Source organism: Zosterops lateralis (genome assembly GCF_965231275.1).
Source record: "Zosterops lateralis genome assembly, chromosome: Z".
Taxonomy (NCBI): Eukaryota; Metazoa; Chordata; class Aves; order Passeriformes; family Zosteropidae; genus Zosterops; species Zosterops lateralis.
In genome coordinates this window covers 46,401,072-46,473,160 of record NC_139800.1, presented here as the reverse complement: position 1 = coordinate 46,473,160, position 72,089 = coordinate 46,401,072, and the positions used below count along the sequence as shown (strand labels likewise).

General features: G+C 38.5%; 1 protein-coding gene across 7 annotated transcripts; it reads right to left on the bottom strand.

Annotated features, from left to right (window-relative positions):
* Window positions 1-13,713: 13,713 nt before the first annotated feature.
* PCGF3 (polycomb group ring finger 3) lies at window positions 13,714-68,775 on the bottom strand. 7 transcript variants are annotated; one of them, XM_083884360.1, is made up of 12 exons: window positions 68,139-68,282; window positions 62,931-62,975; window positions 41,520-41,562; window positions 37,026-37,088; window positions 34,187-34,304; window positions 29,193-29,289; window positions 26,136-26,191; window positions 25,071-25,181; window positions 24,490-24,578; window positions 22,582-22,719; window positions 20,462-20,542; window positions 13,714-19,031 (listed from the first exon to the last, which is right to left on the bottom strand). In XM_083884360.1, the coding sequence occupies exons 5-12, from the start codon at window positions 34,293-34,295 to the stop codon at window positions 18,984-18,986; spliced, it is 729 nt and encodes a 242-aa protein (XP_083740486.1). In that variant the 5' UTR covers window positions 34,296-34,304; window positions 37,026-37,088; window positions 41,520-41,562; window positions 62,931-62,975; window positions 68,139-68,282; the 3' UTR covers window positions 13,714-18,983. The 7 variants fall into 7 exon arrangements, with proteins under 7 accessions (XP_083740486.1, XP_083740487.1, XP_083740485.1 ...); XM_083884361.1 differs by lacking the exons at window positions 37,026-37,088; window positions 68,139-68,282 and adding an exon at window positions 68,721-68,775; XM_083884359.1 differs by lacking the exon at window positions 37,026-37,088.
* Window positions 68,776-72,089: the final 3,314 nt, after the last annotated feature.

Genomic DNA, 72,089 nt, shown 5'->3' with positions numbered 1-72,089 from the left:
TTAAAGCCAGCCAGAGCTCCATGGAGCAGTAGTGTCCAAGTCTTTGTCTGCCAGCCTGCAGACCGTGGAGGGATTTCATTCTGTACCAGCCCAAAGAGACACAGTTTACTTGTGAAAAAGTTTGCATGGAGGATATTCCTCCCCAGCTCTCCCCAGGTTTTTCTATCCCCAGTGGGATGAATGATTCGAAAACAATCTTCCTGTCTCCCCAGAGATGGAATGAGAGGGTGCTGGCATGCTCTACTGCAGGTTTGGCCACACTGCTCAGCCAAGTCAGACATGAATTGTTTTCTTAGTCAAAAGCTGTGTTGGGATTTCAGATGCCATAAGACAAGGATCCATCAAGCAATAACCAAAAAAGTGTGAAATATAGTATTTCACTTAGAGACATGTTACATGATTGGACTCAATCTGTAAAATTAATGTGCTATTCAAGGGAACTTGCATCCTGATGTGTTACAGGAATATAATTTCCCCATAATTTTAATACTTAGTCTGTCATAACAATACCCTCTCTTTCCCCAACAGAGAGCTGTCAGGAACTCCACACGTATCCTCCATTTCATCCTCCCAGTGACCAAGTTTTTGACTTATTTCTCTTGTGAGAAAACAAGGCTCCAAAAAAAAGAACTCAAAATACTTCTTTGTTACTCATACTACTGAGTAGGATAAACTTAGTTCGCAGTGATTGTGTCTGTCCCAAAATACTCTAACAATCAAAAACTGAAATTATTTGTTCTTCCCATCTCTGAACTTATTTCTTTGTCTCTTGTCCAGGTGGAAATGAAGACAATGTGAGGATCCCAACCACTCTATTGCAAATTCCATAGAAGAACATTGAATAAAAGACAAGCACTATTCCTAACCTAAGAGAGAAAGATCTTATCTGTAAATCCATGAGCAGGATGTTTTAAAGTCCAGTATAACTATTCTTAAACAAAACCACATATTTTTATCTATTTCTTACAGCCTGGCAGTACAATAAAAATTATCTATTCTGATGCTCAGTCCTTCTAAGGTATATAACAGCAATAAATCATAGAGAAATGAGAAGTGTAAGTATCAAAATATGCAGTGGTGCTTTCCCCTGTACTAAATCACCAGCTTGACTTCCTTGGTCTTGATAGGCTAAAAAGTTTAATTAAAAAAGAACATACTTCTCCGACCACTTGCAGAAACTCATTTTACCATGAATTTTAAGACAGAAACTCTCTCCTGGGGCAACTGTAATTCTCCTTTTTGTCCTGATGTGTGGAAGAAAACTAAGCAAAGCAGTCAGACTAAAGAAGATAGCTGGGAAATATGCAGTGACACACTCTGCATTAATAAAGCAATAAGATAATGGCTCTTACCCTCAAATAAGGTGAATATACAACAACTTTGCAGAAAAAAACCCCTAGATTAATAAAATTTATTCTGCATTGGATTAAGAGATAATATATCCCATAGCATTATGCAAAATAGATGTTTCTTGACTATTTGTAAGGATGGTTTTGCTTTTTCCTTTTTTATTATCCACCCCAATTACATTATTGCAGTTTGACTTTCAGGCTACAGCCTCCAAAATTAAGTAATGGAATTTAAGTGAGGGATAAAGTTATTGATTGGTGCTGCAGTAGTTTCGTTATTGTACTTTGGGAAATCCTGCCAGGTGGACTGGCTCGTAGCATCAACCAAGGGCAGCCAGAGCAGCCAGCTGCCCTCACAGAGCCTCAGTCTTCCCTGTCAGCAGGTGCATGCCTCACTCTTCACAGTGGGAAGGAGCTGGTCCCGGGTGTCAAAATTCCAAGCAAGCATCTTGATTTTGTCAGAGGTAAATTTTATGGTGGCACAGTGAGGTTGTTGAGGATGGGTGATGCAGCACAGGCACAGAATCACAGAATTGATTAGGTTAGAAAAGACCTCTGAGATCACCAAGGTCAACCTTTTGACCAATCAAGACTACTTGGGCTAGGTGCCACATCCAGTTTTAGCTTAAACTCCAGGGATGGTGGCTCCACCACCTCCCTTGGCAACTCATTCTGATGTCTAATCACCCTTTCTGTGAAGAAAGAAACTCCTCCTAATGTGCAACCTAAGCTCCACTGGTGCAGCTTAAGACTGTGTCCTCTTGTCTTGTCACTGGTTACCTGAGAGAAGAGGCTGGTCCCCACCTGGCTACAGCTTCTTTTCAGGGTGATGTAGAGAGTGACCCTTGAGCCTCTTTTTCTCCAGGTAAAACACAATAGCTCCCTCAGATTCTCTTCACAAGACCTGTGGTTCAGACCCTTCGCCAGCCGTGGTCTCGCTCCAGAGGTGCTTTTCTTGTGAGAAAGCAGTCCTGTTCCAGCACAGAGGGGAAAGTCTGAAACCACAAGTTTCCCCAGAACCAGAAACAGCAATTCCTTTATAAAAATATGCCTGGACCAGAAGTCTTAAATCCCTAATGCACTGAAAATGCATTGCCCAAATGCAAACCAAAGTAGGTTATATGGCAGTGAAAATTTAAAGGTGAGTCACTGCACTACTGTTATACATGTATTTAATTAAATACAGTACTCTCCAAAGAGGAGATATGAGTATTCTCATAAGAACTGTATGAGATGGATATGTAGAAAGAAACACTGAAGACTTTTGATATAACTAAAAGCTAAATTATTAACTTTATTTTTTGGACCACCTTTTTGCTTGTCAAAAGATGTTTTATTTAGTAAAAAACTGATCCAAAATGGATCCTTTTTTGAAACCTCAATATATTACTCAGAAATGCTTATATATTTTAGTTTGTCTAAATTTATAAAACACTTACAGACTGCCAAAAGAATTATATGTTTACTACTACAGCCCTGCTAGGAGATCCTCAGTAGCAGTTTATATTGGCAGGTCAGGGAATGCAGAAGAAAAATTAACACTGAAAATGTTTGGGTGGTGAGCTAGCTGTTTCAGCTTCCTCTCTAAAAGAAATCTAACACAATTTTTTGTTCAAATAGCCCATGACAATACTACAGCAGATTTGAATGAATAAAATTACCTAGAAACCAAGATCAGAAAAAGCTGTTCTTTACAATACCTCAGTCTTTAGGACTGCTTTACCTTCCCTTCTACATACCTGGAGAGCCATGCTAACCAGCGTGGACAGGGTCATGGGAGAAATCCATCAGCAGTGTCCATGCACATAATCATATTCCAGGTTGCTTCTGTTAGAGGCTCTCACTGATGCATGCCTTAATCTTTGCAGCCACAGTGTGAAAAACAGAGAGAGTCCACATGAAATGAGGATGCAAATCTCTGCAATGGCAGAAGAGGAGTTTTGCTGATTTTTTCACCAGCCTGCACTTGACCACTGGCCAGGCCCTGGAGCTCTGCAGGTGACATTGGCATACAATGGCACCATGCTGCTGGGCAACTGCATAAACATTCAAATCAAGGAACTGTTTCCTTCTGAAAATCTAAAGGAGCTGCATGTTAGTCAGTTTATCAAAGCATGGCATAGTTGTCCAAAAGACAAGGCAAGGAGAGGAAAGGAAAAAGGATGTTTCTTCTACAATGTGGCAAACTTCAATAACTTCCAAAAAATTGCTGCTGTAAATTTAGTCTCAGAGAAATACAGCTGGTGACTCCACAGCTCACGTGCTGCACAACGGCCAACCTGCTGGAGTCTTTCTTCTAGCAGTCATGTATCAACTCTTTGCCATCCAGCTACAAGAAGAGATCAAACAGGCAGCGCACAGAGACACCCACGGACATGACTGTTTAGTGTTTGATCATTTTGGGAAATGCTAAGGTTTATATCAGTGGCCCACAAGAGAAGAAGCTGTGAAATAAATGCTCCCTGGGGCAGAGAGACTCTTCCCTTCTCTCTCAGAAAGAATCATAACTTTTAAAAGTTAGGTCAGTGTCTTACGCCTTGAAAACTTTCAAATGCTCTCATTTGTCTCACAGGTAATAGTACTGAACAGCAGCACCACTAGATGCAAAACATGAGACAGGCATTTACTTTTGCAGGTGTCAGTCTCTCATTATCATTTCTGATGCATTTTTAATTTTTTTTTTCTTGTGGAAAAGGCTTTCCACAAGAGATCTGAAGCCTTAAGAGAACAACCTGGGCTTGTATGTCTTCTCTGTGTTGTACCTTCTGAAACATTAAAAGACACAGGCACTGGAAGAAGGAACCTGCTGAATTATCTGTGTTCTGGTAGAGGGTCTGAAGGGCAATAAGTGAAGAAACCGGTGATTCCTTATTTCTGCCATTACGTGTCTTTGCTAAATCTTGAATAGAGATGACCCCCGCAGAGGGTTCAGAGTTGATGCGGTGACACATAAAGGTTACTCTCGGCCTTGGCGGTCGGGTCAGACACTCCATCCCACTGTCCCACCCGATTATCCGTCTCCTTGTGAATTTGCCCCTACGGGAGCTGCAAAGCAGGCTTGACTTCTCATTCCTTTCAAACAGTGCCACTTCCTGGTTTAACTGAATCACTGCAGTTCTTCACTTATAAGAAAAGCTGGGATGTGGACTAGACATGCCCTAGAAAGGAATCACTCCAGGAATTACCTTGCATTACTGTAACAGGCTGAAGTCCTAAGTCTGAAAGCAAGGGTGATTGAAGCAGGAAGAAGTCTGATGAAGTTTGTTTGTATCTTGAGGAAAATTCCAGTAATGTTTTTGGGACCAGTCTAACTGGTCTCAAATCTTCCATTTACTCTTCCTAAATCTGTGGAGCAGACACCAAGATACAATATGTTTCAAATGTCCCCTGCTAGCTCCAGGGACAGTTGAGAGAATTTCTATTAATTGAAAAGCTAATGTATTAGTCAATTAGCCCCCTGAATTTTACATATTTCTACTATCTTCTCAACATTTCAAATATTCCTTTGGAAAGTTCAAGAAAATTTGCAACTATGATATACACAGGAATTTCTCTGGTTTCCCACAGCTGAGTTTATTGCAGACATCTGAACTGAAAGTTTCCTAGGGCAAACAGTTAATTTGCTTCAGATATTAGATATGAAATCTCACAGAATCCTGCAGTCCTCACGTGTCACTCTAAGGCAGGCAATGGTCAGCTGGAGGCTTAAAAAAGAAACATTTGAATATGAAGGGACATTACGAATATCTAATCATTTGCATGCATTGCTATTTAGGGTACCACAAATATTTGGAGAACATCATCTCTGTCTTTCTCCAAATGTAAGAGAGGTGGTGCTAATGAAACTGCAGTGGGTGGGTTTTAAAAATACCTCCCTGCAGAGATTTTTAGGAGTGGTTAATGTGACTCTCATGCAGCTTTCCTCCAGTACTATTTATAACCAGCCCAGCCATCTGAGGTGCCCTTGAAATATTTCATTATGTCAGCATATAACATTCTGCATACACTGCTGGTTCCCTCTGGTGCAAAGCAGTTGAAAGAATTATCCTGCAAAGAAGAGCTTTAGGTTATGTTCCAGAAAGCTGATGAAAGCCTGGAAGAAACTTCAAAATGATCCAGACATCCAGGACTAACCTGACGTAGACTCACAATCTGTTTCTATTGCTTACCTGGAAAAGGTCTGCTTCACCTAACTACTTTCCAAACTTACTGCCAAGCAGACCTGCTTCCTCTGTCCCCAGGCCCTTTCATTTTGTCCAATATTGTAATCAGTGAACCAAATCTAGTGAAGCACCTTCATGCCCACAGACTGCACATAAAAAGCATGAGGAAAGTTTTACAAAATGGTTAGAGAAAAGCAAGGTTGACCAGGATGAAGAGAAGACACCAATCATTAAACTAAACTCAGCTTTTTTTGCACTCCCTGGACTAGGATGTGCTCCACAGAACCCACCAGTAGCTCAAGAAAATTGACTTTTAAAAGCACGAGCATGGACATATCCCCAGAATGTAAACCAGGAGGAGGCATAGCACAAAAAAAGCACCATAGTTTAAGTGCTCTCTAAATGTCAGTCCTCCCTCCTGTGACATTTCACAACAGTCCACCCCTGACTGTGACCCCACTTCCAGTCTGTCTAGAAAGCCTGTTGCTTTGAAAAGCCATAAGGTAGCTGCCACACTGCTGTTAGTTCACTCAAAGCCTGTGGGCAGCTCAGCTTGTACTTCACTTTGCCAGCTATAATCCTTTATTCTTGCCCTGAAGAAATATATTCCATCCCCAGCAAATCTGAACACATGAGGAGAGGAATCTGTGCAAAGCACTTGCCAAACCTCACGATGATCACCTACAGAGGTTTTCCAGGAAGAATTATTTTTCCTGCAAAGGCGAGTACTGCCACCACATTGTAAGAGATGGGAAATATTTAATGTAGGCATGCTTGAGAGTGTTAAAAGTAATATGCTTCTTCTTCTCTTCTACAAAATAGTGGCGGGCTTTAAAGAGAGTTTATTCAAAATGCCTTAGAAATTTCATAAATGCACAAAGTGACTGCAGCTGAGCTGGGATGTGCTTCGTTGTCCTTTAAGGATAGCTTGCAGCAGTGAGCATCCGGTCCAATCTTTCCAACAAGAGAAGTGAGTAAGATCTGCAACCAGCTTTTGTCTACCCCTTGTCCTACTCTGCATGTCCACAGCAGCAAAACTGGATCACTTTTGTACCAGGATGATTTAGTTTTAGCCTTTATTTAATTCTGACACAGGGACACAATGGCAGGAAAATTAATGACTCTTGAGGAGCTTTGTCCCACCCCTCTGAGGGCTGTCCCAGGAGAACCATCAACCCAATGTTCAGGTGTCATAGCCACTCTCATGAATCATTCAGGAGCAGCTCTCCAGATCAGGTTTCTGAGAGGGTTTGCTGCCTAGGAATATGAGATGTTTTACGAAATGCAAGGGAAAAGCAGTTCTGGATTGTACAGGACTTATTATGTGATGTTTAGGGAAGGAAACAAAGGTAGGGAAAGAGAGAGCCTTAGGTGATTTGAGGGGTGAAAAAACTGTCATAAAACAGAGCTATAAAGGGATTTAAAAGGACCAGGTTTTTGTTAACGGTCAGCTTGTCAGTGTATCTATGTCTTGCGTCTCTAACACTTGTGCGTCTGTCACATCTTTCATAGTGAACTCCTTCCTACCCTCTTCCTGTGTGAGGGGCACTCAGTTCTGCATGCAGGTGTCTGGGGGATGGTGAGTGATGTGTGTGCTGGTCAGTACCACGAGCTGGAACGAAGCAGTGGCCTCCAAGGCATGTATGCCCAAGCAACAGCAACTGGGGAGACTGGGATTTGGTGTCTAGCTATTGGACAGGCAGGGGACTGAGCTCAGACCACTTTGTACTGAGTAAATGCTTTCTGTGAATGACTACAGCTGAAGCTCAGAGGCCCCAGTACACACAAACACATTCAAGCACATACAGTCCACATGTTCTGCTACTGGTGCCAGTTCTGAGCTTTCATTTCATCTTTGGTTTCTAGACAAAAGTGCCTGTAGTTCTCAAAACTTTGCTCTTCTCTAAAAAAACTACTTTTGTGGGCAGTGTGCTGTTCAGCATCTGGGTTTTTTGCTATATGTTATGCATGACTTTGGCTGCTCTGAAACAAGCTGCAAATGGCTAGGAAAGAACAGTTTTTAAACAGACCCATTGCACAGTAAGACTAAAAGCAGATGCATGAGTGTCAAGGAAAGCCCATATAACTCAGCTTTCATGTCTGTTATCAAGAAGTCAAGTTTATACACAGTGAAGAATAAAACCAGGAGGCTTCCTGAATTACAATTCTAATGATAAAAGAGATGTGTTAGTATAGAGCCGAGTGTACAGTGACAAAATCAGCTGTCCCTGCAGCCATCATCTACCCCATCCACTTCTCTTTTCCCTGAGGCTCCCTGGCTGGTAGCCATCCGTAAAGCTACATGGCTGTCTTTGGATACCTGTCTTGCTACTTCCAGGGTTTTCCTCTCCCATTGACTGTTTGATCACCTCAGAGGTGATCCAATGTCCCTAAAACACCCCAGGACGCAGATTCTTCACCCCCATAGCTGTGACTGGCCACCTTGGAGCCTCCTTTCTAACCAAGGACCTTACTCCCTTACAGCCACAGGACTCAGCAAGGGCCCCCTTGCACAGCTTCTCCACTGGGGCTGCTGGGTCACCAGAAGTGTGTAGGGACACATGTCCAGCACCTCCAACATGCAATGAGACATTAAGTGGAACACGACAAAAAATCCAAAGCAACCTCAGGTACTGGAACAGGCATTTCTCAACTCATCTGTCTTTTCCATTGTGTCCTTTTCCAATTACTTTGCACTCAGAAGTGTATAGACTTTTCAGACATCCCAAGTAACCCCTGGGAAGCCCATATTTTTTCCATTGTCTAAGCACAGACTTCACAGCTCACCCTTCCTGATGACTTTCAGAATCTCCTGTAGAATTCCATTTTTTTCTTTGACTTCAAATTAAGTCTATCGTCAGTTATGTAACAGTGGCTGTCCTTTCAGATTCACACCCACAATAATTACATTTTGTATGTTCCAGGCCCTTCCTCTGTTAGTCTACACACAGTTCTCACCTTTTCCATGGATTATGGATAACAATTCATTAGTAATAAAATCAGCCTCCTCTCCAACTCCAGTACAAAATTCAGAAAACAGTAATTTTTAACATTATGAGTACCTGTGTCTGCAGAACCTGATAATAAGAGAAAGGCTACAAAAAGTGCTTCATCATTTTGTTTGCTTACCAAAATCTCTTTTGTACACACCTGAAAACTGCATGTAGGATGGATAGTGAGCAGCCTGGCTTGAGGCCCATTTAAAAAAAAGGCAAAGCCTCTGCAAAAGTGTGGAGAAGAAAGAGAAGGGCAGAATCTCTGACCTTCGCTTTTGCCCACCCACAGCCTGCTGAGAGACACCCCGAGGCCTCCAGGAACCAATGCTGCCAGCTTGAGGAGAACCCTCCAAGCCTCCTTCCTCAGGTCAAATTTTGAGAGAGTTGTGGAAAGCCCCATCTCCCTGCTCCTGCCTTCTGTGGTGAGAGCACTTTGAGTGGACATGAAAAAAATGAAATTTGGAAAATTGAAACCCTTGATTGTTATGTAATAAGTGTATTAATATCTTGAATGTTTATTTTGTAATGTAACAACGAGAAGCCACGTTGGTAAGCAAAAGGAGAGAGCTCTTTAAAAACCACAGGCACCTTCCCTCTGACCCAGAGTGGACTGCCTGCTGCCTTGAAAGAGAGAAAGCCTGCAACCCCCCCCCAGACCCCGGACCACCTTAAAACAAACCTCAGGAGCAGGCTTGCCCGCTCCCTTCAAAGAAGTCCGGCACCGCGGCTCCTGGTCCCCACCCCCACCCCTGGAGCTGGAGAAGAAGAAGCTTGCCCGCCCACCACCGAGGCCACAAGAGAGCCCCCATGGCTGATAAGTGTGCCGCACGGCTCCCCACTTGGCTCTGCAGCGCGGCCGCTCCTCTGTGCCCACCGCGGGGACCCCAGTCACCGAAAAAAAACGAAAAGTGAGCGGGGCCACCCGGCCCCGGCCCCCGCTCCCGCCACTGCGGGGTCTGGCTCCCGGCGCCCCCGCTGTCCCCGCCGGGCAGCCAGCTGCCGCTGCTGGAGCAATGCCGTGTGTTCCCGCGGTCGCCACCGATCCCGGCTCCCAAACCGCTCCAGCGCAGCACAGCCTATAAGAGTAGCCCACCGAGCTTCGTTCCCACCACAGCCTCGTCCCGCAGCTGCGCCGATAAAACAGCGCGTCCCCCGGCAGCCGCGGGGCCGGGCGACCCCACCATTGCCACCGCTGCTGGACAGTACGTCCCTGGGCTCCCGTGCCGCGTCCCCGGGCCGCCAGACCGCCGCCCCACTCCAAAAAGAACACGCTCCATACCCACCTCACAGTCCCGCCACCATCGAGACCTCCAAGATGCCATATCTGATTGTGAAACTGCCATGAGGTTCTTAGAGCCTGCAGCCCCTGCGCCCGGAGCAAACCTGTACATGCAAATTAGAAATCCCAAGTGCATCTCGGGACCCTTTTAACACCAAAAACCCCTTATAAAAATAAACCTAAGTAAAATTTAAACCCACAAGAACCAATACTAGGCCGTATGAACCCTAGAGGATCAGTGGAACTGATTTTTCCAGTTTTTGTGACTCACTGTGACTTAAAAGTACCAAACCAGGAGTGAGACCCCGAGGCAAACAAAGGGAATTCAGAACTCCGGGAATACTCCCAACGAGGGAAGAGTTCTCCAGCCCTGCTGAACTTCCTGCGTCAGAGCTGACAAAGACCCTCCTCCTCCATGGTGCATCGGGCTGCCAAACCCCTCGAGCAACCATTGTAAGAGCTGATTAATAAAGGCATTTTAAGGAGAAAAATATTATCTCCGCCCACATTTTTAACAGACAGAGGCTTGACCACAGCGATCAGGCATTGCACCTGCATTTGGGGGGATGAGTGGCTGCTTTCCAGCTAAGCTGCTCCCAAGATTGGAGAGGGCAGATGAGACACTTCAAATAGCAAAAAATAAAAGATTTTTACATATTTCTACTGTATAGAATAGAAGGCACAAACTGCTTTGCCCCAACCTGGTATGAGTGGCAAAAAAAGGTACGAACAGTGTGGTGGTGAGCTATATTATACCTTTTTAAGTAACTGTATCTTTTGCTAACTTTTCTCTACTTTTCTTTCTCTTTGCCTCTTTTACTGTTAAGTAAAATATATCAAATTTTTTGGCATCAGTGTTTAACCTCGTTTTGGTTTTATTATTGTTTCTGGGAATAACTGAACCTTTGAGTTCATCCTGCTTTATTCACAGGGTTTTCTTTGCTCCTCCATGATGAGGGTGGATTGTAACAGCACCAACAGAACTGGTTCCTGCTCCTAGTGTGAAGTAGGAAGCTGAACTGTCACCTGTACCACTTAAAACATGATGTGCAATATCACATGGGCCACAGAGCAGAGAGTAAGTGAACAGGGAAAGATGGAGAGATGAGGGCTTGTCATATCCAGCAGGAACAGCTGGCTCCCACACTGCAGCAGCAAAGACAGTTAACCCACCAAAGACAATGAAACAAGAGAATGAGGTAAGTTGAAAGAACACTTTCTTAAGAAGGACCCTCAGAGATCAGGCAAACAATAATACCAAGATGCCAATCAGCTATGGAAAATGCTGACAGATCTGTGAACTTTCTTTAATACAAAGTGAGGTACCCCAGCTCACCATCACAGCCCTGTGTGAGCAACTCTTTGCACCTCTTTAGCCTCCAGCCATTCTGATTAAAACTAGCAAAGTTACTGGTGAGACTTTGTGAGCCTGAATAGACAACCTTGTCTGTTAAAGGATACTCTAATCTCAAAAAGCTCTTGATGAGAGAAATGGTAAAGCAGTCCCTGTCATATCAGAATGCTCAGACTGGGGACTGCTTGTTTTCTAGGGAAAGAGAAGACAGTCATCAGAATGCGAACTGCGTTTTCTCTTGAGTCACAATACACAGGATCCGTTGAGGTGCCAGTGGCAGAGGATCCAGATTCATTAGAGTACTAGTCTCCTTCCAGGCACTTCTGTAAAACAGCAAAATATATTTAAACAATAATCCAAGTAATACTAATACAAGCCATTGCAGCTGGTTACAAAGGCATTGCTTAAATTGGAAAACAGAAGCATTTGGACAATACATTCTATTACAAAATACACCAAAGCAGAACCTCTGCTCTGCACCCTGCTGAGAACCAGTAGAAAAGACCAGAAGAGAGACATTGTTTTCTGCATTAGCAATCAGCACTGTTCCCAACAGCAATGGAAACTACCACATTGTGCAGCCTTGGAGCACCCAAAATCAAAGCCTTTATGTTCTCTTTGAACAAGGATACAGACAAGGGACAGTGAACTTTGCATCAAAGGAGGAAACAAATGAACAAACAAATAGCCCTAAAGAATTTCAAGAGAATGAAGTTTCACTTTCTTCGAGTGTGTGAATAAACAATTACAACCTACAAACAGGGCAGAAAACGACAGGCAAAGCTTTAAAGACAACATCTCATGGAAACCATCCAGTCAGTCTTTGTACTGAAGACAATGGCTTTTTGTTCTGTAGTTATTTCCATGGACACATCAACACCTAATCATTACACAAAACATACAAAGCACAGACATCTCCAATTCTAACCCTTCAGTACAATACCTCTTCTTAGTGATAGAAATGCAAGCATATTGCCATGTGGAAGACTAGATATATTTATACAAATGTGGACCACATCTTCCTCTAAGTAGCTGAATCTCTCAGATCACTCTTGTAAACCTTTTTCTTCAGTAACAGCAGATCATTGCTTGATATTCTCAAAGAAAAACTAATCAAAGGGAAGCTTTAAAAAAATTAATAAGGAACATAAAAAGCTAAACGAGGATGATATTGGAAATTAAAGATGTGCAGTGACTTGTTAGAGGTATGCAGAAATTTGCACTGCAGTATACCTCTATTCATATGTGGCACTGGATTAAGTCTAACTTGAGTTGAGACTAATTGAATCCTGAGTGACTATGTCTACACCTGATACTACAGCTGAATTTATCTATCTTAAATGCACATATTCAATTGATATGGATTTTTTCTCTGACTGCTCCAATCCCAAGAAGTTATTGTACAAAAAAGAGGTATTAAACTCAAAGTAATGATCTTTTATAGCAGAATCGTCAATCAGCAAAGTAAGAGAATATCAGTAACATATAAAGTAAAAAATACCAGTAAAAACTTTTTCATATGGTATTACCTCTGGGGAAAAAAATGTAGCTGGCTCCTACTGGCTGCAGGGCAATTTATACTTTCAGGCTAGTAAACACAACTGTTAGAACAATTTCTTTTTGTGATGCTTGGGAATTTCAGTCAAATAGGAAAAAAACAGTAAGAAAAAAATTATTTGTTAGAATAACACCATATTGATAAAAGGGAGAGAGCCAGGCGCATCACCGGTTATTTCATGGACAGATGGCGGCAACCAGTAGCACAAAGTTCAGGTAACTATTAGAACCACCTTTAATGGAAGACTTAAAAAAATGTAACACCTGCTGATTAGTACTAATTTTCATTCACTTTTAAGTGACTATTCCCAGGCCAAGGGGACTTTTCTGCATTTAGTCTCTCATATTAGTCTATTGATATTTAAATGAAGCTACTAAGTGGCAAATGCCTAATTTCCTCAGGGCAATTATGCATGGGTAATATCAGTGCAAGTAAGAAATACATGTATGACTAAAACTGACTTCAAAGCAGACTGGAATTGCTGGCAGTTCCTAACAAGACAAGAGCATAAATAAAGGTGCTGCCCTCTCACACACAGAGCAGTTCACAAGCTATACATCTGCATTACTGCATGTAGACGCTGCAAGAAATTCATCTACCGCAGCATCTGTTTTGCATTGGTAATGTATTGTCTCGAACAGGCATTTGTAAGGGCAAGGTTGAAAGGAACACATACAGGTCAGGTAAGTACGTTTCAATCCAGGCACATAATGACACCAGGATAATGCTGTTTTCCCTCTTGGTGACTGAAGCCATTTAATTTCCTATCTGGCAGTTACTTGACACACTTGTCACATACTGCCAGTGGAGTAATACTTTAGGCCATCCTTGTATTTTGAGCAAAAGACAGATTTTATGACAATGCAATGCCACACCACCTCTGTTTCAGTCACACTGCATTTATTCAGTGCTACGATGACTGCAAGTTCCTTATGTTCCCGAGAGAGAATGGGATAAAAACTTCCAGCCTCACAGCATTTCGGTTAGTTTCTCTGCTTTTATTAACAAGCATATAATATTCATTGGCAAAACACTGGATACAAGCTTCACTATCATAAAATCAAAACATTAAGCATTAATCCCCAAAGGCTTATTCAGACAAAACTAGCCACCAGTAGTACAGAAATTACACAGCAACACAAAGCATAAAAAACTGTAAACTTTTAAACGAAGCTAAGCCAAAAATATGGTTTTACACTCTGACATTTCCAGAATCTTTATTATGCCACATATGAGGTTAAAAGGCTTAGTGGTTGCACTGGCTAATTGTCCCTTAACTGCAAAATGATCCTGTTTGCAGAAGGAAAGAACAAACTTTCCTTTTGTCCAGATAAGTCACTTGAATTAAAGATTCCATCAAACCAATACTTTCAGTTTTAAACAGAAATAACAAAAACAGTGGAATATCAGTATTCAAAACTCAGGAGTTGTTTCTTCAGCCATACGTCTGTTTAAATGAATGATCCCACTGCTTTCTGGGAACCATCCAGGTTTTTAGTAAAGTTACCAATGTAAATGTCATAAAATTGGACATTCAGTTCCTACCCTACCACCAGGACACGGACAGGTCATTGCGGCTTCAAAAGATTTCCAAAAAACTTTAAGTAGGATAATAAATGGAGCAAACAGTAGAGTCATACCTTTAATTTGTATATAAATAAACTAGTAAAACTTTACCTGTTGACTTGCCACAAGACCCAAGTTCCTAGGCAATTTTTGTCCTGACTGCAAGTTTTGATTAGAGCAGAGACTAAAAGCATTGTTCCATGTTCTTTATTGTTGGTCTCTGCAGCTTTTTCTTCAAAAACGGATCTCAAAACCCAAGTAACATCTAATTATATCTGATGTAGGGAGATTTCTGTGTGGAACGATTTCTTTCCCTGTTACCAACTTTAGACAGACTAACTGAAGTTGCATTAATGTTTTCAGTGAAACATCCAAACTGTAGTGATTACCTGAGGAAACGCAGAAACTTGATTCTTCTGTTCAGTAAAGCCTTCTGTACAAAACGTGTACCTAAGATTCATCGCACTGATGTACAGACTGGTTGGCTTTTTCCTATTATATTTATCTCAATGTAATATGCAGAATGCTGTAAAATAGCAAGTTATATTTATCATCTAGTAGAAAAAAAAAAATCTGTAAATCCCCATGGACTATGTTGTTATAAAGACAATACGAGCCAGATAAGCTTTCAAAGGCTCATAGCCTATTGAAAAAAAATAGCACCATCATAGTTGTAGTCTGATATTTTTTATGGTCCCACATCTCCTGAGTGACAGTGTTGTGTATACTATTGCACAACCAGTAGAAAAAAGTATTCCCAGGTGTGATGGTACACAAATATACCAGACCTAACAATGGCACAAAACATTTTCAGATAGGCTGCAAGTCTTGTCGATTGCTTCCACAATTCACATTAAGGTTTCTTGCAAGATCATTTATTTTAAAATATTGCTGACAGATAGTTCTTGTACTTACAGAAATTTTAAATCCCCCATTTCACTCTTAAAATAAAAATGGTACAAAGCATAAAACACACACACCCACCCCCAAACAACAGCCTCAAATAAAACTCCATTTGAACAAGTGAGAAAAGCCATCTACATTCCTTTTAAATGTAATGGTAAGTAGATGCTACATTTACAATTTAAACATAAGCCTAATAAATGCATGTTCCAAACCTATTGCACAAAAGCATAAGTAATGCTCTTTATCCATACAAAACAAAAACATACAGATGAAAGCTACTCAAACTCAATGTAAAAGGAAGAAGCTTGTAAAAACATCTTACAATTTCATTTTATATGCCCGTAAATAAAGCTGGACCACGGAAACCAAAAATACTTGGATGGTAAAATAAGACAGAAGGCTTAAAATAGAATAAATAATTTTATAAAGTTAAAATTTAAACCCCCAAATCTTATTTAAATTCAATATTATATATTCTATCTGAATTCTTTATTTTTAATGGAAGTATACTTAATGAGACTCTAAGCCCAGGTGATTCATCAGTCTCATTGCTGCTGAAGAAAATGCAACAAGGTACTTCCTTACCACAACTATTTACCAGCATAGGAAATTGTAAAAACTACTTCACAGTAATGGCATCTTCACAAAAGCCAGAATAAACTACCATGATCTCATCAGGACTAAGAAATATCTATGGCCGAGTCCAAATTTTAGTTCAACTTTGAACAGTATGAGGGTTACTTTACCCAATATAATCTTGATATAAATTTTCTTTTAAGTGTCACAGAAATTAAACAAGGCTCTGACCCAAAGAAGACCTCGCTCTACATTGTAGTCTTTTAGTGAGACTAACATATGGTACAGACACAGTCACACCACTCCCAAGCGCAATTTTTGTAGTGAAGATGGTATCACATGTGATTTAGAATAACAACTGAGTAATTTTGGAGGTTTTTGTTGGTTTGGGGGTTTTTTGTTTGGTTTTCTTTGCTTTTATCTTTTTGTTGTTGTTGTTGTTGTGTTTTTGTTTTTTTTTTTTTTTTTTTTACTGGTGCGGTTTTATTAGATTAAACACATTGCAAAAGCAGTTACACACAATTACAAGCAAAAACCCCAGCTATAGGTATTAATACTGGCTTGAATTTATGTATCCATATAAACAGAGTTTTCTATATACTGATAGCACCATAACAAATTCAAGTGATTCTAAAGATGGTTATAAACTTAAAAGTTTTGTACTGTAAGTTGTTACAGCAAGAGATAGATTTGAAAGGCGTCTGAATTTGTGTTTGCAATTAATTTCTCAGTTGCTCAAGTACGCAAGGAAGTAATGAAATTCCAATGTACTTTAACAGCACTGCGTCAATATCTAGTAATATAAAAGTTTTCTTGCAGTACACACACTTGAGGTAGACAGATCTCATTCATATGTGTATATGTATATATATTTTTTGTTTGTGTGTATATATATATATATATATATATATATATATATATATATATATATATTCTGACTAAGGTGGTTAATCAGAATGCTGTCTGGCAGCTTTAGTTTTACGTCTACATCAGGTACAGCCACTGTGTGTATACTCTGGGTGCACAGAGCAAGGGCCTTTACAGTCCTGTCCATATGCTCAGTGCCTCAGTGGCAAAGCCAGTGTCTTATTTACACTAGAACAGTAACAACGACATAAGAAACAGCTCCAGAAAGGCCCAGTATGTCAGCTTGTGTACATATCTATACCACCTGCATTCATGGAAAGTTTTAAAAATGGTAGACACATGATCTCATTTGTTCTTTTCTGCCAGATCAATTAATGCTAAACATGGAAAAAAAAGCTGAAAATACACAAACAGCAAGACAAAATCAGAATCAATTTTGATTCCATGAATTACAGACATGCACACACAGCACCACACAAGAATCAGATGTGGAGTTCTGTGTAACCTAAACATTGAAATGCAGCTATCTTAGATTTCACCTGCAAGGACAGAAACATGTTCTGGCCTTTGTGGGGATCTCCTTTCCATCTCCACAATTCAGGAGGCCCCTTTCATTCTCTGCTTTTATTTCCTTCCTACTCACATCTGTGACTGTAATCAAAAATAAGGAGCCCTGTTGTCACAGTAAAGCACAAGCAGCAGCAGAGCTGGGAAAGGAGAACTGAAGACTCCAGGGAGGGAAATTAAGGGAAATACGCTGAGGAACGTAGCACTTTGAAAACTCAAGAGGAAGAATATTTAAAATGCTTAGGTAAATCTCTTGCAGTATCAGCTTCTGGTTATCAAGTAACACTTTCTAGCAGGAGAAGTAAAGGAGCACAGCAAGAGGAAGCAGGGCTTCTTATCCAAAGACAATTTATCAAAATATAATAGGGTTTAATAACAGGAATAGCAACTAGCATTTTCAGCTGACAGGAAAACTCTTCCAAAAATTAGGTTAACTACTTCCAGCTGGCAATATTAGGGCATACACTGTTTTCAGTGACTTCACACCTGTGCCAGACAAATGTTCTTACAATCATACTACGACAACACATAGTGGATATAGCTTGCAGAAATCACTTTCAACTACTGTTTTTTTAAAAGCCAATTATTTCAAAAAGCCTTACAAAAAGTGCAGTGAGCCCTACTAAGTGCCATTGAGGGTGCTTTCTATAACATACATAGTTATAAGTGTATATAGATGTATGTACCCATACATACATGAATGTGTATTATCTTGCATCCATTACGACTGATGCAAGCAAAATTATTAGTTAAGGCCAAAAGGTGCTAAAATAATCTTGTCTTGACTCCCCCTTCCTCCTACCCCATGTAAGCTAGGAATTGCAGTAAAGAAAATGCTATGGTTTCATAAGAAAACAGCTAAAGAAATTTAAAGCTGCCCATAATATCTGAGGAAATTTTATTCAGTGAAATGAAAAATCTGCAATACTCCCAAAATTGTCCAAGAGCCTCTGTTTCAATAGCTAGTGATAGTAAATTCTCTCTAAATTAAAAATTGATTTCTGCAAGCCACAAATAGATAAGAAATGTTTGTTTTTTAAGAAATTCACAAATCTAGCACTTGTGAGTATTTGTCATTACATGGTGCAATTTATACCATAGCAAAATATATATCACGACACATTAAAATCAACTAAAATTATTTCTATTAGTCTTACGAAATTAACACGTATACAGAAGTATCAAAACTTTATTAAAACACAAGGTGAGGGAGAGCAATAACTGGGCAAAAATGACAAATTTATTGGCTTCCCAGATTTTCTTAAGTTTTCAATGCAGCATAATAAATTATTACCAGTCACTGTATTATCAGGTATGTTCAATGCTCTACAGAATAAAGCCAATGCAATCAGGCATACTATATAAGACAATAACACTTTGCAAAAATATAGTTTTTAAAGATTTAGAATGCGAGAAGTAACTAAATGCAACTTGGTGTCAAAAGCAACATATTTATATCACCCCACAACACTCACTTTTTTTCTGTGTGTAACTGTAAGAGACAAATCAGGCTGAGCTACATGGAACTGTGAAGTGTTTTCAGTATCTGTAAACTTAATGCTGGTAGTGTCTTGCTGAGTTGAAACTTCTTTCTTCCGTACAAAAAAAAGTACAAATATTGTCTGCCCGGAAGTCTAGGTAACATATCCCTAGAAGAAATATTCAGGACAGTCCACTACGAAAGCCCTCCAGTCTTCCAAAATTATTCAGCTGGTTTGTGTCATGTGATAAATGATGCACTAAGAAGGTGCCAGATGATAGTCTCTGCAAAAAGCTCTGTCCAGAAGGACAATAAAGTTCCCTTACAGCAAGTCCATTTTGGGTCTATAATGTAGCAGTAGAGGTGCTTTCTGCAAGACAGAAATACCAGTAAGTTAAGAAATAAATCCAGAACTAATCTGTTCAGTAGGAAAACTTCTGTGTCATAAACTAAATCTTCAATTAAAGATGAGATCTGTCAAAAATTCACCAAAACAAAGACAAGGTGCAACTTCATCTGTGGGGCTCAAACAAGTGATAAAGAACTCTATCCACTTAATCTCAGGAGCAGATCTGTTTATCTTGGAAAACTCCCTGAAGTAAGGGACATGTCTAGAAAGTAGCATTAGAGTACTTTCTAGACATGTGGTACTTCATATTTAAGAGCTTTCATTTGATTCCTCTTCTGTGAAAGTGTCCATTGATTTTTTTTAAGAATAGGCAAACTTTTAGCAACCGCAACATCCTGCATCATGGATTTCTGTGTCGCATGAAAACAATTATTTCAGCTTGTTTGTTCTGGACCTTCCATGTTTCAGTTTCATTTTACATCCACCACTTCTTTCACTTGGGAAGGCAGTTTACAGATCTGCTTTCCACATGACTTGCAGTCACACAGATCTCTCACAGGTGAAGAATAGAGTGTACAAATACATATCAATTTAATGCTCCTCTTTGTTCTCTCCAGTGCACTGCAAAACCCCAACATTTGCATTGTATCCTTTTATCTATACCTACATTCAACTTCAGGTGTTTGTTAATCACATGTCTCTCAGAACTGTAAAGACTTAATCCAAAACTTTACCATCTATCTGTCACTAATCTAAATAATGACAGTGTTGTCACTGCACTGTTTATGAACTACTCAAATCCATTTTCAGGTCATTCAGAAACACCATATGAAACAGATTCCAGCAGGATTCCACTTGTGACATCTCTGCATTTTTAACATCCACCATTGGACCACAGGACTTTATCCTGTGACTCTTACACAGGCCCATTATTTTTTAACTCCAAGACAGAAAAATGCTTCTCTGCTCCCACATGGACCACTTCTAGACATGCATCCAAAGCTACCAAGTGATTCCACCTCAGTGTACATTGCGTGCTCAGAATGCGTTGGTTTTGTATTACAAATACAACCTTTTTTGTTCCAGTAACTCCATGTATACATATACTGACTCTGCTCAGTGTTGACTTCCCTCCTAAGTGTTCAGTTTTGCTATTCATTCTTACTGCCTGAAGGGGTTAAAAATAATACTTTTTGTAGCTTCTACTTCCTCTGCCAGACTTGGTAACAATTTGACAGCTAATGCAGTGTTCTCTTTTCTCTCACAATGAATACTTTATTCTCCTTTCCTTCATTTACTGGAAAAAAATAAATACTTGGTGTCAAAGGATGTTGTAGTAGATAATTTATAAAAGTACTTTTTATAAAGGTATACTGCAGTATAGTTCCAAATTATCACTATTTTATAAACATTTTATTTGGCATGATTTACATTGAGCCATTGTGTCATACCTTAAATCTCCATCTAGTAACAACTACAAACTTGAGCGTGTGGTCCTTGCCAAGAATCTCTTCATTGCATAATATGTCCAGCTGACAAAATAAAGGTAACAGTTAATTCACTGGGACCCAATACATGAAACAACATATTTCACATAATACTACACATTTGACAAGACTTTTTTTCTCTGAAGATACTGGAGCTGGTAATCCTGCAGTTGCTCTGCAGACAAGAATCATACCAGGAAAGAAAAGATAATATCTGCTCTCAACATAAAGTACTGAAAGACCATATCAATGCCTATCTAGGAAATACAGTATGATCTGAACTTAACTGCTTATCTTCCCAAGCACTAGACTTCACAAGTACTAATGTCCTTTCCTGAAAGCTTTACATGCTTTTAAAATGGTTGAATACGTGAACAAGGAGAAATTTCTAGGAGAGCTTTATTTAGCATACTATGAATTTATTTTTTTTTACCTAACACCAGTCAGGTGGCATTGTTAAAAGGATAGACTTCCTTTAAAAAACACTGTCTGGCATATACTCATATGCTATATTTACAGGGTTTTTACAGATACTCAACAAGTATTTTTTGTTTTCTATCTCAGTTTTAAAAAATCTTGATATTACAAGTGGGGATCTCAACATAGAAGCATGAGCATGACTACTAATCAGCTCAACAACAGAATCTGAACATGAACTAAAACCAGGGAACATGTATGAAAACAGTAAGTTCCACTAGGGTGGAATAAACTGGTTTATACTACAATGCTTTACCCCACAGCCCAAAAAGGCCTGAATGTGCATGCAGTTCACTTACATGGCAATAACTCAAACCTGGAATAGTCTGTATCAAGAAACCAAGTGACCAGAAGCTCAAACTCTTCTATGTCACTTGGTATTGATACAATGATTCTCCTTCTATATTACTTGGTACCGGTACAATTACACGACGATTTATGTACTTTTTTTAGAAGGTAGAAAGGGATAACAAAGGAACAAACAGTACTGCTGGAAAGTTCTTCTTCCAGTAGAAACCAAGTAGATTTTTAAGTCACAGACTGGCACAGTGGACTGGAGGGCTTACACAAGCATATACCGAAAGAATATACCAAAAGAATATATTAAAAAACTCCTTTTGAACAATCCTTGTAGCTATGCAGCTGGTGAGCTAAAGTCAACCACCTCTGAGGCAGCTGAGGACAAGATGGAATGCATAGTTTTGTTTCAGAAAGACTGGCAGCAGTGTTTCAGGAAGACTGGGGATATACTTGAACCATAAGACAGAGAAAGTGTTAGTTTGAGCTGTACAGAAGCTATGAAGGAAAAGTGATAGAGATGCAAATTGGCTGTTGACAAGTTTGAGCGGCAAGGTGTTGACATACTGGACTGGAAAAGCAAATGATTTGATTTGGATGAAATGCCCTTATGAAATTCAGTGAATCAGTGTCGTAATATGGAATTGAGAGATGTCAAGCTGAGAGTCAACTGAGGTGTCCAGAACTGTGAGCAAGATCCAGCCAAGTGATAAACAAGGGCTGCATTCACAGTTTGCCACTCTAAATTTTTGAATCAGGTCTCGAGAAGGGCAAACTATTGTCTTTCCTTCTGCATTTTTCAAGTTAAATTCTTCCCATGATTCCCTGTAAAGACAGGGAAAAGTAGGCATCTGATAACACTCTAGCTGTGGTAGGCAGCAACTTCAGAGTGAGCTTCAGTAAGAGCACAGAAAAGAAGTATTTTTGGTGCTTTCTCTTCAGCTGGGCTTCAGTGTTGTTCAAGTGCTGTTTTCTGTATGGTCCCTGTCAACCTTACTGAAATGTGGGGGATAAACTCAACTACAATCTATCAAACAAATCATCTTGCCAGCATCCATTTCAACATATGTGGAAGCACATAACCGAGCCTTTTAGCTCAACTATTTATAGACGCACATGAAAAGTTGCACTGCAAACAAAGTGGAAAGTACAGACCCAAGACAGGACAAAAAAATGGCTATATAACATATAATTCAAGAAGTAGGGTATGCTTCTGTTTAGAAGTAAAAGACATCATTTTGCAAAGTAACAAACCCATCTCTTCAAAGCTTTTATATCTGTTAACTCTTTTAAAAAGATTAAAATATTACCTCATTAAAAGAAGAAAGGTTGAGTTTTTTGGCAATGAACTTCTTTAGATGCAAGACTGTTGCTTGTGCAGAGCAACGAATCCATTTCCGTTTCAATCCACGCAGTTTGCTGCTATTGCACTCCAAGCAGATGCTTACCTTCAGGAAAAGGCAAACAATCAAGAATTGGCTACAACAACTTTCTGCAGTTCCCGTTATGTATTCCACATGCATTTTTTTATTAATCCAATTAAGTGAAGTACAGTACTAGTATTCTGTAAACTGAAACGCTTATTAAAAAAACCACATTTTCTAAGATCTCGTAAGGTGAGTGTAAGTAATGAGACAAAAATGTCCAAGTAGTAATTTTTTATGTCGGAAGAGGGGTGCTTCAGTCCAAATTCATGGACTGTCAATAGCTTAAGAGGACCATATGTTAAAAGCTTCAGAAAAAAAACAGTAAGAAAACCATTGCCAATCACAAGGTTGGAAGATCAAGTCTAACCCAATCCTAACCTCAACTAAACCATGGCATCAAGTGCCATATCTAGTCTTTTCTTAAACACATCCAGAGACGGTGAATCCACCACCTCCCCAGGTAGATAATTCCAATAATTTATTACCCTTTCTGTAAAAAACTGTTTCCTAAAATCCAGCCTATATTTCCCTTGACAATTGCTTCTAACATAATTCCTTACTGTTAATGCAACTGTTAATCTAGTTTAGCTTAACATGTTTAAAAAGAATGAATATGGTATGACAAATTTTGCCAATTCTCATCCCCATCTAGCTATTCATTAGAGTATAAACTCTTTGTGATGATATGCTTGTATTGCACTAGGAGGATCTAGTAACAAGTACAATTTGAAAGCAGTAACAAGTACCCTTTGAAAGTTCCTTCACATGGCAACTGAAAAGAAAATTAACCCAAGCTAAAATTACTCTGGACATATAACTGGAAAACATAAAGGCATGGCTTGTTTATCCCAAAAGGAGTTTTCACTTTCTAACAAGCTCTGCATTTAAAACTTAACAGTGAGCTTCCCTGCTTTTATGATATTTTTATGATATAGGGCTAACACTGACTTAGTATTAAAGGCTGAAAACAAAATATATAGTAAGTAACTAAGAGTGCTGTTATGGAAACTTCCCTGTCTGACCATCCAGGAGCCACTCTGACAATCGCATTCACACCACCTGAGCTGGGGCTGAAGCCCCTTCACAGCTACACCCCTCACACTCACATTCAGACCAGGATTCCTTACCAGCTCAACCCCAGGTTTCCCATCACAGATTCTCAGACATTCAGATCCTTCAAACAGCTTAATCATGGTGCAATAACTAAATAACATCTCTGGCTGGTGCCTTTGGGAAGGGACCCTGAACACACCCTCGCAGCACTGAACTCTGGGGGTCTCAGTGTCCAGTCCCCAGCCTGGAGCCACAGGTCCCTGTCCCTTTTCCTGTGCCCAGGGTTGGCAGTTCATGGCCTCTTGCCTTGGGCTCCCATCCAGAGCTCAGCCTGAAGCTCTCATTGCAACTGCACCCCAAGCAACCTGAATTGAATGTGTTAACAGTGCCAGAGGTTAAATTTGTAATTATCAGTACACATTCAGGTCAATGCATCATGGTAAGACTGGGGTACACTCCTGTAGAAAGTGGAAAATTACAGGAATTCATTTTGACAGCAAACTTTGAAGACTCATGAACAGAATTATAAAGACATTTGCATCAAGTTTGAATGCATGATCTGTTTCTGCCAAAACCCAAAGGTAAATGCTTAAAAAAAAGCATCATGTTTGTATCAGAGAACAGAAAAAGTAGCTTGAAAGAAGTTTATTTTCTTCTCTGTCAGAGTATCAAAGTTAACTTACCAAAACACAATAGCTAAAACACAAGACAAAACTAGTGCATGCCCTATGAGCCCACCTGTTCATCACTTCGGTGGTAGTCATTATCTTCTTCCTGTTTTTCCTCTGAAGTTTCTTTATTTATACTTTCATCTGCTTTAGTTTCACCTTAGATAAAAAAACCCAGATACATGAGATACATATATATTATTTTTATACAGAAACCCCAGATATACTCAACAGCAGCTTATAATGCTAATACAATTAAAACATCACATTTCAGGACCGCAGTATAGAATAAACTTTCACTATTCCCAAATTGTGCTTACTGACTCAAGCACTTGCAGCCAACAGCCTGTGACATGAAGGAGGAGAACACCTATGAAGTTTAGCTGCGAGCAGCCCAGAAGCTGGATAATTTCACAGTCCCCATGTAGGCACTACTATAGAGACCGACTTTGCCACAAGCAACATGCTACTAACAGCTAAAAAAAAAAAATCTGTGCACAAATAAGGGACAAGGCAACAATCCTATGCTGACTCTATTTCTCACTGTTAGGAAACAATTGTGACAGTACCAGGCATATACTTCCAACAGATCTGTTAATCAATTTAATAGCTGTCACCCACCAAAGACAGAATAAATAAAGGACTGTTTACCATTCCGATGAGAATCTAGGTGCTGTTTTGTAGAACATGTCTCCCCTTTGATGTCCCCTGGAACTTCCATGCCCAGTTTGTGATAAAACTCCCTTTGTTTTTTCATTTCCGCTGTTTAAAATTGCAAATATTAATCCCTGTAATAAACTTCTAATGCAATATTTATGAAGTTATTCCAAATCTCTTCCCACTTAAGGATTGTCAAAAAACTGGTGGTGGTGTCATTATTTACTGTCTTCTATCTCTGCTATTGCATCAAGTCATGCCTCATTTTATTTTTCAGAATTACAACAGCATAAAGTTATTGTATAATTACCACTATACCATTACTGCAAAAATGAGATGGAAAATACTGTAGCTAATTCTGAATATCTCCCATTTTGAATGTGACCATATTTCTCTTGAAACATTTGGTTTGAATTTTTATTTATAGTTCTGATTTTCAATATCCTAGAGTTAATTTTTGAAGTATCTATTTAATCACACTGATATTTAGAAAAGCTCTGGTTAAAAAGCAGCTTAAAAACATTAAAATACTTTAAATAAAAGCTTGTCTTAACATACATTCAGACAAAAAAAGACCCACTGAACAATTTTTATAAAGTATTTCTTTAGTTTAACAGATCTAGTGTCAGTGAGGATTAGGAAAACAGGAATTGAAAGTTCTCTGATAAGGAAGAACTCTCAAAATAGCAGAAATTAAAAGCAGTTCTGCATTGCATTTTAGCTCTGAGAGCTCCAGAAAGCTTGCACAACAGGTATACAATTTAACAAAAACAAATTATGGTATAGTAACATTCAAAAGCTGAATGACTGTTCTGCTTTACATAATAGTACTTTTGGAAGAAACATCCTATGTTGCCTCCCCCAACCCCCACAGTCAGTTGCTGCTAGTACAGGTATGAAATTAACTGCTAAAAATTACTCATGTAAAGGAATCTGGTTTTCCACTGTATTTTTTCTCAGTTGCCCCCCCACCCCCTTTTTCATCACTTAAACCTTTTTTTTTTAATGTCAAAGAAGTATGTGCAAAGTGACCTTTAAAAAGGTCACACCACAGCTTACCTTCTTGGAGGCCTGGCACGAGTTTGTAAACAATATCTTGCATTGTTCTGTCATGACTAGCAAGGAAAAACAAAAACAAAATCAAAAGCTTAAGTTCACCATCTTGATTGAAAACATTTCTCCTTAAAAACTTCCAGTACTAACCCTATGCAAAAATCTCTAAATTCACCTAAGAAGAATTATACTTCTCAATCAGTATTTCTATCAAAACAGAAAGAACAGCAACATGAAACAAATTATGAAAAAGTACAGGCTAAGAAAATAAATGAAAGTTTGAGAAAGACTAGGCTGTGGAGGAAATCACTCCACTGAATATGTCCTTCTGAATCAAGACATGTAACTAATAATCTAAAATTCTTTTCCAACTTAGAGATAAACTCATTTTTATTACAATCAAGGATAGCTTATTTCTCGCCCCTATAGACTAATTTCTCACATTTCTAGATTAGTTATCTTTACTAGGATTCATCTAAAATGCATGAGAACAGTTCACAGAAAAAGACCACAACAACTAAACTTTACTTGTTCTTAAAAGACAACATTTTAACAGTGAGAAACATTATGTAGCTAAGTAGTCTGCAGAGGTAGTGTGGCTCAAACGAAAAAATCCCACTGCAAGCAGAACAGTAAGTAGGGCCAGTTAAGATTCTAAACTTTAATCCCCAGCTCACCTAGAAAAATCCTGTTCTAGTCCAAAATAAGTTATGGTCTCAAAGAAATTAAATTAATTAAATTCCAATTAAGAAATAGCATAAGAAGCATTTCAAGTGTCTGCCTTGGCCGCTGCAATGTCATTAACCCAAAGGAGTCTGCAGTATCAAGTCCTGAATCTGACTTGAACAGAAAAGGCTTACTAGAGTAGTCTCAAGCTTCTCATCACTTGACATGAGCACTTCACAGCAGTGGAGATCAGTACAGAAGTATAGAAATGGTGACAAATCAAGACATTTACAAACAGTAATTACAAGATTTTAAATAACACTACAGCAGATTCAGAATATCACTTATCCTAAATTCATGTTATTTTGACCAGTAGCAATTTCATTTGTACAGGCTGGAATTATGAAGTGTCACATATGGACTGCAAACACATTGCCAAAAATATTTCAATAGAAGTATGTAATTAAGACACCATCATCACATCAGAGGTGACAATTTGCATGCTGGATCTTACAAATGATCTTTAAGGTCCCAAAGAATTTTAAGATTCTATTATGCTATTTAACAGTATTTAGAAATGCAAACAAGGAGACACATTTGGTTTACCTATTTTCCAGTCAGACAGAGATGAATAGGAGTCTAAATCTCCATTTTCAAAGACCATGTGAAACTCCAGACGGTCAATTATTTTTTAAAAACAGTAAGTAAATATATCCAAAAGTAGGCTGGACAAAGTCTGTTTTCAGTTTTTGGGGGAATATTTACAACTAGTTCAAGCAGCTTATTTAAGTTGAAATGTATTCAACAACAAAAAACAAAAAATAAATGCCTTCTAGCTGTTCTCAGTATCATGTTGTTTCCTGGCCCCTTTCTGCACAAAAACCAGGTTTTTGAACCAAGGCAAACATGTTGTCTTACACGCCATTTATTCATTCTTGTAATTATACACTCATACAGGATATTATCAGTGTATTATATAAATGTGAAAACAGCATATGAATGAGGATGAGCTTGAGCAATGTAAATGTGTATGGAATACTGACAGTTCTTTGTAAAAGTGCAATCAAACTCATTTGCTATAACTATTGCTTCAGAAATTGTTATAGAAGAGAGAAAGGCACATTGAAAAATGCTATGAACAAATGCAAGTGCTTTATAATGGAAGACAAAACACTACTTGATATGCAACAGCTAATGCAGACACACCATCACAATGTATTTTCATCAGCAGGAGTTACTACAACACAGTAAAACGAAAAGAAAACACTGAAGGAAAAGAAAGAGAATGTCTTTTCTGACAAGAAAAGGAGGAAAAACTCAACAAAAACACTTAGTGAAAATGCAAATGGAAAATTTTGACTATGCAAATGCGGATGGAAAATATGGAGGTGATTGACAACAGCCAGCATGGCTTTCGCTAAGAGCAAATCACATCTGAAAAACGTGGTGCTCTTCCATAATGGGGTTACAGAGACAGTGGGTGAGGAAAAGGTGTGCCAAGGCATCTATCTGGATTTGTGCAAATCATTTGATGCTGTCCTGCACAACATCTTTGTCCCTAACTGGAGAGACATGGATTTGACCAATACGGCACTCGGTGGATAAGGAATTGGCAGATGGTTGCACTCAAAAGAACTGTGATCAACAGTTCAACATCCAAAAGAAGACCAGTCACAAGCGCTGTCCCTCAGGGGTCAGTACTGGGACCATCACTGTTTAATGTCTTTGTCAGTGACAGTGAGATCAAGGGCACCCTCATCACATTTGCCAGCAACACCGAATTATATGGGGCAGTTGACACACTGGAAGGAAGGAATACTTAGGAGCTGGACCCACGTGAAGCTCCAAGTTCAACATGTCCAAGTACAAAGTCCTGCACCTGGGCTGGGGTAATCCCAAGCACAAATACAGGCTGGGCAAAGAAGTGATTGAGAGGAAATCTGAGGAGAAGAACTTGGGGGTATTAGCAAACGGGAAAATCAACATGACGTGGCAATGTGCATTTGCAGTCCAGAAAGACAACTGCATCCTGGGCTGTATCAAAAGAAACTTAGCAGCAGATTGAAAAAGGTGATTCTGTCCTACTTTGCCTGCAAAAGACCCCAAGACCCCACCTAGACCACTGCTTTCAGCTCCCATTAAAAATCACACAAAATTTAAACATTTAAGTGTACAGTTTGCTTGGTTTTAAGTCTGGAACAAGCTGCCACGGTAAGGCCTTGCAAATTCATAGCAGAAGTTTAATCCTGTATGTCCTCTTCAATCTCTTTCAAACTTCTTTTTAAATGTTTAACATGCTGATAAGCAAAAATGAAAATTCTGGGAGAAGTTGTACTGCATCAAAGGGGATGAACCAGTCTAGAGTGAAGCTACTTGCACTTCTGCTTTTATACTTACCCAATATACTGTAATGGGTGGCTCTGATGTATAACAATCCTACAGGTTGGACAGGTATTGTTTTCCTCCAAATATTTCACTAGGCAGCTTCTACAGACTAGTAAAAAAGACATTCACAATTAAAAAGGAATAAAAGTAGCATAAAAAAGTAGCATAAAACAAGTCTGGTTTTATACAGTCACAGAATACACATTACTGAAATTTACATGAAGTTCATTTTTTGACATCATACCGGCATGATGTCTAATCTTGCGGAAAACAGTTTTCAGTACCTTTCAGTAATTTTCTTGATACAGGGAAGGGATGCAATAGAATTAAAGTATCTACACCTATCGAAAACTTTCTTAAAACATCACACAACACAAAACTCCACTTCGAAATTTACAAGAACAACAATTTCTAGCAAGTCAATATTCAGCTTGCCTGGATGACATTACAGGAACTACTAGCCATTAAGATACTAAACAAAACATGTTTCCTTTAACCATGGCCACATACAGAACAAATGTGCATGGTGGCAATAAAGTCAACAACAACAGCAACAACAACAACAACAAATCAATCCAAAGCAGGAAAGTGGATATCTGGATGTTATTTTAATTTTACCTTTCAGAGAGTACGCTGCAGCTAAACTTCCATCAGAAAAAAAAATTTATATTGTCACAGACCCTCAGTAAAATGTCCTCCTAGGAGTTGCAAAAGCAGTCATTCACTATTAAGCTGCAGATTTCTATATGCATACACACAATCACTCATCTCTTTCCAAAATAAATTATTTATACACCACTCTCCTCTCTTCTGCCCCAAAACAGTACTCATAAAATACACTAATACATGATATCCTCACTCACTTGAAGTTACAACTGAAAAAGGTATGAAGAAAAGAAGAGAGGTTTACTTGAAGTGCACTAGTCCATGCTGTCTTGGTATCAAATGCACTTATCACACAAAATGAAAGGATTTCTGTAACTATAGTGCCATCTATCTCTCAAACAAGAAGACAGCACAATTACATAAACACCAGTTAATTAAAAAAAATAAAGTAACAGTAAATGAATTATTATAACTCTGCATTGTGCTTTGCATTCACACACCTAGGATGATAGCACTGTTTGTGGCAGAGGTTAGACAAAGCCTCATAGCTATGCACATTAAGCACACATCTCGCACAGCAGTTTGTTCCACCAGAACCCCAGAACAGTAGATCCATTCGAAAAAGTGAAGTCAAACTACTCCTACCAAGTCAATAAAAACAGACTCTGACAGAGGAAGCAGGGACAGATATCCTGGAAAGAGTATCGGCGTGTTGCTAACTTGTGTACGAAGGGGTCAGAAAGGCCAAATTACAGCTGAAGCTGAACTTGGCAAGAGATATGAAGAATTATAAGGGTTTCTATAAGTATGTCAGAAAAAGGAGGTCAAAGAATGTGTATCACCACACCAACCCCAGATAAACACGACTGGGAAACCAGTAACAATAGACAAGAAGGTGGCTGATGTACTCAATTTTTCTGCCTCAGTCTTCTCTAGCAATTTCTCTTCCCACAGCTCTTGCATAGTTGAACTGCAAAGGGGACACTGGGGGCATAAAGTCCCTTCCACTTGTGTGAAAAGATCACACTCATGAACACTGGGAACACGAATACACCTAAGTCTGTGGGACCTGATGAGATGTGTCTGATGTAGTTGCCAAGCCACTCACAGTGGTAGTCCTGACAGTCAGGTGAAATCCCTTTTGACTAGAAAAAGGAAACATTGCTTCCACTTTTAGGAAGTGGTAGAATGGGAGATACCTGGAAATCATAAACCTGCCTGCCTTGACTCTGTGCCTGGGAAGATCATGAAGAAGATCTTCCTAGAAGCTGTGCTAAGGCATGTGAAAGACAAGAAGTGATTCCAGACAACCAGCGGATCTTCACCAAGGGCTCTGAGCAACTTGATGCAGCTAAAGATGCCCCTGCCCATTGCAGTGGTGATGCATTTGGTGACTTTTATAGGTCCCTTCCAACCCAAAGCATTCTGTGATTCTATGATAACTAAAACATCATCCTATGGCAGCACATCTCCCAGCTTGGACTAGGTAAACACTAACTCCTCTTAAAATCAATTGGCCACAAGTTGGCTGATGTTTTGGCAGTTTCAATCTGAGCATAGCGTCAAAATAAATGCCACTAGATGGCTTATGAAAGGTGCGGCAGCAATCTAGATTCTTTTTTTCTGGGGTCAGGTTGGGATTATTAAACTCTCCTGAAACTGGAAGTCTTTGGAGTAATGGACAGACAACATGGAAATCATTCTATGATCTGAAACAACATTATTACTAGAATTTTCCATTACCTTGATTTTCCAGTATCTTTGATCTCTGTCTACCCATATATCTGGGCACTGATTGTGGACATGAACTGAGCTGTACATTTTCTGATTTCTTAAACACATCAGAGAGGCTTCATCAGAACAGGAACAGGCAAGGATAATGCTCACTTTTTTATTTTAACAGTTTCACTTCACTTTTTTTCATTTCTGTATCTGGTTCAAGTTGACCTTTTATTATCCTGATGAATCCAGAAGATACCTTTCATAATGTGAAGATTTCCCTTTCACAACACAGGACAGCTTTCATATGTAAACACTAAAAAAACTGACATTACAAACACAACGTTTTACAAGACCTGCATATATTATCTAGCCTAAAATTTTAATCAAGGAACAGATACAAAAAAAAAATTTAAGACTGTTACTACTAATGAAGTTCTTAGCAACTGACTTAAGAGGCCTACTCACCACCAACAATCTAAAACTACAGCAGAAAAATAAGTAGGAAAGAAAACAAAACCCACTTTGTTTTCTCCTGAATTCAGTTTTACAAAAATTTGCCCTGCTCTTCCAGAAGACTGGCCTTGATCCTCCAAATTACCTTCACTAAAGGACTCAACTTCATTTACTACTGAAGAGCCTTTGAATGGCTGAAGATCAGGAAATCAGAGAAAAATTGAAAAGAAAAATTTGCATTTCTAAGTAGAACAGAATTAATATTTCAAGGTGGTATAATTTAGAAGAGAATTCACTGTCTCAGCAGATAGGGTAATTTCATTATAGTTTTTGTAAGGATGCTTTTCCAGGAACATACATTATTAGTATTATCTTATAAAATACAAACAATGCCAATGTATGAAGTTTTGTTAAAAAGACAGGATCCTGTACCTCTTCTCACGAAACTAATTCTACAGGGCAGAGTGAAGTAGTATTCATAAAATATAAACTGTCAAAATAAGGGAGAAGCAAGCAAAAAAAAAAAAAAAAAAAAAAAAAAAAAAACAAAAACAAAAACAAAAACAAAAAAAAAAACACAAAAACAAAACAAAAACAAAAACAAAAACAAAAACAACCACAAAACAAAAAAAGGAGCAGGAAAAGGTAAAGGTAGTAAGGTGTATTCCCTGACTTTTGCAGCAAGCACTGTAGCATTGTGGATAAATCTACTTACTTCCTCCAAAAGCAAATATAAGAAGTACAAATGGTATCAGCTGAGGGGTATTTGTGAGGTTTTATTTTTAAAGAACGATGAAAAATGACCTCTCTCTAGCTCTCTGTCAGCCATATTAAGTTGTTATGATGCTCATTTTGTATGAGCATACTGCTTCTCACTAGCAGCAGTGAAGAAATTTAGGCAAAACTAAGTACAAGTCTAGCTCTGAAAACAACACTATGGAAATTGAAATATGAGGCAAGAAAATTCTGGAGATACCTTAAAGCAGTCTTCCAAAAGTTAAGGCACTATAAGTGAGATGGACAGGGACTTTATATAAAGGGGCATGTGCTGACAGGACAAGGGGAAATGGCTCCGAACTCAAGGAGGATAGGTGCAGATTAGATATTAGAAATAAATTCTTTACAGTGAGGGTAACAAGCACAGGTTGCCTAAAGAAACTCTGGATGGACCATCCCTGGAAGCATTCAAGGCTAGGTTATATGGGGGTTTGAGCAACCTGATGCCATAGATGCTGACCATGCCCATGGCCAGGGGATCAGATATAGATTCTGGAACCATTCTGTGGTTCTTGCAATCATAGAAGAAACCATTCTACAATCCTACATTCTACGAGGATATTCAGAACAATATGAAGTATGACATGTACAACAAATTCATCAAGGCTGACAAACAGAGCTTATAAATGGAATATAATAAAAAACATAATCACTGACAAACCATAAGCATAGTTTTTCCCCTTTGTCAGATATATAGGGTGAAGAAGTCTGCTGACACTTTTTGGTTTATGATGAAGATGCAGACACCAAATAATTGCCTTCTAAGAAAATTTAGGACTAAGTCATTAAGCTAATTAAACAACATACTAGCTTTTTTTCAGAATAAACATAAATACTGTAGCAGAATAATTTTAAAACATGGGATGTGTTGCAAGGTTCTAAGTCATCCTTTGCTCACATGATAGTAGAAATTCACAAAGTAACTTGACAATGAACAACTACTTTATCACAATGTTTTGGAATATCAACTTATTTCTAGGATACAATACAACACACTTATTCTTTATTGATAAACTACTCTGCTTTCTTCAGAGGAATAGAGGAATACAGAAAGAGACCTCTGAAAGGCTCCAGGTAGAGAACATATGCTACATCAGCTGTCACAGAAGACAGAACTAGGTATTCTAGATTCCTTTACCATGAAGACAGACTGCATTCTTGAATATTTACATTACCACTAATAGTATATGGCTTTAAGTTTATGCAGCACATCCTTAATCTTCCCTTCTTTTTTTTTGTTAAAAAATCAAATCATCTGTTAAAGAAAAGCAGTCTAGTAAAGCACATGCTATTTTGGCTGATGCACAATAGGTATTTTAAATTTCAACAGAAAACCATTACAAGACGTTGCATATCAAGTTTAAAAAAGAAAAACAACAAACAAACAAATAAACAGAAACAAACAAAAACCAAGCCAGCAACTTTAACCTAATTATACTTCTACTTACAAGTATGCAAGCATTCTGTTACAGTAGTAGCATCAATCAGGTATCCATTGCACAGACGACAGGTTATATGGGCATTAATGTCCCAAAGCTTAATCTTCCTTGTTAGCATCTTTGGTGTCTGTGGAAGAGACATATCATAATATGTAGCCATTTGGGAATAAATTATTAACCTGTGTTAACGCAGCTTCAGACTTTTGTACAATGTACATGGATGTGTGTACACAGTGATGCTTTTATGTCACTTCACAGAAAATAAACAATGTAAACCCACACTGTTTTGCAAGTCAGTACTGCAAGAGCATGGAAAATGACCTTTCCATGAACTATTAAGTTCCTTTACCAACCAATGGACTCAGATTTAAGGTGAAACCCTACTATCCTGGTAACTTGAGTCATCATATTTGGTCTAGTAGTGATAGAAAACTCACGAAATATGGAGAGAGAAAAATCCTCAAAGTAATTTCAGATTCAAAAGTGTTTTGACAATTGAAAAGTCAAAGTAACTGTTAGGTTTAACCACACTTTCAAGTGTTTTCCTTGTGTCATTATGTTAAAGCATAATTTAGAATCTGTCTCTCAACAACAGGGCTGAAAAGTAAACCTTCTTGAAATCCCTTTCATTTAAACACAAGCTAATTAGAGACTACACTGCAGATTAAAATAATTTCTTTGGCAGAGGAGCAGTTTGTTGTGCTAAAACTTGAACTAGACATCTTTCCTTTCTTCTGAGCATAGGACGGCATAAACATCTTTAAAAGGAAAAAAAAATGAGAAATCAAAAATGAAAAAGCCCATTTAACCTTTTTTTGCAGCAACCCCAACTGCTTAGAAAGAAAACACCACAAAGCCCATGCCTTTACAAATAAACTGTTATCTTTTAACAATTTATGTTATTCAAAATATCATGTTTTATGTTTATGTATTACGTTTTTTAAAATATTTTGAAAACTGTACTGTTACCAGAACCTGACCAACATTCTAGTTAATTAACAGATTAGGCTATACTTGCTTACAACCTACTACATTTGGTTCTCACACTGCAGAAGTCACCAAATTACACTGTTTTCCTTTAAAGTGATTTTACTATCCCTGGCTCACAAATACTGGTTTTCATCTAGCTCAGTTTGGAAAACATTTCAGAGTTTGAATGGTGAAACATGTTCTTCAAGTTTCACACAGAAATATTCCAACAAGGTTGTCTGATCTTTAATTTTGGTATTTTTTTCCCCTATGTTCAGTGAAGTGGTACTAAGAAAAAAGAACTACCAAACTTCTACACCAATCTGAACTATTCCAGTGCAGAAGTTGCGTATGTTTCACTGTAAACCATGGAGAAACATATCCAACACCCACCCATTCAAAGCTGCATTGTCCTATACAAAAAGGAAGACTTCCAGTTCTCATGGTTAAGAAGTAAACAATGACAAAAAAATGAAACTTATTCTATAATAGTTGAGATTTAGTTATAAATCTATTGACCTCCCATTACAGAAGAATAAAAGAGCAGCTTGGTTTTGCAGTATTAAAAATAAGTGAGAACCTATACCCAGAAACAAAATTACTTTTCTAAGCTTAGTAGAATTATTTTCAACTCTCTGAAAACCAAATACATGTTACATCTTTGCAAGTTAGCACATGAGGTCATCAGTTAAAAGCTATTACATGAGGTATGTAGGTTTCTGTAGTGCTGAGGAAGAGCTATTCAACACCACTCTTCAAGAAGAGCTCAAGGAATGCCATCAAACCACCAGTTAAACAGAAAGTGAGCAGGCTAAAAAGCACAATTTATGACAGACAAAAGAGAAATTAGCCTACACAGACCCCGAAAAAGGCAGAATCAATACAATTCTAGTTACTTGTTTAGGCAGGAATTCAGAAGAAGGTGTTCAGGATAACCACGGGAAGAATCCAAGTATTACTAAGGCAGAAGAGCCAAAGTCTTAACAGTGAAACTTGAAGTAAAGAATTTGTTTATTTTCTAGAAAAAAAATTACCATTTTCCCTCATGACAGGACAGATAAACACTACCACTACAGGAACCATCAACAAACAACAAAAAGTTCAGATGGGGTGTAATATTATGAGAACAGTGACTGAACCATAGAACAAAGGCAAAAATAATACAAAATAGTAATAAACCTCATTGTGCCGGGGGAAAAAAACCAAAAAAGGATAGCAAGAATAATACACATTTTTCCAACTTAATAGGAAAAAAGTCATACACATTTTCGCACTGGAAAATGAGCATCTTCTAGAACATCAAGAGCAAGCCTATTGAATCAATCTTATGAAAATTTAATGCACTTTCGAAGGAGGACAGAAAGCCTCTCTAATTAGATGTTTAAAGGACTGAAACTAAGAACTTTTGGAAGAAGCAACAGAAAGGTAACAGGTCTTTCCAGGGCAGTGGACACCTCAGTTTCCTAAGGTGACAAAACCTACAGTAGGACATTCCTTCAGAAGGCCTGTTCCACATTGCTTTCTTGCAGCTCCTAAAACAAGAAAAGGATCTCTTCTCTGCTCATGCAGCAATCCAGATATGTTTGCTTCCACACACCTTGAATCTCCAATAAACAATGCAACTTTTGAAGTCCGTAAGCAAGTTATCAGTGTCAGACTTTATTTAAGTCTGTGTTTTGTACAGTTGTGACCCATGTCCTCCAGGCTTGGGAAAAAGAACTCAAAACGCCTCTCTTGCTTTTCAAAACACTTAACCTGTTACAACAAGAGGACTTACTAAAAATTTAAGAATTAATAAAAATAGAATTTTAAAAAGGCCAGATCACTTCACATCTATTTAAAAAGGTAGAGAGAAGCTCACAAAAAAATGGCATATTACCAAGATGTCAGTTCAGTCAGATAACATAAATACTCAGACTTTGCAGAAAACTTGAATAGCTTCCTAGAGGGAAATAGAAAGAAAATTTTAGCAGAACTAATGACACATATTAAAAAAAAAATAGAGACACTAATGTTACAACTGCATATAAGAAATTAAATTCACTAATCATAGCAACTAATTAAAAACATAAAGTAATTCCACATTATGTAAAGTAATTTCACATTTATCACCTGCCTGTTCTGCACCCCTTCAGGGAGATGCAAATAACATAACTGCAGATTTCATCATCAACTATTTTTTTTCTCATTATTATTGCATTTGAAGATGATACACAGTCATACTAGGAAATACGAAGCTAAGCTATCACTCACAATGCTTAAGAAGAAACTCTCCATGTGAACAGGTGGCTAATACAGGACGTCTTTCATGTTCCTATCTGGAATACATTAACTATCAGCTCAGTAGGGGTACTAGGCGACTTAAACCACGCATCTGCTCTTGGGAAGGTATCCCAAGATACCCATGTTTCTACAGCCTACTGCCAAACAAAAGTTAAGCACCACTTTTATCATATAAAACAGCCAAGTTATCACCCCACCAAAAAACCCCATACTGAACACTTATTTTAAGTAATCATGCGAAATATACTGCTGCAAGAGAAAAAAAGTGCGTTAGATCTGGAGATTAGAAGCAAGCAGAAGGTACAAAATACTCCCAAGATGTTAATGCTGACAAGTATATCATAATTGATATGCCAAGTCATATTTCTATGTTATCTCAACCCCAGCTTGTTATGAAGACTACCCATTAGCTTAACATTCAGAGTAAAGAAATTAATTAAAAAGATATTTCTCAAATATTTAAGATTTTACATCAGTCTAATCACCCCGAAAATTTCAGTTTATTTGAGTTTATCAAATATGCAAATATTGAGTTTATCAAACAAGCAATTGAAGACCGAGTTAGTTTTTTTTTAACTACTGGTCTCCCATGAACGCAAGATGACATGTCTCTCGACAAAATCTCAGTGTCCCTCAGAAACCTCAGCATCTGTTTTTATTATTATTCAGACTCTCAAAGAGCTACTTTTAGCATATCAACATGTAGTAACGTAAAGAAGCAAAGCATGTTTGCCAGGTGCCGGATTCCTCTCAAGTATTCTGAATGAAGTGACATCCTTCTGCTCAGGCTACTGACAGCTTCTGCACACGCAATTACTCCATGCCAGTAATCTCATACAAACTGGAACTAAACATCCAAAACATCAAGTTTGAAAAGCAACCTGTTTTTCTATTTTCCAGACAAATCCAGGTCTCCCTTAAACACCTTCCCTCTGAAAAAGAGGCATTTTTTCAAATCTGAATTCCAGGTGATCTCTTTCACAGAGCTAATCTTCTCATCTCTCAAACAGTTATATGCTGAAAAGAAAGCTAAAAATTAATTCACATACCTCCAAAACAAGTAATCTAACCTTAAAAACAAACCCCACAGAAGTCTAAATACATATTCCCAAGAAACCGTGAAGCTTAAAAGCACAAACAGATACCTGGTAACAACACTGAGCCACTTGATCCGACCTCGGTTTGCTTTGAGCAGCTGGATTATTTAGAATATCCTGAATTGGAAGAGACCATGGATTTGTCAAGTCCAAATCCTGCCCTGCACAGGACATCCCTAATAATCACACCATGTGCTTGAGAGTATTATCCGAATGCTTCTTGAGCTCTGCCGGCTTGGTGCTGCAACCACTTTCCTGGAGAGCCTGTTCCAGTGCCCAACCACCCTCTGAGGGAAGAACCTTTCCCCAATAGCTAACCTAAATCTCCTCTGACACACGTTATGCCATTCCCTCAGGTCCTATTACAGGTACCCACATTACATGAAGGACGTGATCTCCTAATGTCTTTTCTAACCTGAATTATCATATGATCCTATAAACTTACAAACTCAGCCTATTCATGTAATAAACAAGCTGAACATCCTACTATAGTGAATGATTCAAGCTGCTGATGACTGTTAGACAATCATAATCACAGAGACACCAACTCAATGAATTAGCATGAACTCAGCATCAAAACTGGCAGCTGTAAAAAGAAAACACACAGAATCATGTTGACATTAAAGTAACGCACACTGGCTTGAAGCAATAATAGGACATAAGTTTACTTTTCCAAAGCACAATCTAGGCTGATACCTTCTTGCCTAAAAATGTATTAAAAAAATCAGACTAAAACCATATCTCCCAATTGTCACTTTTTTTTTACAGAGACTCACTAGACTGTGCAGGATTTTGTAAGAATAGCAAGCCTCTAAAAGAGACTATTTACATTTGCCTTATTTTGTAACGTGATCCATCATTCACTGTAGAAGATGAATGCTCAAGAGCTTCTAAATCTTTCACAGGCTCACAGTCAAGTTCAGAAGCACAAGTTTCACAGAAGGCTACCATTCTACATAAAAACAGGTAAATTCAGAGGACAGACCAAATTCTGAACATTTACAACATCATTTTCCAAAACTAATAGCTCATTTGAACACTGCAAACCCCAGGCTCCCACTAAATCCTCACAGCAGTGAACAGACAACAGAAAATACCATACCTTAATTTAGTTTTTAGAAAGCCAAAGCCAAGAAAGGCAAATCTCTAATACAAAAATTCTTTTGTTCTTCTAAATTAAATTGTTAGTTCTTCTGAGATTCACCTGCTCAAATAATACGCTATTACAACAAGCAATCTCAAATTTTAAGAACTGTGGATAACTTTGAAACTTTCAATCCACTGACTGAACTGTGACATTTGATTTAAAAAATGTAAAGTCTTATTTTGTACTTAGTCAACAAATGAGCACTGGAGCCAAACCACAATTCTACTCCCCCAAAACCATGTTGCTGGAATAGTAAGAAGCCACTCCTCAGTTCTATAATCACAAAACGCTTCTCAAATCACCAACTAACCAACAAAACAAAAACCAAACCCCAAACCAAAACAAACAAAAACCCAAAACAAAAACAATAACAAAACCCCCAAACAATCTACCCACCCAAAAAAGACACACAACACAACAACTTGAATCTCAACTGTTTTTACAGGAAATGTAAAATTCATAGAAAGTGTCCTCTGAGCGTGTCACATAGATTCATAGGATAATGTTATGGCTATAATGAAGTAACCTCTCCAGGCCGCTCTAATCCAACCTTGCATTCAAAGCAGGCTCACTTAAATTGAGTTACTGTGGGCTATTCCTGCTCCTCTCAGAAAACGCTCAACCGTGAAGATTCCACAGCCTCTCCGGGCAACCTGTTCCAGGGCCTGACCACCTTCACCAGCAAAAAATGCTCCTACTGTCTCAAAGGAATCTCCTGCATTGCAACTTGGGTATGATATCTCCCATCCTAGAGGAGTGAACTTCCAAGAGCTGTGCAGTACCCTCATCATGATTTGTGTCCACAGGTTGTGTTGAAAATAGGATTAGGGTCTTCCCCAATTCTTAGCACCACTTTCTTTAAGACCTCTGTAAACACTGCATAAAAAAGAGCAACACTGAAATCTTAGTCAATAGGTGAAGAGGCCACTCTTAACCCAAGTTTTAAGTATACCATCCTGGTTATTATTCTGGAGACAAAACAAATCAGCACTCCACTGCTTTAGAGAAATAGGAAGCCCTCCAAAGCGCTTAAAAAGAACTGAGAGATCCTGTTTAAAAAATTCAAGAAAATATTCACACTCATCTTTCTCTTACAAAGACAAAGCCTACTTTTCTAAGATACGCCATCACATCTGCTTGAAATGGATGGGAGACCTGATAGGAAAAAATCCATTTTGAAGAGACTGTTTCTTAAGAGCTGCCAAGCAATGAATTATTCAGAAACAACACACCAACAATGGAGAGAGAAGGGACTCTTACAGTGCTGGAACATGAAACCCCAAACAAAGACAGAAAATGTTCCAAACATTCAGCTAACATGAAAAAAGATGATTTGCAAAAAAATTAGTATTTCTTCATCTTGGTTCCAGCTGACATTATTTTAAACCACACTGTTGGCACTGTGTCAGCTTCTCACTGTCTGTAAGTCTTACAAAGCACCAAAAAGGGAGTGAGGACATTTACAAAATCTGGACTATATTTCCAATTAAAAAACAAGCAAACAAATGACCCCCCCCCCCACACACAGAGTAAGGAGAGGGTGGAAGGGGATATGCACGTTTCAGAAAGTCAACTCGCTTTGTTTGTGCTTCATCCATTTCGTCCACTAAGGCAATGTTGTCTTAAGACGATCAAGCAATTACAGGCCTCTCTACAAAAATTTTGTCACTGCTAAGAGAAGTCTGCATATCTTGGTACAAGCTTTCACGTTTCAGAAAGATGTCAGCACTGAAACTATTATTCATGCAAGATTACAAAGAGGATCAGCAGAGCAACTCTTCGGAAGTACAGCCTTATCATGTATATAGAAACCACTCCAGAATATCTTGGCCTACATGAGGCATACCTCTTAAAACAGCATTTCTTTTCAGAGTCTGCCATCCAGAGACCTGAAAAGACAGAAAAATAGTCTGAAAGTTAACATCCAAAATTACTCAAAATACAGCTGCCACAAAGAAATACTCAGCTCACTAAATTCACCTAAGTATTTAGGTGTCTCTATTAATTTAAGATAATGGTGGGGTAGAAGCACTTGTCAGCAAGAAAAGACGAAAAAAATTTGATCCTCGGGAAGAAGGAAGAAAAAAAAGATTTAATACAGTCTCCCACTAGACAAGGAAAATTACTCAAAAAAGAAGTCCTAAGAGGTCCTGTTAACATGTGATGGGAAAATAAATTCATTATGTCCAAAAATGACAGGGAAAATAACCAAATAAATAAGCAGAATTCTTGAACAACAACCTATGGATTAGAAAGTCTGTAAGAGAAGAAAATATTTTGAATTGAAGACCCACATTGGGATGAGCAGCATTCTCAGTTTTCAAGCTATGTTTTCAAGTAATCTGCTCTTAGAATCTTAATCTTCCAAAATACTTTCAAGGAAATAATTAGTATTTCCAGAATTTCTAGGTATTTATCAGAATAAAATTATATTAAAAGAAAGAATAAAAAATAAGACCTTTATTCTTTGGCTAAAGATGATACAATCTCACATGAATAGGTAAATTTGACTGAAGAAGCAATTTTTCTTACTGATTCACACAGTCAGTAAGATTGTGGGAAGATTCAGCTGTTACAGAGACAGTGCTACAAGTCCATCTTCCTGCTCAAAAAAATCAAAGGCATAGCCTATAGTTACTGATTTTGCTGTTATCTTGCTAAGAGAATTATGAAAACAATGTCAAAATAAGAAGTTAATGATAGTGATTACTGAAAACTTCAGAATAATGCCAATAAAAATTTCTTTGCAGTTCCAATGTGAACTTCTTTGACTGAATTCAAAATAAAAAATTACTATAAACTGAAAGCAATGCAGAGTTACAGGAGATGCTCTTTTGTTGGAACCCATTACAAAAAAGAACCCAATTGAGGACACAAAGCCTCTCATACAGTAGAATAAACTCCATAGGACTTTCATTTAAAAGATTTATTTCTCCAGCAAAACGTGGAGAACAGACTCTGCTTCTAAAGAAACCAGCTCAAAAGCTTATCACCACTCTAAAAGCACATAACAACATGAACTTGAGTAACAGTCTTCCAAAATGACTTGTTATGCATCTTCCCTCACTGCTGCTGGAAGGTTACACTTTGGTTCACGTGGAAGAAGGAATTTTCACATTCAATTTGTGAGAAAAAAACCAACAATCAGACTGGTCCTAAATCATCAGCATATTCCTCCTGTTCTAGTTATAGAGTGATAGTGATGCACTTCGAAAGCTAAAGACAGGGAAAATCAGTTCTTTTTTAGATCTAGATGGTTGCTGGAGACTGGGCAAGTGAATCATTCTATTGTATATACGGTAATAAATTAGAAGTGAGTAGTAATATATTCTTTAAAGGACTTCTTAAGTGCTGTGATTGCACATAACAACTTGTCAGATTATCAGACTGTAACTGCTGCTTGTGCCACCTAGCTTTGTAAAGCAAAACAGGAAGTTATTCTTATCAGATACAAATCCAAAGTGAATGGCATATTTACAAACCATTACAATTTTGCTCTATTTTAACAGAATAAGCATACATATTTTTCTTTCAATGAAACATAGTACAATAATGTTAACTCACTAAAAAGCAGAAGTATAATGCTCACATTATAACTGTAAAATAGTTAAATGTAGCACATCATAACAGTTTTGCTGAATAATTACCAAAAGGTACTAAAGTCACAGCACCGAAAGCTGAACGACAACAGTACTGGAAGCACAATTCCATACCTCAATTCACAAGGACAATGTATTTAAGATGAAAGTCACAGCTCTAAGAACAAAGCATTACAACAGTAGAACTTCAGTCAGATTCAAAACTAAGTGTGGGAAATAAAATTTTCAAATATGATGCTTGTGATTGTGTGGCTTACACCGGACATAAGCATCTCACTTTGCCACTAGCTGCGCACTGGTGAAACTCAATAGACAAACCTAGATTTTCAGTGGACTGAATTAAAGAGCAGAAAAACAATACAGCCCTTGCTATGGCAATCAGTTTCATTATTCCCAAAGATGACCAATAAATATTGATAAATTAACATTTTAAATATTAATTTAAATACTAACATTAAATTCTTAAGTACTGTTATATATGTTCAATTTTAATAACTGTTTCCATCTAAATCCACAAACTACACTAGCTGAACAGGCCTGGAAAGACTTTATTCCATAAAGCAAGAATCAAAAAATGGCTCGTGCTATTGTTAGTACAACCGTGCAATGTAGTTCTAAATTAAAGTGTGAATTAAATCTAATTCACACTTCCATCACAATGCACGTAAAGTGTTGTATGGTCAGAGATTATGAAGAGAGACAAGCATAGAATTTGTCTTTTTCAACTAGCTGTATTGAAAAAAAAATACTCTATTATTCGGATCAGTCGCAATAGAAAGACAGCAGTTGTTAATGACTGAATAGACAGACTTTTGTTCCATAAGGAAATTTATTTAAAAGTAACTTATTAGTATAATATGCTGACCTGCAACAGAGGAAGAATAACAGCTAAATGAAATTAATTAAAAAGCCTCACCAGCCTAAAATAAAGTTTTTTCCCCTTCTGCAAGTTTTTCCATCGTAGGGCAAGATACTTATCAGTCATAAATTTACTTCAAGAGAACCGGAGAAGCAGTCATAGTCCTGCTTCCATTGCTAGAAATGTCGATATAGCCTGTACAGTATTCTGAAAAAGGATAAGGATATTACCTCAGGTAAGCAACCTAAGATGCAGGACACGATTTCAACAGATGGAAGGACAAAGAAAACAGTATTGTGGTTGCTTTGGCTTCAGATACCAAAATTTTTTATTTCAACTGTTGTCAGATGTATGTTGTTGAACTTTGACTTTGAAACAATATATAAGTGACTTATAAAAGAGAACAGTGACTTCAAATATTCGCAGTGAGAAGTTTGTGCTGGGTTTAGCAAAATGCAGTAAGAGAAGATAATTTGTCTTTCAAACAGAATTTTAAAATATTGCAAGCAACAATAAAACTCTTTTATGTTGTGCTTGCAAAGCGTTGTTTCATAAAAGAAATTAGAAACAAACCTTTTTCTTGAACATAAAGTAATAGATTAAAGATTTAAATTTGCTGTAGTAAGCCTAGTTATGAGTACAAGCAGAGATTTTTATGACTTAATTCATGAGAATAATTACATGCTAAGGCAGAAAATACATCCATGTACTTTCTTTAGTATCATGCCGGTAATTTTTCACATCTAAGTGGAATTCCTCACAAGTGGTTTTTCTCATTCCTGGGAATGTCCTAACACCACCAGATGGCACCAGCACTCTACCTTCAATAAAACAGGTAGCTGTATCTTAATAACTGAACACAGAAAAAAGACAGCCCTGGAACATAAAAAAATTAATTAAATCAAGACATTCACCAGCAGTCTCATGATGGAGACTTCCAGATCCTCCTGTGTCCCTGGCAGCCATCCAGACCTACTTGGTTACCCCAACAGTCAGCTCCTCCCACCTCCCCCCTTACAGACACACGCACCTGTTCCACGCTGGCAAGCTTGGCTGGTTTGTCAGCAGCACTCACTCACTTTACAGTAACTGCTGGTACTGTAGACTGTGGATTCCGACAAGCACATCACTAAACCATGTCCCTTAGCGCCACATCCACACATCTTTGAAGTATCTTCAGGGTTCCAACACTGCCCTGGACAGCCTGGTTTGATGCCTGACCGCTGTTTCAGCACAGAAATTGTTCTGAATATCCAGTCCAAACCCCACCTGGCATAGTTTGAGGCTACTTTCTCTTCTTGTATCCCTTGCTTCCTGGGAGAAGAGACTGGCCCCCATGTGGCTACAGCCTCCTTTCAGGTGGAGAGGAAGAAGGTTTCCTCAAGCCTCCTTTTCTCCAGACTAAACAACCACAGCTCCCTCAGCTGCTCTTCATGGGATTTCACCAGCTCCTTTGCCCTTCTCTGGACTTGCTCCAGTACCCCAATGTCCTGCCTGTCATTAGGGGCCCAGAACTAGACACAGAACTCCAAGTGCAACCTCACCAGTGATGAGTACAGGCGGACAATCACTGCCCTGGTCCCACTGGCCACACCACTGCTGATAAAGGCCAGGATGCCACAGGCCTTCTTGGCCACCTACTCACACTACTGGCTCATGTTCAGCTGCTGTCACCAGCACTCCCCAGCCCTTTGCTGCTGGAAAGTTTTCCAGCCACTCTGCCCTCAACCGGTAGCACTGCATGGGGTTGTTTTGATCCAGGGGCAGGATGGCATTGGGCCTTGCTCAGTCTCATACCACTAGGCTCAGTGTACCAATCCGTCCTGTCCAGATAACCCTGTAGAGTCTTTCTGCCCCTCAAATCAACACTCCCACTCAATTTGGTGTCATCTGCAGGCTGACTGAAGCAGCACCTGATCCCCTGATACAGGTTGTTGATACAAACATTAAATAGAACCAGCTCCAATATTGAGCCCTTGAGAACATCACCTGTGACCAATGGCTAGCTGGATTTAATTCCATTTCCCACCAGTCCCTAGGCTTGGCCATCCAGATAGCTTTTTTACCCAGCAAAGACTGCACTTGTCCAAGCCATGAGCAGCCAGTTTCTACAAATGACTGTAGGAAACAGTGCCAAAGGCTCTACTAAACTTCATATAAACAAGATGAACCCTTCCCTTATTCAGTAAATGGGTGACCTTGTCGCTGAAGGAGATCAGGTCAGTCGATCAAGATTAAAAACTAGGTCAATACAAGGCCTATATAAAAGTTGTCAGAATGCATTTACCTTTCATGAAGTGACTAGGAAGAAAACCACCATGCCTTCCTACCCCAAGCTAACATCCACAAGTATTTTATTCTTATGTATCCCAATACTTGGCAAAGACAAAGTGGGTGGGGGTGCCTTTCTTTAGCAGGGATAACTTGGTAAGATACAGGAAAGTTACGGATTTCTTCCCAGTAACTCGTATTATTGCATGCTTACGTCAGAGGTACTGCCTCCGAGAACAATGCTTACTAAACACATTCACAAACCCTGAGAACACAACTAAGCAAAAGGGAAGGTGATGGGAGGAAAAAAAAACTGGAGCAGTACTTAAAGCTCTAGACTACCACATTTTTCTTCCTGAGATATTCCCCAAGTCTAAGTTTACTAGTTTCATGCACACCTTAGAGGAAATCACAAAAGGGTAATGAAAACCCCAAAAAAGTAATGAAGGACAAAAACCCCACCTTATTTTGCACACAGCAAGTAAAAGGATCCTCCATAAAGACATATTAAATTTTCTAATTTATACAAGAGCATTACTATTGACACAAGACTACTGCAGAAAATTTTTAAATAAACAAAGCTTATGATCTTAGTTTTAAAGTAAGTGACTTTGTGAGTTGGTAACTGAAAAGGCTGTTTAGATTTTGGCTTTTTCATTTCTAGTCTTGGTTCTGGAACTAAACACAAGTGAAATGTTTTTTCTCCCTCCCTGCAACGAGCTATCAACCCAAATGAGCTCTATCTGAACACCTCTGTAGTAAAATTTCCTATACATAGGAAATATAACTTGATCTTCAATATTGCTACCCAAGAGATTGATTCAGTGATGAGCTTTATACTAGACAGATTTTTAGTCTAGAAGTTTTTACTATTCACTATCCAATTTCACATTCATGATCAAAAGACAAAGAGCTGACAAGTCAACCAAAAGCACAGATAATAGGATCTTTAGCCAACTTATTTGTAATTAAGTTTGCCATGTTATTTTAGAGAACTTTGATCATGATTAATGCTAACGTCAGCTACCAGGTAATACAAAATAAAGAAGTCTTCGATATCAGACCACTTTCATGAAAACATCCTTGAAAATGACCATGTAGTATTTATTTCTTTGAGCTAGTACATTCAAGAGAACTTGGCTCTTTTTTTGAGGAGACTTGACTAACTGGTTAAAGAGAAACTACTCAGGGTGTATCCACACCATTACTGTAGTTGCATTAAGGTAGCTTAAGAAATCTTCAACCCAAAACAAAACACATTCACTTTTACACAGATTTCATTCATTTCAATGTAAAATAAAAGACTACACTGATAATAAATGACATATAAAAACTGACAAAAATGTTTGAGACAAAGTAGAAGCAAAAATCAGGACGTAGTAGCATTAAATCTACCCATCTACTCTTTATTTATGTCATATACTTTCTTTTATGGTACAATGAGAGGATGATCTATCTGGTACTTCTCCATCAAACCTGTGTTCCTGTCCAAAGAAAATAAAACAGGCTCTGCAGTAAATAGTGAAATTTACTGCAAAGATGTTTAAAATTTCTGTCTTACATGTCATTAGTGAAAGGCATAATAAAGAAAGAAAAGGATTTCATTAAGGCAAGAGAAATAGCAATGAAGTTGAAGTGACTGAGTGACTCAATACTAGGTCCCACACCCCTTCACAAATTTTGGTAACATTTTCTGTCAATTCAATTTGAAGAATGAAATTATGAACATAAAACACCACCTCCTCCCAGCTGTCACAGAAATTAACTTTCTTAGAAAATCTGTAAGACGTAAGTACTATTAAAATGTTAAAGCATACTGAACATAAACTTAATTCCCCACACACAAAGCCACCACCATTAACAACAAGAGCTATTCAATCTCAGTTTGCCAAATATCTTAAAAATCTCATTTACTAGACATGTGTTTAATACCAGGGTTGAATATAATGACATTTTGATATAAGGTTTGATTTCAGTATTTTCTCATATACATTGCTTAGATATGAAGTTTTCATTAAAATTAATTGACTGCATTAGTCCTGAACTGTGAAGCAACCTGTTAAATTAAGCTAAAATATGGTTGCAAAACTGATCCATCCATTTGTTTGCAGCCAAAGAGATAAACATATCAAAATCAAAGTTAGTGTTCTTGAAATTTTCAACTGACCATAGATGCTTATAAAGCTATTAATTTAAGGAAGATATGTTGAAAATCAAGTCAGTAACCATTATTCCTCTAATAAAATCTACTAAGGACAATAAACACCTATTCATCAGAAGAATGGCAAGACTAGGGAGTTGCCATACGCAGTTTTTACTTAAAAAAAAATCTGTATCTTCATCAAGTGTTACAGAACACTTCAAAGAAGAAAGACATAATCTCTGCACTGAGACTCATATTTCATTTTCAATAAATATCGAGTTTCATTAAGATTCATTATAGATTTGATTTTATAGATGCCAAGACTTAGCAGTGTAAAAACTCCCCATGGACAGATGGACAGTGCCTTCCATCCAAACATGTGAAAGCACAGGCTTCAAATATTAACAGTATTTACTGCAGCCATACAGTATAAAACAACAATATTTAGTAATCAGAGAGAGACTAATCCAGAAGGTATCATGGGCCAACTTACACAGCTACAGTCTGCCTTAAGTGCAATGTTGGAAGCCACTAAATAAAGCATCCTCAAAAATAATGTTAAATTCTAGATGGACACCTTAAGTATGAAAGGCATGAAACTGGACCAAGTATCAGAACACTGTGTGAGTAGAAAAACCCTCTGTCTTCCCTATATTCACCTATCACATCCTGGTCTAAGAGGGCTGTATGACTGTTACTCACATGACAAGGAGTAAACAGAAAGACATTTAAATTAAACATACACTGGAAAGAAACCACATGTGCAAAAACTATGTTTAGATGCACTTTAAAAAAATGTTCCAAACTATCTGTAATACTCTTACATTTCAGATAATGTAGAAATGTAATCAGGCACCTTATTTGTTTATTTAAAGACAGCAGGGGAGTGAAGTTAACTAAATGATCCTGACAGTGTTTCAGGCTTTTTACAGTTTCTCTAAGATGGAGCCTTTGATACAGCAAGGTCACAGCAAACACAAGAAAATGACAATAAACGTGCTTTTTTCTTCTCAGTATGCCAGCTGCAGAAAAACAAATGCAAATGGTGTCAACCCTCAACTCTGACTTGCAGCACAACCATTATTAAAGCCCTCCCATAAAGACCACCTGTAAACTCTCCAGATCTTTATTATAAAAGCCTGCTACAGAGTTTTGTTGTGGGACAACATCATGAGGAAAGAAAATGAAAGTGCGTTTAAAATGTACAAATGGGAATTCAACAGAGCAGAGAAATAAGGACCCTGCTTCTCTGTAGGAAGCTGCAGACACATTTTGGCATTAGCTGCCTTCAGCTCTGAAGGCAAAAGCAAACACACTGCAAAGAATTTGAAGACTAAGGTTTTCCTGACGTCAAGCAATGATGATTAAAAACTGTCTTATATTAATATGCATAAAGCACCAATACTAAATCAGAGCTGGCATTTTAAAAGGTTCTGTTTAGGAAGAAGAGCAATGAGAGTGAAAAGTAAGAGATTTTTAAAGTAAGGAACATGTACACACACACTAAATGCAACAACCTGGCCTACTTACTTGATTGCTTCCCACCTACCATCACAACTGTCAGCCCCAGTGCGTTATTCCCCATATCCTTCCTCCTCCACTTTTTCCACTGCCTCAACATTTCTTAGAGTCAGACAAGGGATAAATATGTATTACATCCACTCAAGACATACTGGAAGTGTTATTATGGAAGAGATCACATTCCCATAGTTCATCAATAGGAAGCGTTTCAAGTGGCAACAGATGGCAGGCACTTCTTATCAGAAATAAAACATGATAATGAACATAAAGTAATGCATTATAGGAGAATTTTTTATAGGTACTTTCTGTTTTCTTTCAGAGTATTAACTTAAAAAGCTACAGTAAGTGCAGTTATAGCGCTTTTAGTTGAGCTTGTAAGTTACAACACAGATTTCACTGTAAAATACCTTATCTTAAAATCAATATTCAAAATTTATTGAAACTAATCCAAAGACTGCTGCTGTTACAACAGGAAAAGGATTTAAAAAGAAAAAAAAGGCTGACAACAAGAAAAAAATTTCATCCTAGAGAAAGAAACATTAATTATATGTATTCCTGTACTACCATGTATTCCCACAGCTATCCAAAAATGTACAAACCACAAGAAAAATCCAATTGTCCGAGTACTTTCAGATTGGCTATTTTTTTAAATTATTATTATTTTACTGAAGTGTATAAGGATACTCGGATTTGGAATACTGTTTGTTTATATAATGGTTCACTATTTTGTGTCCAAGCAGTCATCTCAAAAGCAGCATGCTACTACGTCAGTATTTCTAAATTGTATTGGTCTTATGTATTAATATCATAAAGCTAGGCTGTAAAGGCAGTAAAAAGGTGACTGAACTCTTCAAGATTTCTCGAATGACATTTAAAACCGCAGTAAGCGTACTACCAGAAAAATACAGGAATATTTAGTATTGTGAATTCCTATAACTTAAATATGCTTTTTCCATATCAACATTTTCTTCATCAGTCACTAGGAGGCAACTGGCTAGCAAGCCAAATTTCAGATGCAAGATATTGAACTGCGTTAGTATGAAACCCTAATCACTGGGATCAGATTTACAAGCTTTCGAATTAGTACTGAATTTCTGTATCTTGGGAAGAAAAGTGTCTGGCAAAAGATCTGCAATGAGCAGCAGTGTATCCACAAACTCAGACTGAGAGCATATGAGGTGGCCCTACTGAAACAGCTCAAAAATTATTAAGTTCTGTTGTACCTGCAGTGCCAGCTGCTTAGGGAAATGTACTTCTTTCATTTTCAGCTCCACCCTTCTGAATCATTCACTCTTTTAAAGCCTGAGACAAGTAATGTAGTAGGCAGAGCAGGAGTCGGCAGCACAAAACCAGAGAAAAAGAAAGGGCAACATAAAAAGGTTTTGAAAACAACAAAACACCTTTAAAACTTGGTGTCTTGTGCTGGTTTTGGCTGTGCTTGTACTCAGTATCACCGAAATTAGGGATGTGTACTTAACTATAATGTCAGTTACTACACTATTAAGCCCATTTAGAAAGAGGATGAAATTTTATTACCAAGAATTTAACACCCTTTTTTTATACACCCCAACAGACTGAGTACCATCTCCAGGACAAAAAAAGTATTAAATATAAAGAATCACAGGACAAAGAATTATTCTTCAAAACTTTTGCACTCACCTGTTAATAGGGAGGGCATGGTTTTTAAAATTCACTTTGATGTCACATGGAAACACCTACGGTTTGTATTTCAGCCCAGCCACTGCCTTGCCCTCCACAGAAAGCATTTCGACATGACTGCTTTCACTAACAGCAAGTATTCAATGTATCTATATGAAATCATGTTATGGTAATGTAAGCCATTTTCATTTCCTTTTGGTAAGGCTTAGGCAGCTGCAGCATAAATGGAAAACAACTATAATAACACAAAAACGAAACACTGCCTTGAAGCAGATGTTTCAGTTGGTAACAGAAAACCTAAGACAATCTCATGCATCTGTAATACGATTCAACTAGAAAAGGTGATTTAATGTTCTCAAAGTTCTAAAATATCATAGTAATTCTCTTATTTTGGTGGATTTTTAAAAAATTGAATGGACTTAATACTGTATCTGTGGTTTATTGTATAATACCTGTATGTGCACAAAGTCCAGTATACATATATAGTTTATATATATATATAACTATACTATATATATAAACTAGTATGGTTTACAGTTAAAATACTTTAGTTAATGAAACCTTTGCTTAGAAAAGCTTTTATAAATTACATTGTCAATAAAATTCCATGCAAGAAAAATATTTTGTTACACTTGACATCGCAAAACACGTTTTCTTAACTGATATCTAGCCTATCTTGATCAGCAGAACTTCAGAATTTCACAACTGTACTGTTCAAAGCACCTCCTAATAGAGTCACATTAAAATAGTATCTTCCAGACAGGTGGTGCTATTTCGAAGCTTAGAGATACTTTGGGAATGACTCAAATCTGTGGATGTCTTCTGCTGGACTGCTTAATTCACTTATTCACAGGAAGGTTAACAGAGACCTTGAGAATGCTCAAGCAAAGAGGATGCACTGCACAATGAAAACTGAAATTTGTTTGGCAGCAGAGCACCACTAGCTTGGCTCCACAGTCTGTGAAACTACTTCCTTTGAAATTCTTAATTTAGGTGCTTTCCAGACCCCTTTGTCCAATTAAAACATGCTTAGTTGTTCAGACTATGAGATGCTCATGACAAGGTCTTGACACAATCCTCAGAACAAAATAACAAATACAAGGACACAGAAAAATATTTGTGCCACAACAGATAAAATTCTCAGCAGGATAGCTTGAATAAAAACATCTGTCTCACACGATTCTATCCTACTAAACATTTTCCAACTTCTGACAAAGAAACACTGATTTAATTACATTCAAATTACTCTTTAAATTCTGCTATCTCCCTTTTTAGTGTTGAGGTAATTTCCAATCAACATACATTTACAAGCACGGATAAAACTGAGAAGCACTCTTAAAATGTCAAAGTTCCAAAAATCTTAAAATATTATAAAATCAAAGCATTATTGCAGAAGTTAACTTATTTTCTGCAATGAACACCACTATGACCTTCTCTAAATAAAATCTGGGTCATTATCAGAAATCAAAATCACTGCTAGAGGCAGGAGGCTTTTAAAGAAAAGACTACTCTTGAGTGCTATACCAGATCGAATCTTGACAAAAATGTTGCAGAGACATTTGTCACACACAGGAAGAATATATTCCAACATTCTATTTGTTGAGAATGTAAACTGCAAGTCATTAAAAAAGCACTTTGTTTCAAACAGATCAGGAGACCAAGAGATCACTGACTTCTTGAATTAAAACTGAGATCAAAACCAGCCCTGAATCTCATGAAGAAAAGAATCTTCAGTGAGATTTTACTACCTGATTTCGCATCACTTTTTGAATGTTTAATATCCATACATATCAGAGAAGTAATTTAAAGTCTTAACCACAGCTGAAACAGACTGCAATGTTCATTATGAAGACCTCTGCAGAACAGATGGACAACTCAAAATAACAAACTACTTTCCGTTGTCATTTCAATCTGATGGCATACATTTGAACTGACTGCTCTGACTCCATGCAGACAAGAAAACCAGGGCTTGAAAAACACAAGAAACACTATGGATCTGTGCCATCAACTCCTTAAAATCTTTAAACGTTAGTGGTCTTTCCCTTCCTCATTCCACTTACACATGTATGTTTTAACTTTCATTACTGAAAAATCCTAATCATACAATAAAAACATCTGGTTACATAAAAAATTAAATGCAATTCTGTAACCCCAGAAAACAACCACTTATTAACAAAGACAAGAAAAATGTGCATCCCTAGCAAGTAACTGTATGATAACCTGAGTATTAGGATTTTTATATCTTTAATCACAGATCTCTATCTGAAACAACAATCTTCTCTATGAATTGTTTCTGAAAAAGAAAGGCAGAATCTTCATGTACCTGTCCTAAGACAAGTCCTCCTGGTATCTATTAAAAGAGCCTTAAAAATTCAGGTTTTCAGTCACCTGACTCCACTTACTGGTCCAGGTACACTGGCAGAGCAGCAAAAGAGTAGCTGCTAAAATGGAAATCTGTAGTGAGAGGCCAGACGTTACCAACTGGTATGAAGTAGGAAGGCGCTACAATTCAGCTGAAGGCACATTTGACCAACAATCACTTTTTAACGTTCCCATGTTGATTAAGCTCAGATAGCAGCACCTGATTGTTAATTAATCCAAACAAAGATTTGAAAGAGCCTGAGAAACTACACATCCTTAGGTTGAAAAAATTAAGTGACTAAAGCTTTCAACTTCACTGATCTGTCCAAAAATTGCCTCTGTGCTGCTACAACACATGACAAGAAAATGTTGCTAGAATTCCTCCATCACCTCATCCACCTGCTAAGTGGTTAGCAGGTATTCTAGAGTCTTTCTGGATTAAAATGTAGAAACAGTAAATTACATAAAATTGGCTATCCACCTACCATATAATTCAATTTATAAAGGAGCCTTGCAAAATTGTTCTTTTGTTCCTGAAAACCTGTGAGGACTCTAAGATGCACTCTATTCATACACTTCTCCCATTATTCTGACAGTCAGCTCTTTTGATATAAATTGCAGCAATGATACAACAATGATACATTTGGTCTCCTTAAAACTCTTGCTGCTGCAGCCTTCTTACCCCAGACACAATCCTCATGTCTGGCAATGTGAAAACAAACCTGATAGTTTGCATTATTTATTTAATATTAAGTACTACAGTGGGATTTTAACCAATAGAGCACAAAAGCTATTTTTCTTTCCACCTACAGCTGTTCAGTCCTCCATTTCTTTCAGCATTTTATTCTCTTAATTCTTAACTTGAAGTCTTGAAACTTCAGTTTTGAAAATATTTTCCATCTTTCTTTCTCTCTCAAAACAAATGTAATTGTTAAGGAGACGCTTGGTATATTAAGTGGGGGAGAAGAAAGAAGAAGAGAAACATTTGGAATGATGGTATTTACCGTCCCAAGCGATAGTTAAAAGTGATGGAGCCCTGCTCCTGGACATGGCTGAACAACTGCCCTTGGGTAGCAGTGAATTTTTCTTGTTTTCTCTGCTTCTGTGCATAGCTTTTGCTTTCCCTCTTAAACTGCCATTATCTAAACCCATGAGGTGTTTTAGAGTACGCCCTTCCAATTCTCTCCTCCCTCCTGCTCAGAAGGAGTAGATGAGGGGCTGTGTGGGGGTTGGTTAAACCGTGACAGTCCTTTTTTGCACCAGACATGAGGCACAAAGGGTTCAAGGTAATGACAGATTCCACTGGGACATATTAAACTGAATATATAGCTGTTAGTACTGTTCAGCTGGTAACCAGCAGCCTCCTGTGCTTGCCATGGGGCTTGTTTTCCTAATGTGTTTTAAGTGCCTAGTGCTTGCTAAGTGCTTGCTTTTTGGTTTCACTTCCTTCTGTACTGCAGCACTACTTCTCATCTTACTGAATTGTGCCTGGGAACACTTTGGTAACACCACATCCATGTGTCTGGGCTGGCAGATGGCCAGCGTAGCACCACTGTTCTGACAGGCCGAAGTTGAGGTGAAGAGACTGTGATGCATGAATGCCTCCATGGTGGAGGTCTGATCCACCTGCAGCCCATGTAGAAGATCCCGGTAGAGCAGGCAGATGCCTTGAGAGGCGGCTGTGACCATGTAAGAAGCCCATGCTGGAGCATGTTTGCTGGCAGGACCTGTGACTCCACAGGTGACCCTCACTGGATCAGTTTATGAACAACTGCATCCTGCAGCAAGGACCCACACTGGACAAGTTCAAGGACAATTGCTTCCCATTAGTGGGGCCCCACACTGGAGTAGGGGAAGCAACAGAGTCCCTTGCAGTCTGTGGTGAAGACCATGGTGAAGCAGGCTGTGTCTCTACAGCCTTCGGAGGACTATGATGTGGACTCCACTAATGGTGGACACTAACAGGAAGGCCTTGCTGCAGCCAAGCTGGGGACAAGAAGAGGAGTTCACTGCAATATCATACCGTATAAACCCAAAAGGATCAGGTGTGGAGATTACAATCATTGAATTGTTATAATCCATTACCTGAGTTGTAAGTTACAGGAATAAATAAAACAGGAACTACTCAAAGCAATGGAGGAGAAACCTTCCAGAAGTTCAAGCAGTGACACAATCTGAGCTGGCTTTGGTGCCCAGTAATTGCATGCAACACACTTCCTCTGCTGTCCTGAGTGACTACCATAATAGATGGAGCCCAAAGGTATTGGCTGAAAAAACTCAATGGATGGATATATTATGACATTTTGCAGAGGTGGTCCACAGACTACAGGAATGTCATCTGGATATTTTATCAAAAAGTGGGAAGGGGAATAGTGGTTAATGAGCTTGTATGAAAAGGGTGGGACCTGAGCATGATGAAAATAGTATGGAATAAGGGGTGTAATCTGCTGGGTGGACAGAGCTAATTCTCCTCACAGGGGCTAGTATGGGCCTGTGTTTTGGATGTGTGGTGGACAGTGTTCATGTTACAGGGATCTACGTGGCTGCTGGCTGGAGTTAAACCAAAAGAGGCTTTATGTGTTATTTACAAAGACTTCTTGAAGATTTCTTTTTGTTAATTATATGCTAGAATACACTATTGAAAGCTTCCCCTCTTTAACAAGGAGACCTACAAATAATTTTAATGATACATTATCAGTTGGGATAAAGCCACACTTGTCAGTCACTGCAAGCAAAATAATATACCAGGAAAAAATCATCACTTATTAATGAGAATGCACTTGTCATGAAGCAGCATCCACTCTTGTTCTAGCAGACCCTTCTTCAGTGTCAACCCCACAGGCCTTTTACTGCACATATGTTTCTCATTGATAAATCTTTTTCATTCAGGTATCACTCATGGCATGTGATGAACTTTCCTTGAAAGACAGTGGACAGCCAGCAGTGAAGGTCCAAAAGCCATTTCCATCAGCCCACAACTGAGCATCAGAACTGTCTGAAAAATCTGAGACACTATTCCTCAGCTGCACAAAAACCGCTTAGGCCCATCTTTCCTCTGCAGAGTCAAGGGCAATGAACAAGAACTTGTCAACCCTACAAAGGCAGGGAACAAACAGCAACCTGGACAAATCAAACCTAGCAGAACTCTCCTTTTCTCCCTTTGCACCAATGCAAATTGAACTCAAATAACAGCCTTCAATATAAACAGCCTAATAAAAGAAAGGCTGCCATCAGAGTGAAAAAAAAGTGCAGTCTTGTAGCAGAAGACAGAATAGCTGAGAGGAATCAGGAAAGAAATGGACACATTTACAGGTAATAAAAAGCAAAGTGAAAAATAGCAGTTTGAACAAAGGAGGATTAAGACAGGACAAAAATCCCCTACACTCATCCAGTGAGCACAAAACCACATCCTCCCAATACAGTAGCTTTTAAGATCTGAGCTTATTTTGACATGCTGAACATACCACTTTTACCATATTAAATCAAAATAGGAACATAAAACACCCCTAAACTACTAACCCAGCCGTCTTAAGAGGTTTTTTAAACCTTTACACCTTTCAGCAATTAGGTGCTGTATCCATTAGAACAGCAGATAGCAGAGAGATCTCAAAGTATCTTCTACCAAAACACAGAAGACATTCTTAACAAGATTTCATTAGCCAAGTTTCTCACATTTCATATGTTCTGAATTTGTCTTACTATGTTTGTACTTAGGATAGGTGCGATTATGTGAAGGAAAGATTCTACTCATGCTTGTGGCAGGCTTAATAATTACAGAGACATATGCCTGGCAACTCTGAAATTTCTTTATGTTACTATGTGTGCTCATGTAAAACAATTACTGTACTTCCAAATCTGAATGACTTCAGCAATGAGGATTACTCCACTTTCCAGTTCAAAATATTCTCAGCAGGATAACAGCGTTTGAAAGCTTATACTTGTAGAAAGAATGATACCTTTAAAGCATTCACATTCTATTTATTTTCATTTCTTTGTCATCATTAGATATAGCGTTTTGCATGCATGGAGGAATGAAGGGAAGAAGTTAACTGTCTACCAATACGAAAACATGCATTATCTTCCTCAAGGAAATGACATTTCACAGAAAAAATACCTGCAGTTATCAAAACTTTTTCTGTTTCACTGGGTTTTGGTTTGAGTTTTTTGCTTGTTTTGTTTCAGGTTGCTGGTTGGTTTGTGGGTTTTGGGTTTGTTTTTATATTTCGCTGTCAATGTTGCAGAAAGAAAAGATTTCTGAAGTTTAACTGTTAAGGTTTTCTTTCATTGCATAATCTAATAATGTGTCACAGTTCAAGAAAACCTAGTAAAAAATAGTAAATACAGAATATCGATCATTCCAAACATTGCATCAAAGTCATCATTAACAGACAGTTCCTTAAACTCTAACGAAAAAGCAGAGTGACCCCATTACACCATCCCTATCTTGTCTGTCAGCGAAGAACAATAGCATGAGAGGCTTCAGCACTTATATCTGAATTCACTGCTGTGACCTAATCACTGCCGTGATGAGACATTTAAAATGGAGAAAATTTGCTTGGCAGTAAATGCAGGAACTGAAAGGTCTAAATTACTAAGGCAACAAAATCTCACCAGGAGGCTAGTTGCACTTGCACAAGAGCCTAGACAAACTCACTTCTGCAGTTTTAGAAACTACTAATTGGAACTGTCCACTCACCTTGCTGCAGATGGCCACCTAGAAGCAATACCTTCTTATACATCACATGCTTATTTTAACAGATACTACCACAAATTAATGATGAAGGCAACTTTAAGGCAGTACATGTTTCATATAGCAGGAAAGGAGAAACTTCAGGAAAAAAGGCAGGTGCAAGAAGAGCTGCATCCACCAACCTGCCTGACAGACAGAATTCTCAAGTGCTGTTTCAACAGAATTCATTTAGATCTGTCAAAATGATAGTCTGTATCTCCTTCCTCAAAGTCATTAACAGCTATAGTTGAATTAGGAAGGAGTAGCCAAGGAAACACTTGCTAAATTGCCAAATACCAGCTGCTTAACTGAATCCCAGAGAAAGTAAGTTACCAGTTTCTCTTACAAGCACCACAGCACCCGCTGCAACACTAACAGAACGTTCACATAATCCAGCTAGAAGTTTCTCTTTCCAGCCTTGCCCATAGTCATTTTGCCAAATTGAAGCCTGTCTCTCTGGAGTCAGAAACAGAAACACACACTTAAGCAGTGCACAAGTGAAATTTCTCTTCCCTATCCAGTTCTGGTAATGGTACTCTGCAGTCTCTGGAATAGTTTAGCTTTAGTCCAAAAAGAAGCTGAAGACATGTTCTGCATTTAGATCTTTGCACAAAACTCTTCAGAATCTCGTAAAACAAGACATTAATGTCAACTTTTCTAGGTAACGGGAAATTGCTAGTGAAAATAAAGAAGTTGGAACAGAAACTGAATAACCACCTAGCTCCTGCTGACTTCAAGTAAAAAAGACAACTAACAGGTGAAACTATGTGGAAAACTACTAAGAAAGCAGACAAACAATTACTAAAATAATGACTAAAATTACTTTTATGCTGTGAGGAGTCATGACAGCATTTCGCAAGGACAAAATGATTTTCAGATATAGTGATAAACTTCTTTAATCTACAGTTTAAGATCAGAAATCAGCAAATCACAAAGAAAACAGTGGCAAACCATTGATGAACTACAGCTTTTTATGATTATCTTTTACTCAGTGTGTATTAAAAGGTATCCATCATTAGAAACATTGATGAACTTACAGAAATGATAATTAACATCGAAAGAGATAGCCATTACCACCCAAAATTGTTCAGCTGCACATCGATACAAACTGATCAAAAACTATAGAAATAAATTATTCTCTGAAAAGACTCAGCTTAAACAGTCTGGCAGTCCATGCAATGAATAAGTAAATAAATAAACTCTATCTCTGCTACTTAAGTGTATTGCAGATATACTTTTAAACTACCCTCAAGAACTTCTTAAAGCAAAATCACTTTCACAGACCCCTATTGCTTCCTACAACAAATATCAAATGCTAGAAGAATCTAGGACATGCAGTAAAAAGAGAATAAAGTCTTTCACTGCAAGTTTTTAACTACTCCAGCCTGCTTGTAGTATCTGTAGGCTTGAATTAAATCGTCCTCTGTAATCCATGAAGACCTGCTCTTAGTGACTGAACTATGCCATAACAGATAATCAAAATAACTTAAATTGCCAACTTTATTAAAAACGTCATAGTTTTTTAATAGATGACATTGACACTTGCCTCCCTCCATCCTTCAGAACACAACAATCATCACAACAAACATGCACCAGTAAAACTTTGGCTGATAAGGTCAGAAAGGACCATGTCTCCCAGCAATCTCCACAAAGCAAATCCTGGGCATCTGAAAGACTTACTGTTCTCAAGATTCACCATGTATAGATCTTTTCATACTAGAAAGAAGTCAATTCAGAGGAAAAAGAAAAAAAATCTTTGGTTTTGGATTAAAGTTGGGAGAAGAGAACTGAATTTAGGGGTTTTTTTTTCCATTTGAATGCTAAAATTGTCAAACTCTGCAGATGGTGATAATGGATGAGTAAGTCAAAAAAAAGGTTACTTATTGGAAGCCATAAATGGCTAAGGAATCTGGGGGAGAAGTAATAGCAGCTCATTTTTCCCTTGTCTTCACTCCTACCATGAATATATCTTATGGTAACATCAGGCTGAATAATGGAAGTTACAGAAGGGGACTCCAGAAACTTTTTGCATGTACTTATACTCTAGATATCCCATTCTAAAGATTAAAAAAAAAAAAAAAAAAACCAAAAAAAAACCCACAAAAAAACTATGACAATTTCCAAACACATACAGAAATTCAATTCATTGGCAACTAATGCTTGTGACTGGAGAATACATGCTCAGAGCACTGGCTTTGGAAGCATACATAAAGTTCCACTATGAAAGTAATTTGACCCATTTGGTGGAATGATGAGAGAAGAAGAATTGGGACAGGATGTACTTTCTCATCCCCAAGGGAAGCAGGAAAAATATTTCATTTGAAGACCATAACTGATTTACATATTTTATCACAGAACAGTTTACATAAAGGTTAGTCCTACAATTATTTTCAACCCATAGCATTGACAAATTCAGTAAATTAGAAAAAAGGCCAGGGTAAAATACGTCTTTGTCTAAAAAAAAGAAAAACCAAAACTACCAAAACCAATAGAAAACAAAACAAAATATTATCCTCCCTCTATCTGCAAAAGTTTGTCCAAATTCAAGTCAGTTTTAGTCATAAAAGCATAACCACACAACCCAAGAGCTATTATTGTCTCGACAAAATAACCTTACATAATTTGAATAATAGCAAGAGATTAGAGCAGACAAATTTAGATAAACAATTTCCAGTGGCAGTATCTAAGGTTATCCTTAAAATGTTACTTTAAAAATGACTGCAACTAATACAGTACTTTTTACACCTATGTATTTCCAAGACAGTAAAATGAAACCTTGAAGTGCCAAGTATGGCAGACTGCTTCTGGTGACTTTTTCAAAACCTGAAAGAATCTCATAAGCAAGAAGGTGAAGTGAAGAAAATTGCTCCACCCAGAGTCCTTTTTACCTCATGTGCTGCCATCTACAATATATCTGATAGAAACCTACGCAAGTCTAGGCTACTTTCCCCGTGGCCAATGGTCAAAGAATGACAAACTATGTATTTTACTAATATAAAAACAAGTCTCCTGAAATTGTTGCAGAATAACCTGCTCTTGGGACAGATTTCCACCTCATTCTAGTCAATCAAGAAAGAGAAGTACAAAACTAGAAACACAAAATTAATTGGTAAGCAAATAAATTATTTATTCTGGTGCTACCAAGCCTAACACTACTATTAACAATTATACATGTTATTAAAAAGCATTTCAATTAAATTTCTCTACTCAATAATAGTTACATTGAAACTTTTGGTAAAATATGTTATTACCACACTATTTCAATCACAAAAAAGGCCTGTGTGGATTTTTCAAGGGAAAATAGAAAAATATTGGGCATCTGCAATTTGTCTGAGAACAGTATAAGCATAAATCAGAGAACTTTATTTTACCAATATTCCAACTAAATATCTGTGAAGTAATCATCATCTTATGGCAACCCAATCAAAAAAGCATGATTTTTAAGCACTGTTACAGGAAAAGATAGTTTAATTACTTATTTCATTTAACAAATTAAACAAATCTATGCAAATGTTACTTAAAAGAGTTAATGTTTATCGCTAAGACCCGGATTTCACTTAAGAGTGTAATTTTTTTACTACACTTCCCATACCAAAGAACTTTTCCACAGGTGTACTATTTTGCACATGGCAAGAACAACTTGCAAATGCGTATAAGAAATTTTAAGTGAACATTTAACAAGTTATGCTTTTTTTTTTCCTAAAAAAGGTTGAGTAAAGCTTTAAAAATGGACAGTAAACAACCAACTAGTACAATGCTGAAGCAGGAAAGATTAATCACCTGCTATAGCAGAGCGGTTGGGGGGCTTTCCTAAATACAGACAGAAGCTATCAGGCAAACACCGGACACTGGGTGTGGGGTCCAGACCTCATAGGAAAGGAATAACTCGAAGATGGAAAGAAAACCATTTCAAGCATTAAGAAACTGGGTTTGAATACAGTGTGTCAGCAGTTCCTTAAAGTGATGAAATACTGTTAGAAGTATCTTTAACAGATACAAATTTAATAGAAGTTATGCTCTGAAATGTAAATACTTAGATGTAGGAACAGAGGCATATATACTGTCAGCAGTGTGCATGATTAGGTACTTACATAGCACATAAAAAATCCCCTTACCTCTTCCTATTTTGAATTCCGAAATCAGTATCTGAATCCTTGTGTCTAGAACATAATTTATATATTAGGGAAAAAAGGTAAGTGAAAGAAAATCCAGTTACTATCACAACAAAAAAGTACAAAATACAATCATCTGAAACGCAGGAGTGAAGATCCCAGATCATCTTTGATGATAGTGCCAAAGCAGAACTTAAGCTTCCAAGTGTCTCCAGTTTCAAATGATTTTTGGGAAAAATCACTCTGAAGGAACAAAGGCTGGCACTAGGTTAAAAAAATAAAACCATCCCAAAAAATCCTGTTCATCAAATCTGTTCTACTCATTGCCACTGCTTAGTACAACAAATAATTTTTTATCATAAAAACATTTTGTCTAGTCAGTTAAAATAAATTTGGCAATGTCCTTTAACTAAGTCATCAACTGACCCATGGCTTTTATTATGCCAATTTCTGTATTCAATATTTCAAATACAGCAGTAAGTGTCACATACAATTATCCATATATAAAGAATTTATTATTTAGCCAGCTGTACTGTATCTTTTAGCTTGTTCTTTCAGGTGACAAACTAGAAAAAACTGTAGAGCACAACAGGTTACCTGAAAACTAATCAAACACTGCACTGATACATTTGCATGAAAAAATGACATTTATGATTACAAAAACCATATTGTTTGCATGCATATTGGAAAAGAATAACAAAGATGACCTGTACTAGCATAACACCATAATAATTCACAAGAAATTTGCATTATATGTAATACTTGTGATGTTACTGGATAATAATCAACTAAAGAAGGTGTTGTATCTGGTTATGTAGAGAAAAAAAGTTCTTAGGTGAAAAGCTTGACAAAACAGCCATTTGCAAGTTAGCAAATAGCATCAAACTCACTCCATTAACCTAAAAAATTAACTTTTCCTCTCTTAATTACACAGGTACTGCACAGCATTTTCTCACTGACACCAAACACACACAGAATGCTTTCTGTTTTAGATCAAAACAAACTTCGCTATTCATAAAGCTACGGCTTCCAGCAATAAGGACAGTCTCAGTATCAAACAAGAAGGATCCTTACTGCTGCCACAACACAGAGCTTCTTAATGTAGACAAAGTTCTAAGTTACTGTCAGTTAAAAATTCAGAATACAACACAGTTATCTCTTAAGATCATCCAAAAAAATTGTCTGCAGGGAGAATAAGCCTTCTCCATGCACTTTGCAGAGATGAAAAATAGTGCCAGAGCTAGTTTAAGTAAGTTCTTCTACTGGCAACAAAACCACAAAAAAGACTGATTATCACCCTTGCATATTTCTTCCTCAGAATCCCTGCACTATCCTAACGCCACCACACATAGCTTGATTTACTACAGTTCTCACCCCCATCCCCTCAACAATTTCCCCCACTGCCTCCATCAACTTATAATTGTGATTTGAAAGAGGCAGTCATAACTATGAGAACAGTCATTTTCTGGCACAAAGAACAAGTAACTTGAGCTCACCAGAGTTCGTCATTCCCCTTACTTTTAATGATCTCTACCACCCCCTACTTTTGAAAAGTATGTGTTGTGTTTGTCAAAGGAATAAAGAGACCCTTAAGTTCCTACATATAGTTTGAAGTTCCTAGTTTAAAGAACTGTTTCTGATTAAGGAGTAAAAAGAAAAGGCAGAGCAGGCAAGAAAATAATATCATTGAAGAACTCACTGCTGGTTTATTTGCTCCTACAATGCTGGCTCTCCAGTATGATTGCAAAACTTCAGGTCTCTACAAACTTCAATCAAACTTTCAGTAGCACATTAGATTTTCAGTCCAATTAGTTCCCACCACACTGAGTATTTCAATTCATATTCTGTTAATTTAAGTATAGATGCACTTACTCAGTAAACTTAACTTGAGAAAAGCTCATTAGCAGTCAGACAATGAGGCAGCATCACAGCAGCTACAGAGGAAAGTGTGGGGGTAAGCACTAGATCAAACTGTAAGGGGGCTGCCCAAGCTCAGGGACTCCTGAGGAAGAGCTCTGAGCTGCATCCAGACCAAGCCTGGAAGCCTTGGCAAACCAATCAAGCTGGCGGATGAACAGATGGAGAGTAGTCCTGGGGAGAAGGACCTGGGGGTGCTGGTGGTGGCCAGCAGGGCAAGGGAGCGGATTCTGCCTCTCTGCTCTGCTCTGGTGAGACCCCACATGGGTCTAACCCCAACCTTGCATCCAGCTCTGGGTCCCAGCACAGGAAGGAGATGGACTTGTTGGAGTGAGTCCAGAGAAGGCCATTAGGATCTTCAGAGGTATGGAGCAGCTCCTACAAGGAAAAGCTGAGGAAGCTGGGATTGTTCAGCCTGGAAAAGGGAAAGCTTTAGGATGACCTAATAGCAGTCTTCCAGTACCTGAAGAGAGGCTACAAGAAAAGAGGGGAATTTTTTACAAGAGCATGTAGTGACAGGACAAGGAAGAATGGTTTCAAAGTGAAAGGAAACAAGGAAATTCTCTGCTGTTAGGGTGGTGAGGCACTGGAACAGGTTGCCCAGAGAAGCCGTGGATGCTCCATCTCTAGAGGTGGTCAAGGCCAGTTTGGATGTTGTCCCAAGCAACTGGGTCTAGTGGGAAGTATCCCTTTCCACAGGAGGGAATTTGGAACAAAATGATGTTTAAGGTCCCTTCCAAACCCAAACATCTTATGATTCTATGAATTTCGATAAGGGCAGCAAGTGTTCTATAGAATCTTCAGAGCAATTATAGAACAAACCACTATATTGTGTTTCTTCAGTTAGCAATGAAACTGTGTTACATATCACAATAGGTAAGATTGGTTTTAACACAGAATAACCTGGTTCTTTTTTCTCTTGTACTGCATGTAAGACTTTCACAGACTAGCTAAACCTGGAGTCTAACACAGCAAGCTTATATTTAAAAAAGGGAGGTGTAAGAAATACAAAACTGCTTCAAGACAGAGCTTCCAAATAAGTCTTGTGTAAGCTAAAAGACATGGGCACTTTCTGCCTGGCTTCTAACCTCCAGCAGTCAAACCCTGAAAAGGCTTTCCTTCACATTTCCTTTAAACATGACAGCAAACCTAACCTAGCAAATCAGAAAACTTTCAAACTTCATTAAACATCTTTAGTAGCTCTGACAAAAAGAGACCAGAGTTTAGATTAATAAAGTCTCAGGAATGCAGTCTTAAATCAACTGCATCTCCAAACACTACTATCAAAACAAGCTTCTACTTAGTAACTACTGAATTACTACATACATGTAACAAACAACAATAGTTCCAAAGCAAAAAGTAGAGAAAATACTTCTTTTATAAAATACAAGATGCCCTTACACATTATTGTAAGCTGGTATCGTAATTTAAGACAGCAGTTGTAGAGTGAAACACTATCAACATGCATGATTTTCAAAACATCATGTCCACATCCACTTTGTAGCTTAGAGCTTAGTAGCTCCACTTAGGAGTTCCAATAGAAATGCTTGAACTTCTTCTCACAGTGCTGCCCAAGGAGTTCAGGAATTTAATCCAAAATTATTTCAGTCCTGGAAGTTCATTACATGACAAAAGCTAAAAAGGCCACACTACCTAGATTAAATGGCCATATGGGAAAAAGGAAATTAAAGCTATAAAAGTAAGTGCAGAATGGTTCTTGATGAGAAAACTTATCTGTATCTCAAATATAGAGCATTGAAATTACCTCCTCTAAATCACGTATGTAAGACAGAAGATGTAAGAGCAGGACAACTGCAGTGACTAAATGCTGTACTTTACAGTCTCTTAGTAGCAGAAATCTTTCATATCATAGTAATTAATTTCTGCCATTCTTGGCATTAGTATTAGGCTAGAATAATTACGAACTCTAAGTTGACTTTATTACAATATTTACAAATGTTCAGTCTTGATTTTCTATGATGACAGCAGAGTAACAAGATCAAAGCAGCCATATCAACCCACAGAAAGAAATCCAATAGATTTTCCTCAAAAAGTGTTTTATGAAATGTTTTATTTCCAAGATTTCTGTCACCGGGCACCTATACATCTCTAGAAAGTTGCCTGACCCTTTTCTAATGCACCCCACATGTTTCCACAAAGCATCTTGGGTTCTGCACAGGTTCTGTACCCCCTTAAACACATTATGAACTGTCTACAAGTGTAGCTTCAAAAGAAATAGTAAAGCTACTGAAAGGCTACAAAGTTTCTGTTTCTACTCCCCTTGTCACCGAAGAAATTTATGAATTTCAGAGCAACTTTATGAGATACATGATGAGTATCACAGTTGAGATTCTAATCTGATTTGCCACTAAAAGAATGAACACAAAACTTCACAAGTATTCTATCCCAAAATAACAGTTTTTAAACAGCACACTACCTAGTACCAAAACAACTCTAACAACATATCTAGCATATGCTTAATTGTTCATTCTGTATAAACAAAACCAATCAAGAATGGAGGACACATACATGGGATGCTCCTTAAACATAAAGACTCATCTCTCCTTATTTTTTTTTTTTTTAATAATTCAAGGCTTTTCATCCACAAACTTAATTCTTCTGAATTCTTCTGAAACTCTGGAAGAAAATACACAGTATTATTTTGAAAAATACCAAAGAAAATACTTAAATATTTTCAGAACATTGCAGAGAATCAATAGAGGTAATAAATTTCTTTCAGAATTTCTTGAACTGGTTTCTGAGAGGCATGCATTTCATACAAAAAGTAGGAAGAGTCTAAACTGATCTGACAGAAAGCCTGAACAAACAGTTTTGGGAAAAAAAAAAAAAAAAAAAAAAAAAAAAAAAAAAAAAAAAAAAAAAAAAAAAAAAAGGAGAAATTGCGAATATGTGAAGTAGCAAAAGAACATCCAAGTACTTGATAACCCACAATAATTAAACCTCCTTTGAAGCTTATTAACTTTGGGATGTGCAAAACTTTCCACATAGGACACTGAAGTAACACCCAATACTTTCAGGCTAAAAGTGACCAACTTAAAAGGCCAAATGTGACACCACAAGACACTAGAAGTCAGTGGTTTAGAAAACTTTCCGAATTTGCTAATACCGAATACATACATAAGTATGTGTGTGTGGGTGTGCGCGCGCATATACGTATATTTGTCCTTAGACTGTAAAACAATTCAAGCTCCTATACTCTACCTAGTGAATACCAATTAATTTCCTATTTCTCACGACTTCACATTCCAGATATTCAGCACTGGAGCCACATACCTGCAAGGCTGAAGTCGCACACCGAAGGGACGTGTCCCCTCTATCTCCACCTTACTGGAAACGCCATCTTCACCCCTCCACTCAGAGACCCTTTCTCCCCAGGCCGTGGGGTTCTGTCCCCTGCCCAGGCCCCTGCACACAACCGGCAACTCCTACCGAGGGCAGGAAGGCGTGAGGCGGGGGCTGTGGGGGTTTCCTTTCCCCGAGCAGCCGAGAGCCGGCTTTCCCCGCGGTGGGTACACGCCGCAGGACAGGGACAGACGCTCCCCCGGCCCACAGAGACTCCCCGGCAGTTTCGGGAGAGGAGCCTGGACCCCGCCTGTGACCACCCCACGCCCGCCCCGAAAGTTCCGGCGCGGCCCCCCCGGCCTCGGCCCGCTCCTCCGCGGCCCCCCACGCCGCCGGGGCGGAGAAGACCCTCGGCCCGCACGCCCTCCTCCCAGCCCGCAGCCAACACCGCAAATACCCCGCAGACGGGCGGGGGGGCGGCGGGCCCGCCCCGCCCCCGAGCCCCTCGGCTGCCCCCCGGCCTCTCGGCGGAGCAGGGCCGGGACCCCCGCGCCCCCCCGGCCCCGCACTGACCTGACGGGGGGGGGCGCGGCCGCCGTTCGGGGACACAGCGGGGGCTCCCTCCGCCGCCGCCGACCCTCCGCTCCCCGGCCCGTCCTTCTTCGGGCGCCACCGCAGGGCAGAGAGCAGAGGAGTCGGAAACGCGAGGCGGAGGGAAACGCCGGCCCCTCTTCCCTTTCCCGAGAAAATTTTAGAAAGAAAAAAAGGGGGATTTAAAGGGCTCGGCCCGGAGTTTAAAACAAAGAGGCGGAAATAGCCGAGTGCGGCCCGAGCGGAGCCGAGCGGGGGCGCCGCGCTCGCGGCGCATGCGTGCGGGGCGCTCACCCGGGCACGGCGCCGGCCGCCCCCTCCCTCCCTCCCTCCCCCGACAGCGGGGCCGGAGAAAGGGGGCCCGGAGCCCCCGACAGGCCGGGCCCGAGCGTGTCCCGGGCACAGAGCCGCAGAGTACGCTGAGCTGGAAGAGAACCATCAAGATCATCGAGTCCGACTCCCATCCTTGCACAGGAAACCTTTAAGAATCACACCATGTGCTTGAGAGCGTTGTCCAAACGCTTCGAGCTCTGTCAGCCTTGGTGCTGTGACCATTTCCTGGGGGCCTGTTCCAGCGCCCAGCCACCCGCTCTGTTAAGATCGTTTTTCTAATACCTAGCCTAAAGCCATTCAGGCCATTCCCTCAGGTGCTGTCTCTGGTGACCACAGAGAAGAGATGAGTGCCTGCCAGCCCGTCTGCGCTGGCCTGGCGAGGATGTTGAGAACTATCCCCTCTCAGTCTCCTCCAGGCTGAACAGACCAACTGACTTCAACCACTGCATGAATGGCTTCCTCTCAAAGGCCTTCACTGTCCTTAGTGCCCTGCTTTGGACATTAATGGCTCAGTGACTTCCTTGTGTTGAGGTGCCTAGAACTACACATAGCACTCATGGTGAGGCCACACCAGCACTGAGTAGAGATAGGAGTAGAGGCTGGGTGCTCATCCTTGAAAAATCCATGCAACTTGTGAGCAGGAAGGTAAGATCAGCAAAAGCTTTTAGCCAGGATATGCCTATGCATTGTTCTAAGATGCCTCTTCTCTCTGAAAGGTTTTCCTCAAAAGCACACAGATGTCTTTTCAACTGGTGAGAGTGGAAACTTGAATAGGAACTGGGTGGAAGGAGAAAATTTAATATGACTGCTGGTCGTAAGACACACTGGTATCAAACAGTGGGTGGCTCAAAAGGCTCCCAGCTGATGAAATGACAAAGAGCCTGTCTTCCTGAAGGTGTTAAGTCATAGGTCAAAGAGCATGCATAAAGCTTGGGACGCCCATGCCAAGTTCAAGTGTGCACCAAACGACTGAAAGTACTTAAAAATTCAAAGACTAAAGACACCAAACCAACCTTTACCTTCCCAAATATGCATATATTTTGACTGTAATCCTTTAAAATACCTGTGTATTTCCCTCTTTCTTCCTTTCCAACAACGAACAAGCCATGTCTAAATGTCTTCCACCTTGTCTAAAAATGCCATTGGAAATGGGCTATCTGATATGGCACAAGCCCTGCATGTTCTAAAAACTACTGAGCTTTTATTGTGTGCCAAGACAGGGGCTGTGCTTGGCTCTGGGAGCTATGTTTTCCAGATGCTAAGCCTGAGTTAATGGAAAATATGTCAGCATTTTAGATTTGCTTTGTTTCAGTTCAAGGGTTATGTAGTTACATGAGTGCATCTTGTCTATCTGAAATATAAATTCTGTTTTTAGTTTAACCACAAATTACTTCGTATGGACCTTTGTTGTGTGTTGTAGAAAGTAATGGGGCTTCCTATCTGGCCCCTGGAACTGGGGTTCAAGTAGCTGGAAGCAAAAGTTACAAACTCTAAGAATGTGCATGAAATTATAAACCGTTTGCCTGCTTTTCTTGTTTGGTTGTCTTGTTTTTTCCTAGTGTTTCCCGACCAAACACTGAAAATTGGGAAAACCATTAAGGCTATAGTGTATAGGTGTTGACTTTTACTACAGAATTTCTGTAGAAGATGGCACCTTAAGCAAGATTATACAGCCATGCTTGCTAAAACAATCTACTGTAATATACCCATTATGACAAGATTTCTCAGAGTGCAGGCAGTGGTTTGCTCTCTTCTCAACCCCATCACCTAACATCAGTTCTAATGCCTTGGGCAATACCATTAAAGTGTGTGTTAGCCATAAGTGATGTTTCTGAAATACAAGCTTTGCCAGTGACTACAGTATCTAATACGACAACTAGCGTGCCTAGTTGTTCTACAACACTCAATATTAGAAGAGAAGTGAAAGTTTTGTTTGCGTGGCAGTCAGTGAGCTGTGATCAAACGACAGAATTTCAGAGAATGACTTGAGGAGAACTAGAAACTGCATTTAAAGGGGTCTTGAAGTTAGCTTTACATGCATTAGTCTTCACAGTTTTCACCCAAATAAAAGCATGACATGAACATGGGTAAATTGAATCTCTAGCTTCCAGAAACATCTATTTCCTCGCTAAAACAGTTAATGGAACAGAATCTGAGAATCTCTTGACAGAAAAAAAATCTCAGGTAAAAGAAGTTTTTCTATCTTCTTTAGGTCTTCTAACAATGAAAAGGAAGTGGTCAGCATGAGCATGTTAATAGTAATGGTATAAACAAAGAAATTACTAGAAACCCAACACATTTGCATAAACAAAGCAGAAAGGCAGGCAATAAAATAAATAAAGCACAAAGTAAGAAAATAAAGGACAAAATTACTCTAATTTAAGACTTACTATATAAAGTGTTTAGAAACAGAAACATTGAGAAGTAATATTTCCAGTAGTTTCTGAGAACACAAGAGCTACATTGACTTTGTAGGTCTGTGAACAAGACTACTTGGTTTGCATCACCGAGTGCTGAGAGAGTCTGTTGATGCCATTGCAAGGCTAATTCCCAACTACTACCTTTTCTAGATCATGATGACCAGGCAAGTCCCCCAGTACTGAAGAACAGTAAATATTTCACCTGTCCTTGAAAACAGTAAGAAAGATAATTTAAAGAACTACAGCTTCACTTTGGTCCCTGAGAATCATGAAGAAATCAGAGATCCCAGAGCTGTGCTCAAACATCTTGCAGCCTAAAACCAAAGAGCTCAAAGAGCTCACACACAAATCCATAGGACCAGATGGGACCCACCCAGGGGTACTGAGGCAGCTGGTGGAGTCACTGAGTAATTTTTAATCATTTACTAGCAGGCCGGACTAAACAGGGAGGTCTCAGGTGACTGGAAGTCAGTGTGACACATCCACAAGAAGGGCTGGAGAGACAGTCCAGGGAACTACAGGCCTGTCAGTCTGACAGTGGTGCCAGGGAAGGACATGGAGCAGATCATGTTGAGTGCCATTAGTCAACATATACCAG

What these genes read in the sequence shown, in the direction of transcription:
- PCGF3 (XM_083884358.1), bottom strand. Translation starts at nt 51,328, where the DNA reads ATGAAAGAAGTACATTTCCCTAAGCAGCTGGCACTGCAG. An exon ending in CTAAGCAGCTGGCACTGCAG is followed by an intron (nt 34,305 to 51,289) that starts GTACAACAGAAC and finishes TCTCTTCCACAG; the next exon opens with ACACCAAAGATGCTAACAAG. An exon ending in CACCCATTACAGTATATTGG is followed by an intron (nt 26,192 to 29,192) that starts GTAAGTATAAAA and finishes TTTCCTTGCTAG; the next exon opens with TCATGACAGAACAATGCAAG.